This window comes from Odocoileus virginianus, chromosome 9 (assembly GCF_023699985.2).
Source record: "Odocoileus virginianus isolate 20LAN1187 ecotype Illinois chromosome 9, Ovbor_1.2, whole genome shotgun sequence".
In the NCBI taxonomy this organism is placed as follows: Eukaryota; Metazoa; Chordata; class Mammalia; order Artiodactyla; family Cervidae; genus Odocoileus; species Odocoileus virginianus.
The window spans coordinates 73,138,727-73,209,591 of NC_069682.1; the positions used below are offsets into that span (position 1 = coordinate 73,138,727).

Consider the following 70,865-nt stretch of genomic DNA (forward strand, 5'->3'; position numbering starts at 1 on the left):
GTTTTGCGTGCTGTGTGACTTTGGGACAGTTGCTTAAGCTCTCTGGGCCTGATTCCCCAGCGTCCTCCCTGGCAAGCTTCAAAACAGGGAGTCAAAAAAACTCAGATGTCTTGGCGATGTGACGAAGAGGGGTGGGCTGGGTGGTGGCTGCCGTGAACTGGAGAGAACAAGCCCTTCTCAGCTGCTTCATAGCCGGCACGCGGCCCAGGTCTTTCCATTTATCAAGAGAAGCCAGATATCCGAGGTCGTGTGTGAAAAGGCTGGATTTTTAAATGCTGAACCAAAAAATCAAATTAAAAACCACACACAGAACCCAAGACGGTGGATACCTCTGGTTTGGAAGGTTCTAGAAGCTGTGGCTGGCGTTCTTCCTCTCGCCACGCCTTTGCCTGAGCAGCGCCTTCTTCCTGGGGCACTCTGACCCCTTCTCACCTCACCACCCCTTCACGTGGGCGTGTCCCTGCCGTCCCCCAGCTCCCTGGGCGCCCCTGGTCCCCGCGGAGTTCGGACCAGCCTCTTAGTCATTTTTCCCACGGACGGTGAGCTCAGGAGGAAGCAGACTTCGTCCACTTTTGTATCCCGGCATCTGGTGCCTAGTGGATACCCAAGCTGCTTTCGTTTTTATGGTGTTACCATTTTCTCCATGGAGCGTTTGTCTTGTTTGTTTGAGACCATCTTTGTAACGGGAAAATTAGCTCCTTCGTTGTTAAAAATCGTAAAAATATGTTTTCCTGGTTTCTTATTTGTTCCTGAAGTGGGGCACAATAATCCTTTACTTATTCAAAAACCGGAGGTGCTGGATTCGTCCCTCCTGGGGTGTGGAGCGGGCTGCAGGAGCCGGGGAGGGGCCGAGTGGCAGGGACTTTGCAGGAGGGAAGGACGGCAGGACCCCCGCGGGGCTGAGGCGGGGCTGGGGGCGGATCCCCGGAGGCGTGGTTACAGCCACGTGACCGGCGTCCACCAATCAGGGGCATCCGGGCCTGTTCTCTGAATCAAAAGCTGATGGTGGGAGTGGTACTCAAGAGTCCATTCTGGGGTGGGCGGGGCCTCAGCGTCCTCCAGGTTTCCAGTCTGCATTGGGCGGCCCAGTTATGGAACTAGGGACCAGGGGCCCCAGGGGTGGCCCCAGTGCAGACTGAATAACTTTCTCCGTGATTATGTCGGGTTCAGTTCAGTTCAGTTGCTCAGTCATGTCCGACTCTTAGCAACCCCATGAATCGCAGCACGCCAGGCCTCCCTGTCCATCTCCAACTGCCGGAGTCTACCCAAATCCATGTCCATTGAGTCGGTGATGCCATCCAACCATCTCATCCTCTGGCGTCCCCTTCTCCTCCTGCCCTCAATCTTTCCCAACATCAGGGTCTTTTCCAATGAGTCAGCTCTTCGCATCAGGTATGTGGGGTTGGTCACATGCAATGAAAAGGATATGTGCTGTCATGCCATTTTTTTACATCTATTTAAATATAGCAACACTCCCTTCACTTTGATCATCCTAACAATTTGTATAATTGTGTTATTGTGTTAGGTCAAGGAGAAAAACCAATTTATTTTCACTTTTCTTTTTTTTATACTTTGCAAGACAGTTCAGTTCAGTTCAGTTCAGTTCAGTCACTCAGTCGTGTCTGACTCTTTGCAACCCCATGAATCGCAGCACGCCAGGCCTCCCTGTCCATCACCAACTCCCGGAGTTTACTCAAACTCCTGTCCATTGAGTCGGTGATGCCATCCAGCCATCTCATCCTCTGTTGTCCCCTTCTCCTCCTGCCCCCAATCCCTCCCAGCATCAGGGTCTTTTCCAATGAGTCAACTCTTCGCATGAGGTGGCCAAAGTATTGGAGTTTCAGCTTCAGCATCAGTCCTTCCAATGAACACCCAGGACTGATCTCCTTCAGGATGGACTGGTTGGATCTCCTTGCAGTCGAAGACTCTCAAGAGTCTTTTCCAACACCACAGTTCAAAAGCATCAATTTTTTGGCACTCAGCTTTCTTCACAGTCCAACTCTCACATCCATACATGACCACTGGAAAAACCATAGCCTTGACTAGAGATGGACCTTTGTTGGCAAAGTAATGTCTCTGCTTTTTAATATGCTATCTAGGCTGGTCATAACTTTCCTTCCAAGGAGTAAGCGTCTTTTAATTTCATGGCTGCAGTCACCATCTGCAGTGATTTTGGAGCCCCCAAAAATAAAGTCTGACACTGTTTCCACTGTCTCCCCATCTATTTCCCATGAGGTGATGGGACCAGATGCCATGTGACCAGATAATCACAATGGTGTGATCACTCACCTAGAGCCAGACATCCTGGAATGTGAAGTCAAGTGGGCCTTAGAAAGCATCATTATGAACAAAGCTAGTGGATGTGATGGAATTCCAGTTGAGCTATTTCACATCCTGAAAGATGATGCTGTTAAAGTGTTGCACTCAATATGCCAGTAAATTTGGAAAACCCAGCAGTGGCCACAGGACTGGAAAAGGTCAGTTTTCATTCCAATCCCTAAGAAAGGCAATCCCAAAGAATTGCAAGACAGGCTCTAGGCAAATTTCTCTGTGGTTGATCTTTTTTTTCTGAGGTTTTGGCCTGGTTCTTGGTGAATTCACATTAGGTGGCTTCTCCTTAGAACAAATCGTCCACCTTTATTTTCTGAGCTCCCGCCTGGGGTCTCCAGGAGTACGCTCCTCCACACGCACAGGTGGAGTTCTTGTTCTGTGAGGGGGACTGGGGTCTCCCGTGGCTGGGCAGCCCGAGGACCCCTCCTAGGCTGGGGCCTGTCTCATATTAGAACCACCTGTGGCCTCAGCCTCCTTGCCTGGCCCAGCCTTTGCCTCCCCTTCTCTCTTGCCTTCCTGTCCTTCTCTAAGCTGGGACCTAGGTGTCTCTTTGGTGGTGCTGTGGTCTGGAGTGGAAGCTTGATGGATGCTTAAGACCGTGGAGTCCCAGTCTGTAGAACTGTTCCTGTTAGGACTAAGGTGTCACCGGTTCACCAGCTCTCAATTGACTGAAAGTAAGAAAGTGTTAGTCAATCAGTTGTGTCTGACTCTTTGCGACCCCATGGACCGTAGCCTGCCAAGCTCCTCTGTCCATGGAATTCTCCAGGCAAGCATGCTGGAGTGGGTGACCCATTCCCTTCTCCAGGGAATCTTCCCAACCCATGGATCGAACCCAGGTCTCCTGCACTGCACGTGGATTCTTTACCATCTGAGCCACCAGGGGCGCCCCTCAGTTGACTAAGCCCCTGCAATTGTAGAATTCTAACACACTGGGCATCTAGTATACTGAGTCATATTCGCTCAGTAAGCATTTATTGAATATCTATTATGTGCGAAGGGCTTTTCAAGTGGCTCAGGAATAAAGACTCTGCCTGCCGGGCAGGAGATGCAGGTGTGATTTTTGGGTCAGGAAGATCCCCTGGAGAAGGAAATGGCAACCTGCTCCAGGATTCTTGCCTGGAGACTGCCTTGGACTGAGGAGACTGGCAGGGCACAGTCCGCAGGGTTGCCGAAGAGTTGGATGTGACTTAGAGAGGAAAAGCAATCACATTCTGCGCTAAGCACTGGGAGGATACGAGCGAGCAAATGGACTAAAACGAGGGGCTTTCATGGCGCTTATATTTGAGCCGCGGAGACAGTCAAGAAACACACGAGGTGGAGGATGTCAGATAGTGAAATAAACGGAAGTGCGGGGGTCGGGGGCGGGAGTATGGGGGCCGCGCTGTCACTCAGGCCATCACAGAAGGGCCAGGAGGCTGGAGGGAAGTGAGGGGCTGGCCCTGCAGATGTCTGGGACAGAGGGTTCAGATGCTGGGAACGGCAGATGCAAGTGCCCCGAGGGAGAAAACTCTCGCCTTGTGGGGGAAGATAAGGAGACTGATCTGGCCAAGTGAGCCCATGGCAGGGTTGGGGGGGGAGACGAGATCCCGGAGGCCATGAGGGTTGGGATTACCAGGGTCCTGTGGGCGACAGGAGGCGGCCGAGGCTGACTGCAAGTGAAGTGGGAGCCCCGGGCGAGCTCTGAGCGCAGGCACGCGGGGCCTGACTCAGGTGGGATCACAGGTTCCGACCCTGGGCCTGCTGACACGCGGGCTAAGGACCCTCTGTTGTGGAGATGTCCTGCGCATCGCAGGGCTCAGAGCAGCGCCTCTGGCCTCTCCCTCCTGGGTGTCAGGAGTACCCCCTCTCTCACCCAGTCCTGAGATCTAAAAATATCTCCAGACATTGTCAAATGCACCCTGGCGCCCCCCAAATCACCCCTGAATTGAGAACTACTGGTCTACCAGGGTCCCTCTGGCTGGGCATGGGGATGGTGACTTCAGGCATTCTGGGATGGAGGAGGGAGCGGGGCTGGAGGAGTGGTTGGATTCTGGATCTAATTTTTTAGAATATTTATTTATTTTTACTTATTTATTTGACCGCACTGGGCTTAGTTGTGCCACATGCAGGATCTTTAGTTGCTGCATACGGGATCCAGTTCCTGACCAGGGACCAAACCCAGCCCCACCCCACCCCACATTGGGAGAGTGGAGTCTTAACCACTAGACCACCAGAGAAGTCCCTCTGGATCTGTTTTGAAGACAAACTCAGCAGGATTTGTTGGCCCAAGCAAGGGTCGGTAAAGGTGCTGTCTTGCTGAGTGGGGGGCTGATTTGGGGGAGGCTACATCAGGAGGTTTCTTTTCTCGGGTGCCAGTTCAGTAGGTCTGAGTTGGGTCCCAACCTGGCCTGAAGTGATGCTGAGGTTTTCAAACTCTGCTTCAAAGAATTGAAGTGTCCAGAGGATGCACCTGGATGGCAGGCATGGGGGTGGGTGCCTCTTCCAGAAGTGAGGACATGGTCAAGTGGGCAGGGGGTCCCTCATTTCAACTAGATCTGGAGATTCTACCTAAGATGTTTCAGCAAGGGGTGCTGAGATTGAAGAAAGCTTCAGGACTTCCGCTCCAGGGTAAGGGTTGCAAACTCAGGCATCTCCAGGGCCAGGAAAACGGCACACGCGTTGAACTGGATGCTGAGAGGGACAGGCTTATCTAAAGGATGAGCTCCACTCAGTTTCAGCCCAACGTCTCCAAGGCAAGGGCTTGCAGTTTCTCATGAGAAACTGTAAGTCTGGATTGATTATTCAGTATTGGAGCCAATCTATAAATATACAGGCCAGATTTGGCCTGAGGGCCATAAGTTTGATGCCTTTGTTCCTTCTACATGCTGTGTGCTTAGCAGGGTCCGACTTTTGGAGACCGATTGGGCTGTAACCTGCCAGGCTCCTCTGTCCATGGGATTTTTCAGGCAAGAATACTGGAGTGAGTTGCCATTTCTTTCTCCAGGGGATCTTCCCGACCCAGGGATCGAACCCACATCTCCTGTATCTCCTGCATGGCAGATGATTCTTTACCCCCTGAGCCATCCCCTCTCCTTTGGCAGATGGGGAATCACAAGTGTAAGACGCTCCAGCGAGGGGGTTAGGGTGAGACAGGGTACCAGGTGGGAGGAGGAGCTTGGACTCAGGTCTGAAAAAAAGGTCAGATTCCGGCAAAAGAAAAAAAAAGAGGAGAGGGCATTCCAGGAGATGGAGGAGTGTGAGCAAGGGCATGGAGGTGGGGACTGGGGTACGCAGACTGATTTTGAGGGTGAGGGAGGTAAGGGGAGATGGAACCAGGGAACCAGGGAACCAGGGAAGGGGGTGTGATCATGGGGGCGGGGATGGTGCTGGGAAATAAACGAAGGGGCCAGGCCAAAAGCCTGGCTGGAAAAATCACTAAAGGATTTAATGATATTAATAATTTCACTTCCGAAATTGTTTGGCAACGAGCAGCTCGTTTTTTTACCACGGGCTCTGGGTTCTTGGCAATCCCCATGTACACCAGGGAGTGTTTGCCCAACAAGGAACATTCTCGTTCACAGATTATTTTCAAAACGCCATAAAAATTTTTGTTAAGTACTAAATTAGAAATTTAATAACAAATTGTGAAGTTCGAGTAGACTCCTGAAAGGACTTATTAATTTCTATTTAGCAGGTTTCTTCACGTGTTTTAGAGACAAGACAATTTTTTTCCCCCCAATCTCCCTTGCAAATTTTCCACCTCGCAGCGGCCAAAATTTGAGGTGGCATGTGCAAAAATAGCTGATGTGTAATGATAGAAAGGGGTAAGTGAGGTTTAGAGAGAGTCCAGGAGAGTTTGCTTTCAACGGGTGGATCAGAGCGGGCTCCCTGGAGGAGGTGGTTTCGAATCCGAGTGGCAGAGGACGGGGGCAATGTAGACCAGGCGCTTGTGTTAAGTTAGCGAGAGCCTGCCGGGTGGAGGGCCCCAATCGTGCAAACGTGTGAAGGCGGGAATAATGAGAGGAGAGTCTGGACGAAAGGGCTGGGGGCTGGGCTGGTGGGCAGCAGGATGGAGGACAGCGGCGTGAGGACAAGAAAGCAGAGGCCAGGGCACAGCCAGGCCTGAGAAAACAGCGTGCGAAGAGGAGCGGGGAACTGACCGCCTCTGTGCAGATCACTTGCGGGTACAGAAGCGTGCTTGTGTGCACCCTGTCCTCTGTCCATGACCTGGCGCCCTTTCCCCTCATCCCAGCAGAGTCATCTTAGGTGAGCAGCAAGAACGAGTCACTCGTGTTAGTGGAACGCCCTGTGGAATGCCCAGCCCTGCGCAGAGGGCTCCTGGGGTGTCAGCTCACTCGTTCCTGCTGTCAGTGGTTCGAGGGAGGTGTTGCTACGATCCCCACTGTACAGAGGACATGGAGGCCCAGAGAGGTTAAACATCACGCCGAAGGTCACACAGCTAGGAAGCAGCAGAGTGGAACTGGGACCCAGACCAGTCCCAGCCCAAAGTCCTTGCCCTCCCCCTCTTCTTACCAGGTCTGACTCTGTGTGATTTGAGTACAATCATCACATTTATCAGAGGGGTAAACTGAGGCTCTGAGAGATGGGGGCACTTGCATGAGGTTGTACAGCCCGAAGGGACAAGTCCAAGTTTGAATTCTTGGGTCCAGCTGACCCTGGAGCCCAGTTTCCTCCTACCAAGTGATACAGCTGCTTGTCTTTCTTTGTCTCTATTTCCGCCTCTGATGAAGAGGGGGTGAGGATAATGTCCACCTCATGGGGTCCACATGACCACCAGCTCAGTGCCTAGGGGATAGTAGGTGCTTTAAAGGTGATGGCTGTGATTATTGTGCAAAGGTGGCTGCACATCATATGAGTGAATTCATGTCAGGCACTTAGTGTGGCGCCCAAGTACCACTTCGTGTCTAAGGGCACGTTGTAGGTGCTCACGAAATGCTAGTGTTATTCTTTTTAGAGGACCCATCTCGTGGGCAGCCTCACAGCCTGCCAAACCCGCTTCCTTCCCAACCTGCTTTCCACTAGTTTGTCTCTTCATCCGACCAACTGGCTTCAGAGTCCGGGACAGGATCTGGAGGTGAAGGGGAGGCAGAGTTTCCTGCCCATTAGTCAGAGAGATGCTGAGAGCCCTAGATAGTGAGTCCAGAATTCTGAACCTGAACCCTGGTCCTGCTGTGTGACCTCTGGCAAGTGCCTTGCCTTCTCTGAGCCCCAGGTTGGCCTTGCATCGGCAGAGCCTGGGCCAAGCTGCCCTGAGAGGTGCCAGCCCTGCACAGGGATCAGGGCGGCTCCTGGGCCCCCTTTGGCCACCAGTCCCCACCTCCTGCCTCCTGAGCTGCAGGCCCGCCCGGCTCAGCCATGACGACCAACCAGCCAATCTGTTTACTGAACTGGCTGACCCCTTCCGGGAACTCGGCCCAAGCTTCCCAGAACTCGGGTATTAATGACCCGGAGCCACATGACAGAGCATGACACAGCACTTCTGGGCTCAAGACAGGGCCCAGAGGGGTGCGTGGGGGGCCGCAGCCCGGCCCCTGGAGGCCGGCTGGCTGGTGAGTCACCGCAGCCTCTGGCGGCGTCCCGCTCCCGCTCCCCCCGCCCCCCCCACCCCCACCCCCAGCCCCGGGCTGCCTCCCCCTGCCGGGGCCACCTTAGGACCCCTGGACCTTTGCCCCAGTGACCTAGAAGAGGTCTTGGGTGATCAGGACTGCCCTCTGGAGTTACAGACGGGGAAAGTGAGCCCCAGAGGCCTGGAGTAAATAACAGTGAGCACTTATGAGGCGCTTAGTATGTGCGCAGCATTGGGTTTGTATCTTATCCTACCCTGGCCACAACCCGATGTGCCAGATGGGGAAACTGAGGCCCAGAGGGCATGCAGCAGGGTGAGGCAGCAAGGGATCCAAGTGGCTCTGTTGGACCCTGCAGGATCTCCTTTCATTCCCTCAACACCCGGGCAAGGGAGAGATGGTGATGTCTGTTTCCCAGCGGGGGAAACCGAGGCACAGAGGGGCTGGGTCCCCTGCTCGAGGGCTCAGTACTCTGCCTCCGGGATCCCTGCTCAGAGCCGGATGCGTAGGGCGCATCGCTAGGGCACATCTCACGTCTGTGCACTGACCAGCCCAGGTGGGCGCTCATGCGGGCGTTTGTTGGCGCTCACACGGGCATCCCTTGGAGTTCACAGGCATCCCTTGGAGCTCACACAGGCATCCCTTGGAGTTCACAGGCATCCCTTGGAGCTCACACGGGCATCCCTTGGAGCTCACGTAGGCATCCCTTGGAGCTCACATGGGCATCCCTTGGAGCTGCATTCGAATTCCGACTGTGCCTTTCTCTGGTGGCACCACAGCCTGGGCCTGGCCCGTGGCCGCACCCCGCTGCACTCGGCGTCCTCCTTGGTGGGGGCGATTGTGGTGGTCCTGACCCGGCAGGGGAGCCCTCGGGCTGTGCTGTGGAGTCGAAGCGGCACCTGGCCGCCCGGCTCCGTGGACGCTGACTTGGGCGTCTGAATCCTCTCCGGAGCCAGGCCGGGGTCAGCCTCGGGGCCCGCGTCCGCCTCCCTCTCCCTGTGCTGCCCAAGGGCAAGGGGAGGGCGGAGGTATTTATGAGGCTGGGAACCAGACAGGCTCTGGGGCTCAGAGGGGCCTGCCAGCGGCGGGAGTGGGGCCGCCTCGTTCCCAGCCCCTGAAACTTTGGGCTGGGGGCCACTCGGTGGGGGGTGAGGAGTGGGGGGTGCAGGGACGAGGCAGGGATGGAGCAGCATTTTGATGTCTTCTCTTCATTCCATGCCTGCTGCTCGAGCACCTGCTGTATGCCAGGCTCCACTCCTGGAGACGGAGACCCAGCAAGGTCTCCATCTGCATTCTGGTGGAGGAGACAAGATCAGCTGAGCAAGCCCAGGAACAGAGAAGATCGTTTCAGCGGGAGAGAAGCCCCATGACTGAAACACACAGGGGTGTTCGGGAGCTTCATAGATCAGAGAGGGCTTCTCTGAAGAGGTGACCTGGAGAGACATCCGAAGGAGGAGAAGGAACAGGCCCTGGGGGAAGGGATTGCAGTAGGGGTAACAGCCAGGGCAAAGGCCCTGGGATGGGTTGGGGCTTGGAGCATCCTGGGAAAGGTGGGAAGGCCAGGTGGCTGGGGGGAGCGGTGGGGGGAAAGGTGACGTCAGAGAGGTTGGCAGGAGTCAGATCACACAGGGAGCTCTGGGTTGAGTGCCCCCCGTGGGATCTGAGTAGGGGCCTTCACTTGCTATTTTCACTTAAAGTTCCTATGCCTCTGACAGATGAGCTAACAATGGCCAAGTTCACCCAGAAGGTCAAGGGTGGGGTGGGGATGAAACCACGGTGGCTGGACAGACAGTTCAGGCCGACTGCCCCGAGAAGAGGGAAGTCAGAACGTGGGCTGAGCAGTCGATGGCCCAGGGTCAGCGGCGCGCGTGCCCTCACAGAGCCCTGGGCACTGGGTGCTTCCTGGCAGAGGAGGTGCCCTTCAAGCTGAGGCTGGGGCAGTTTCTTGAAGAGTGCTGGTGGAGGGGAGCCCAGAAGCAAGGAAGAGCAGGGTGGGTCTGGGAAATTCATCACGGCTCAGGAGCTAGGAGAGAGGACGGGTGGACTTGTCAGGATCTGCTCCTGCAAGGCCTTGAAGCCACGGGGGGAAGCTGCAGTTTCAGTTTGCAGGTCAACTCTGTGCCCTGGCCGGATGCTAGGGACACTGAGACAGACGCACGTTCACCCTCCTGGGCCCCCTGGTCCAGCCCAGAGAGGGGTCAGGGCCATGAGGGCCCAGGAGGGGCATGGTGTGTGAGCTCCCATCCTGGCTTCGACAAAAGACACCTGAAGTGCAAATCTCAGTTTGTGGGGCGCTGTGCCTGAGTGGCCTGTGGCATGTCACCTGACCTCTCTGTGCCTTGGATTTCTCATTTGTAAATGTCACTTGGAAAGATATTTTCAGAACTCAGTGGGGCTATTCTTTCATTCACTCACTCATTGTTTTTTTCTGGGCACCAGACTGGGCACTGGGGAAGCAGAGCCTGGATAAAACCTGCTGCTGAAGAGGCGGGATGGCCTGGCAAGCCGTGAAGAACGTGGACTCTGAGCCGGAAGGCCTGGCTGAGCTCCTGGCCCAGCTCTTACCAACTGTGTGACTTTGGGCAAGTTGCCTTACCTCTCTGAGCTTTTTCTGTCAAATGGAATAATTACAGTACCCATCTTGTAGGGCTGTTCTAGGAACACAGGAGTTAATACGTGTGTTTAGCACAAGGTACACAGTACCGACTGAATAAATGTTCTCCGCGTTTTGTGCTCAAAAGGAGGAGAGAGACAGTAAGCCATCAGGTGAACGGATGCGGCGGTGTCTAAAGTGGGAAGTGGCAATACCAGCTCTTGGCGCCAAGTGGGCATGCAGTAGGTACTCAATGAGTGCTTCCCCTCCATTGTCTCCTCCTGAGCCGAACCTGGGCTAGGAGAGGAACCTGAGGTTCGGGAGTCTGTGTGGAAGACGAGAGGCTGTCTTCGCGGATCCAGAAATCCAGGGCTGAGCTTTGGGGCCGGGGAGGAGAGAGGCACTCCCACCACCCCTGTGCCCCCGTATTGCCCGAGCCCCATCCCCGGCTTTGCTCACAGCCTGGGTGGCTGGGGCGAGCCGGGGCTTGCCCGGTGGGTCCCCAGTAATGACACTCATTACGCAGGTGTCTGGCAGCTCAGGGGGAGGCGAGAGCCTCGGGGGCTGCGTTCTCATGGCACCCGGCCAGCCCACCCCGGGCCCTTCCTCGTCCTTTATGAGTCTGATGCCCAGGGCATGCGGGCAGGCTGGGGAGAAGAGCTGGCGCGGGGCCAGCTGGAGCCTGGAGAAAGGAAGGAACACTGGGGCGTTTGGGTGCCAAGGGCTGGTGTGGAGGCAGGGGGTGCTGGGGTGGCGGGGTGTGTGTGTGTGTGTGTGTGTGCATGCACATGCGTGCAGGTGTGTTTAGGCCCACAGGGACTCTGAGTATCAATACAGGTATTCTTCCAGCCCATCCGTGCGGAGGTGAGAGGGTCTATGCAGGTGAGGCACTGACCGCCCCCAGAATGGGCTCAGCATCTCCAACATCCCTTTCACTTGTTCACTTAATCTGCACTGATGGGTGGGTGCCAGCCTGTGCCAGGTGACATCAGGTCCAGCACTGGGCCAGTCGTCGGCTCCTCCATCTAAGGCCCCAAACCCCAGGAGAGGCGGACGCCACACCTGGGGGACAAGACATCCCCACGAAGCTTCCAGTGGAGGAAATAAGGCAGGATGGTGAGACAGAGCCGCTGGATGGGGTGAGGGAGGGCTTCTCTGGGGAGGTGACCTTGGAGCAGAGGCCCGAAGGATGAGCTGCCCAGGCAAGATCTGGAGGAAGCGTGTTCTGGGCAGGAGGAACAGGCAGCGCAAAGGCCCTGGGGCAGCACTGGCATGGCATGTTTGCGGAGCACTGCGGAGGCCCCGGCGCAGAAGTGCCTGAGGGGAGGAGGCAGGAGGAGAGGTCAGGTGTGGGCCAGGCCAGGGCTGGGGGTGTGGCTCTCACTCTGAGTACAGTGAGAAGCTTGGCACATGGTGAGCGCCCAGAAGGGGCCGCCCCCCCGCCCCCCGCCGCCACCGCCCTGGGAAGGATGGGCTTGGAGAGAGTGGGGGCCAAGCCGTGGGAACCATTAGCTCTCAGAGCTGCAGGCGGGAATGTGGGCTGCTCAATTTGTGTTTGAACCTATTCCCCTGGGTTCAAACCCCCTGGATCCGGGAGCCTGTTATTAAGCTGGCTGTACCCTGCGGCACCTGCCTTTATCCCCAGACGGGCCTGCCTGCCCCGTCTGCCCCGAGGTCAGCTCTGGCCTCCGAGAAGGGAGTGGGTGGGCGGGACTTGTGAAGCCCCTGTGACTGCCCCAGCCTCCACCGGGCCCCTGTGTGAGGCCCGATCGATTTCTAACAGCTGGAAGGGGATTGCAGCGCAGTGAGCGTTTCCATTTACAGACACTGAAGCCCAGAGGAGAGGGTATGTCCCAGGGCCACGTGGCGGCACCCAGGAAGTCTCTGTCATAACTCACATCGCTTCCCACTTCCTGTCCCGTCTGCTGGGCTCCTCTCAGCGTGACTCTAAACAGAGGAGCACTTGGCATCTGAGCAGAGTCGGAGGGAAAAACTGGGGGCAATTTAAGATGCCTCTCTTTCTTGAGCCCTACAGGATGAACTGCCCAACAGTTTAGACAGTGAGTTCCCCATTGTTGGAGGCGTTAAGAAGACCCAGATAACAGTTCTTCAAGGGTTCTTCTGCTTACAAGGACTTGAATGACTGAGAGACCACTTCCTTTTAAGCTCTGTAATTCCACTGGAACTTGGCCTAATCTGTCTCTGTTTAAGCCTTGGTTCCCCAACTGTAATTTTTTGTTTGCTTGTTTTTTGTTTTTTTTTAATAATCAGAGTGGTTTTGATAAGAGGACAGACTGGATGATGAAACTCCCCTGCTTCCAGCCCTTTCTCGGTTCCCCAGTCCTCAGGAGACAGCTTCATCCCTCACCATGGCCCACATGTCCTGCAGCCCTGGCCCCTGAGACCTCTTCCTGCCTCTCTCTAATGAAGCCCATTTTTACTTGAACTTTGGGTCACCATCTTTCGGGTCACTGTCCCTTCCTGCCTCAGGGCTTTTGTATAAGCTGCGACTAATAGATGCCAGGTCAAGCGCTTTCTGTATTTTGTATCTCCCACCAGCCCTATGAGATCAGTACTGATATTAATACTATCATGGGATCAATTTTACAGATGAGGAAACTGAGTCTGAGTCAAATCTTTTGCTGAAAGCCACATAGCCCGTAAGCAGAGGAGTCCGAATTTGAACTCAGGGCATCTAGAACTTGACACCACTCTCTTTTCCTCTTTCCTGATGGGACTCATTTTCATCTTCAAAACTTTGACCCCCTGCCCCCTTCTCCAGGAAGCCTTCCCTGACTACCCTCCCAATGCTTCTCCCGTGCCTCTCCTGATTTTCCCTCCTGTTGCACTGGTCACGCTGCCGCACAACTTCCTTCTAAAGCAGCTTTAGTGAGTGAGGTTTAACGGGCTTCCCAGGTGGTGCTAATGGTAAAGAACCCACCTGTCACTGCAGGAAACAAAAGAGACCTGGGTTCCATCCCTGGGTGGGGAAAGATCCCCGGGAGGAGGGCATGGCAACCCACTCCAGTATCCTTGCCTGGAGAATCCCATGGACGGTGGAGCCTGGTGGGATATAGTGCATAGGGTCGCAAAGAGTCGGACACGAATGAAGTGACTTAGCACGCACTGAGGTTTAACAGACATGCGATGAACGGCACACCTTCTAGAGTACACTTAATATGAGTCTTGACATACGTGTGCACGTGTGAAGTCAGCCAGTAGCACAGCCAAGATGGTAAACACATCCACCACCTCCGAAGGTTTCCTTCTGTTTGTCATCCAGCCTCCCCGCGCACCCTCCTGCCAGTTGCCAGGTAGCTGGCCAATCAGCTTTCTGCTGCTCTAGATTAGCTTGTATTCTCTAGAATGTTCTCTAGATGGAATCATATAGCGTATTCTTCTTTGTCAGGCTTCCTTGCTTCAGCACAATGATTTTGACATTCAACCATGTTATCGCAACCACTATTTGTTTTTAGGTCTCTCTCCCCCGCCCCCGCCCCCATCAGCTCCATGGGGACAAGCGTTTTGTTTATCTCTCTGTCCCCAGCACCCAGCATGGGGCTGGGCACACAGGAAGGGCCTAATAAATGGGGAACGACTGGAAGGAAGATGAGGATGTACCCCGATTGGGGAGGAGCAGGCCCAGTTGCGTGGCAGAGAGGAGTCCAAAGATTGACTTAAAAAAAAACAGACCCTGGAACGGTCAGGAGTTCTGGCAGCACGTGTCTCCTCCCTGGGACGGTCTCCGTGGAACAAGGATGTGAATTGAACAGAGGGTCGGGCTGGGGCGGAGGGGCCCCTCAGAGGCTCCAGAATCTGGGGTGGGCGTCCGGCTCCGTCTGCTGGAGCCGTGCAGCCCACACCTCCTGCACAGCCCGGGCTCGGGGCGGTGGGCGGGCAGGTGGGCGGTGGGAAGGGGAAGTGGCCGCCCAGCTCTCCCCAAACCAGTCGGACTCCTTTGCGGAGGTTTCTGGAGGCGCTTCGGGGAGCTGAGTAAGGGAGAGCGGGAGGCCAGGGCGCGGGAGAAGGAGGGTGGAGGAATCATTTAATTAGCAATATTATAGGGAATTTCCAGTTCGTGCCCCACCAGGCTGGGCAGGGACGCCGTGGGATTACTCAGGCGGTTTCCAGGTATGTTCCAGCCTTGGCCGCGAAGGCTCAGCCGGGCTGAGAGTTCTCGAGGCTGGCTGGAAACTCAGCCTGTCCATGTGCGAAGGTGGTACAGGTGGTCAGGGCTTCACCCCGCGGCCAGGCCTGCAGCAAGGGCTATGTGAAAGCACGAGCTTTCGGCATCAGTCCCCCTGCCCAAAGGGGACTTTATTGGCCCTTTCTCAGGCTGAAACACTGAGTCTGGGACCTAGAGCTGGCTGAGGTCACACAGGGGTCACTGGAAATGGGGAGAGCTCAAGAACCAGGGGTCATTTTGGAGTGACTGTTTCAACAACAACATTTTTTCACAAATGCTCATTGAACACTTACTGTGCTCAGCCTAGGGATTAAAAAAATAAAAATAAAATCCTGGGTGTATATTGTGGACTGCATCTTGTCTCCTGATGGAAAAACTATGGAGACAGAGACTGTTTAATGAAAGCTTGTTTTCCTTTCTTGTGGAAATCAGTTTAGACCAGACTGCTGTTGTTCAGTGACTTAAGCAGGACCCGACTCTTTGAGACCCCATGAACTGCAGCACATCAGGGTTCCCTGTCCATCACCACCTCCCAGAGTTGGGCCAGGCGAGCATCTCCCAAATGAGCTTCTAAGGAACACAGATTCTCTGGGATATTAGTAGGAGTAAAGTGGGCAAACCTCAGGTATGCAGATGACACCACCCTTATGGCAGAAAGTGAAAAGGAACTAAAGAGCCTCTCGATGAAAGTGAAAGAGGAGAGTGAAAAAGTTGGCTTAAAGCTTAACATTCAGAAAACTAAGATCATGGCATCTGGTCCCATCACTTCATGTGAAATAGATGGGGAAACAGTGTCAGACTTTATTTTTTGGGGCTCCAAAATCACTGCAGATGGTGATTGCAGCCATGAAATTAAAAGACGCTTACTCCTTGGAAGGAAAGTTATGACCAACCTAGATAGCATATTGAAAAGCAGAGACATTACTTTGCCAACAAAGGTCCGTCTGGTCAAGGCTATGGTTTTTCCAGTGGTCATGTATGGATGTGAGAGTTGGACTGTGAAGAAAGCTGAGTGCCAAAAAATTGATGCTTTTGAATTGTGGTGTTGGAGAAGACTCTTGAGAGTCCCTTGGACTGCAAGGAGATCCAACCAGTCCATCCTAAAGGAGATCAGTCCTGGGTGTTCATTGGAAGGACTGATGCTGAAGCTGAAACTCCAATACTTCGGCCACCTCATGTGAAGAGCTGACTCATTGGAAAAGACCCTGATGCTGGGAGGGATTGGGGGCAGGAGGAGAAGGGGACGACAGAGGATGAGATGGCTGGATGGCATCACCGACTCGATGGGCATAAGTTTGAGTAAACTCTGGGAGTTGGTGATGGACAGGGAGGCCTGGCGTGCTGCGATTCATGGGGTTGCAGAGTCGGACACAACTGAGCGACTGAACTGAACTGAACTGAAAGTGGGCAAAAGGGTTTATGATCCGGTGAACTTGAGGATCACTGTGTTAAACAATATTAACGTTTGCTGCAGGACTTCTCAGTCTTTAAAGTCTTCACAAACTCAGTGAGCATCTAGGTAAATGAGTGTTCTGTGAGTCACCCTCTGGTATATCTAAGGGAACTTGTTCACTGTTTTCCTGTCTATGAATAATGGTTTACATGCCACCTCTTCCAAGGGACTTTCTCTGAATCCCCAGATAGACCCAGTCTCCTCCAGTGGAGGCACCTGCCTCAAGCCCCCTTTAAGCTCCTAATAGTTTCCACCTTGAGTTGTAACTATCTGCTCCTGCCACTAGACTATGAGCTTCTCAAGGGAGGGGCCCGTTCTGATTCATCTCTTGGTTTTGGTACAGGGAACAGAATAGAATGAGTGGATGGAGACGTTAATGGGTGGAAGGATGAGTGATGTTTTGATGGATGGGTGGATGGTCAAATGGATGATTTATGGCTGGGTATGTGGGTGGACGGCTGAGGGTGGATGGATGAAATGGATGAAGAGATAGATGGATGAAAGAATAGATGAATCAATGAATGAAATGATGAACTGACTTAATGGATGGATAGATGGATGGATAAATAAAGAAGTTAGTGCATAAATGGATAGATGGACGATGCATGTATGGTTGAATAAATAAATGGATAGTGGATAGCTTATGAGATGGGTAGTATAGATGATTTCACGGTTGATACTGTGAATTATCAATGGTGAATGTGTAAACATATAATTAATGAGTAAACAAATAAGAAATGAAATGAGGGACACATTAATAGATGGCTAGATAAATAAACACATAAAGGAATAAATGGATAGATGAATTGATATAATGACTTCATGAATGAATGGTTGGGCCGATTGAGAAATGGTTTTGTTATTGTTTAGCCACTGAGTTGTGTCTGACTCTGTGTGACCCCGTGGACTGTAGCCCACCAGGCTCCTCTGTCCATGGAATTTTCCAGGCAAGAATACTGGAGGGGGTTGCCATTTCCTTCTCCAAGGGATCTTCCCGACCCAGGGATTGAACCCACATCTCCTGTGTCTCTGGCACTGGCAGGTGGATTCTTTACCACTGAGCTACCAGGGAAGCAACGAATGGCTAGATGAGATGGATAAATGAGAAATTGGATGGACGGATGGGTCAGTGAATGGATGGATGGAGGGGTGGATGGGTGGGTAGATGAGTAGATGGACAAATGGATGCGTGCTGGAATAAGTATATGAATGGGTGGATGGGGGAGTGGATGGATAGGTAAGTGAATGGATGGATGCACAACGTCAAAGGTCTGAACTGAGGTCAGGATGGCAGGAAGATCCCTGCATCCCTCCCTGGGGTAACAGTCTGTCAAATTTTGGGAGCTTGAGAGTTTAATGAAAGCTATGACCCTTATCTCCCAAAAACTACTCCTAGATATGACATGTAAGCAGTTTTAATACAGCGGTGGCCAGTGAGCCTCTCGGCCATCTACAGAGCCTGGGGGGAGTGCCAGCACTGCACAGGTAGTTTCTATTTCTCAAGGCCTGTCCATGGAGAGGAACCCAGGCCCAGAGGGATGAAAGTGGCTGAGATGGCGACAGGGAGCATCCCAATGGAGGGGTCACTTGTGGATTCATTTGTCCGTCACACAACATTACTGTGACTTTTCTGGATGCTTAGGAGAGGATCTCTGTGAAAAGATAAAATTGTCTCTCGTAGTGTTTAAAGAGTAAAGTCAAGCAGTTTTCATTTTTAATCTCCTCTCTAGTGCTTACTGGTTGGGTCATCTTAGGAAAATTACTTCATCTCTCTGGGCCTCCTCTTTAGATCTAAAATAGGGATAGCAATTATCCCTACCCTATGGGGGTACAAACGTGTAAACAAGTGTGCAATGCACATAGCCTGGTGCTCAGGGCATAGTAAGTGCTCAATAAAATGCTAGTGAATCTGCAGTATCTAAGGCATTGTCAAGTCACTTAAAGCACTCATAGTCTGGTAGGAAAGACAAAGAAGTAAACACAGGCTGACTGGGGCTGTGGAGGGGAATCCTGAGCCATCACCTTTAGGGTCCATTGGTACCCAGCCTCCATTCACGTCACTGTCTCCTGTCTAGACGAGGCAGAGGCTGGAGAGCTACAGGCCACGCTTCCCCATCTCCTCTGCAGATAGGGTTCTGTCTGCTCCTTAGGTCTGGCCACTCGGATGCTCTCCCACGAGATTCAGAAAGTAGAGCCATCTGGTTTTTGCCTTTGCTCTCTTTCTGCTGATAAACTTGGTCATGGCCAGGTTTTCCCTTTTCAGGGATTCAGAAGTAGTGGCGTGTGCTAAATTGCTTCAGTCGTGTCCAACTCTTTGCGACCCCATGGACTGTAGCCCGCCAGGCTCCTCTGTCCATAGGATTCTCCCGGGAGGGATACTGGAGGGGGTTACCATGCCCTCCTGCAGGGGATCTTCTTGACCCAGGGGTCGAACCTGCATCTCTTACATCTTTTGCATTGACAGGTGGGTTCTTTACCTCTAGCACAACCAGGTGAGGTGTTCTGAAAGTCAGCAGTCCCTGTGGTGGCCTGCTGGTTCCCCACCATCCGGACTGGCTGTGGTGGCAGCTTCCCCTGTGGGCAAGCTCCACTGTGCCATTCTGGAGACCCTCCAGGTTGTCTAGCAATTTTGTGAGTGCCCACATCCCTGTATTCCATCATCTCTGTGTAAAAAAAAAAAAAAACAAAAAACAAAAACTGGAGGGCTTCCTGGTTCCTGTAGCTGTAATTTGATTCACATGGTGAGCAGGGATAGGACCTCAGTGGGTACCTAAACCAGGCTTAGGGGATCGCAGACATTGTATGAAGCCCGTGGCACCTTGGTTGAGTCTTGCAGGGCATTCGTGGAGTAGTCAGACAATAGATGGGGTTAGAGAGGGAGGAACCCTCCAGGCAGAAGGAACAGCCTGGCAAAGTCTCAGAGATGAGAGAAAACACAGCGTGCTGGAACAGTGAGAGGGGTTCGGGTTGGTTGAGGCCAGAATGTGTACGGATAGGGCGAGGTCACTGGACTGAAATGGGGTTTTAGGGCTGGCCAAGGTATTTGAACGGCCTTCTGTGATGGGGAGCTACATACAGCTGGCGGCCGTAGGAAACGGTAAACGTCAGCCAGCTGCTGTGGGAAGCTGGATTCAGAAAGGAGGGTGTTCCTAAGAGGGGTACACGGCAAGGAGCAGAGTGAGGTCAGCCAAGGAGGAGGTGAGTGGCAGAGGGACTTGAGGGGTGCTGAGGACAAGACTCCCTGGCCTCAGTGACCAGTTGGGCTGAGGGTGTGGGGGGTGAGGTATTATGGACAGCGCTCGGGCCTCTGGCTTTGTCCATTGGGCAGACGGTGGACCTTCTAAGAGCAGGAAACAGGAGGCAGAGGGGCAGTGTGGGGGAGGCTGGTGAGTTCACTTGGGGGGCGTTGGTTTGAAGGCTGCCCGGGGGCCATACAGGGGCGACATCTGGGAAGCGTGCAAACAAGTGGCCAGAGGAACATGATGCCGAGGCTGAGACAGACTGGATATAAGACTATGACTCAGGGAAAAGGAGATTCCCAGGAAGCAAGTGAAATATTCATTCAACAAACACCATGGGGGAAGCCTGAGACAAACCCTGTCTCCTCATTTCTGAATACCCAGCATCTGGCCTAGGACCTGGCTGCTTGTTTTTTTCTGTCTTGTTTAGTTTTTTTTTTGGCCACACCACAAGGCACATGGGATACTAGTCCCCCTGCATTGGAAGCACAGAGTCCTAACCACTGGACCACCAGGGAAGTCCCTGGCTGCTGCTTGAATAAACCAGGAGGAAGTTCTAGGGCCGAACCTCAGAGGATGGGCTGGGTTCCGGCAGGAGGAGAGGAGGTGAGACCCCTGTGATCCAGCATGTGAGGCCTGAGCTTGGGTCCAGCTCTTCTGCAAGCTTGTGGTAGGGCCCTGGGCCAGTCTCTCCCCCTCCCAGAGCCTCAGTTTCCTCATCTGAACACTGGCCATGAAAGGATGTGGTTGAGATTCAGAGCGATGGCGGTGGAGACATGTGGCTTGGATCATGGGGGTTGGGGGGGTGGGGCCAGCATGTGAAGAGCAGGCTGATGAGGTCGTGGTTTGGGGGTGACCTGGTGGAGCACAGGGTCACCTACTTCCTGGGGCGGCAGGGCCGTGGGGGACAAAAGAGGAAAATGAGGATCTGTCTGGAAAACATGGCCACAGCTGTGTCCCATGTGGGCCCCCTTCCACCCCACGGCCAGCTGGGGCGGGCGGGCGGGCAGGCAGGCTGGGGAGCCTCACCCGGAGACGGAGGAGGGGACCAGATGACAGGGACCTTTTCCGCAGCGCCTTGGAGCTACTGGCACCGGGCTCTGGCCGCCATCCCGACCCTCTGATCCTGACTCAGGATCAGGCCCTGATCCGCTCCTTCTCTGGCGGTCCTCTTTGGCCAAGCGGAGGTTACAAACCGGAGGCCCAAGAGACCGAATCTGGCCCTCGGGTTGGCTGTGTTCAGTCCAAACAGAATTTTTAAATGAAGGGAGGCAATATTAAAAAAAATCTGTAGATGTTGGATGAAAATCCATGTTTCTGGAAAATCAGAGGACCCAAAATTCTGATCGCACGGGTCCTCATCCCCAAGGGGCCACACTGAGCTTTAGACAGGGTGCCACGGTCCCCACCACTCCCTCTTGTCTCTCTGAAACTGAAGCCAAGGAAAAAAAGCTCTTTATCATCTTAACTCTGGCCCGCTTCACTCATTTAAAACCCCACTGGATTTTCAGCCCTGAAAAATGATCTCTTTTCCCTCCATAACCACTGAGGCCTGGGCCCTGGTTCGAGCCCGGAGCCCCTTAATCTCTGCCTCACGTGAACGCTCCAGGATCGCTGGTCTTCTCTGCCCTTGCCCCCTCCAAGGCCCAGCACCACGCCCTGAGGGTGGATGCTAGGCTGAGTCTTGGCTGAGCTCCGCGGGGCCCGTGGGAGGCGGGCCCACATCTGCTCTGAGATGTGTCAGCTGGGCCTGGTCACACTCTCCGCAGCTCATCCCAGAGGCATGTGGGACCAGCGCTGTGCTCGCGGCCCGGCTGGGGTGGCGGGCGGGGCCCGGCCCGGGACGTGGTGTATGTCCAGGCCGCACGCAGCAGTCCTGATAGCTCAGCTGCAGACACACTGCCTGAGAAGAGGGAAGGAGGAGGGGAGAGAGGCAGAGCTGCTTTAGTGGAAAATGTCCAAAACACAGAGGCAGAAAGACCTGAATTCACACCCTTGGTTGCTGTGTGACCTTGGCCAAGTTGCTTTACCTCTCTGAGCCTCCAGCATAAGGTGGAGCCAAGGAGAGCCCTCAGAAGTGGTAACGTGGCATCAGCCTATATCCCAGAGGGGCAGCCCGGAATGAGGGGAAACATATCACAGACTTTTGGGGGTCAGATCAACTGACAACTTGTGAGCTGAGTGACCCTGGGCAAGTCACCTGCGTATCTGGAGTTTGGAGCAAAGGTCGTAAGCTCTAAACCCTCAGAAAATTAATCTGAGGGAAAAGAGAATTCATTCACTCAACAAATATTTATTGAGCATTTCCTGTGTGTCAGGCGCTGGGGTCACAGCAGGACACGAGACAGTCAGAGGTCTCTGCCCCCACGGAGTTCACACTTTGGTGCAGTGAGCTGACAACAAACAAGATAAATAAGTTGTATATTATATTTGAAGGGTTTCCCAGGTGGTGCAGTGGTCAAGAATCTGCCTGCCAATGCAGGAGACACAAGAGACTCGGGTTTAATCCCCGGGTCGAGAAGATCCCAAGTCAAAGGAAATAGCAACCCACTCCAGTAATTTTGTCTGGAAAATTCCATGGACAGGGGAGCCCGGCGGGCTATAGTCCACGGGGTCACAAAGAGTTGGAGATGACTGAGCGCGCGCACGCGTGCGTACATGCGTGTACACAAACACACGCGCACACCTTGTATTTGAAAGCACCAGTGCTACAGAGAGAAATAGAGTGGGGGAAGAAGCAGGGCGAGCTGGGGGTTTCAATATCCAGAGATGGGTCAGAGACAGCCTCACTAAGCACGGAACAGCTGAGCAACGACCTGTAAGTTGAGGGAACCAGCAGGAGGAGGAGGCTTTCAGGCATCAGGAGCAGCTCTCACTGCAAAGGCCCTGAGGTGCTGCGGCGGGAGCGGGCGGCGCGGCTGAGCAGGGCCGGGGGCAGGGCTGGGGCAGGCCAGCAGGACCCTCTGTGTCGTGGCTTCTCCGCAGGAGGCGGGCGCCACGGAGGGCTCCGAGCAGAGGCGGGTCGCAGTCTGACTTGCGTTTTCACAGGACCTGCGGAGGCCGGGACAAGAGCAGGAAGACCAGGGGAGGCCCGGCAGCGGTCAGTCCTCTGTTTGCGGATCATGCTCCCACCCCCCGCCCCACAGCTGTCGTGGCTCCCCGTTGCCCCTGGAGACAGCCCGAGCTCCTCAGCCCGGCGCTCAAGGCTCCCGCTACGCGGGCTGGCCTCCTCCCTCCAGCCCCCCTCTCTCCCCATCAGCCTCGCTGGACACGCGTCCTCCTCTGTTCCATGAGCTGTGGCTCCTTCTCCCGCTCCGGTCCCTCGGCCAGGAACACTCTTTCTGTCCTCGCTTTGTGAGGCAGCTCACGGGTGGCTCGGCCCACCAACTCCCGCTGACTCTCAGCTGGGGTTTAGGAAGCCAAGAGGGGCAGAGGAGGCCTCGCCCCGGGGCGGGGCGGGCGGGGGGCGCAGACCTTGTCCCCCTCCTTCTCGCGTACACCCCAGGGCCCTGCCGGCTGAGGGCAGGTTTGGGAGGTGAAAGCGGAGCTGCAGCCTGCTGTGTGACCTTGATCAAGTCACAAGCCGTCTCTGAGCTTTGCTTTCTCTGCCTGGCACAATGGGGAAAAGAATGAACTTCCTCATAGATGGCTGGGCAGCGGTGGCTGTGAGCTCGGGGGCTGTTACCACCGTGGGCAGGATGGCATTCTGGGAGAAGATACGAGCACACGTCTTTTTCCAGCTGGGCCAGGCCCATACCGGCGGCCCCGAGCTGACGCCAGGGCTATCTTGGGGGTCAGATCCCTTGGCAGCCCCAGGGTTCTCCAGCTTGGTTGTCCTTGAGTTACCCAAGCAGCCACTGTGTGTCCAACCCCAGTTCTGAGTAGGGACTAAGGGTCTTCCCAGGTGGCGCCAGGGGTAAAGAACCCGCCTGCCAATGCCGGAGATAGAAGAGACATGGGTTCCCTCCCTGGGTCAGGAAGATGCCCTGGAGGTGGGCAGAGCAGCCCACTCCAGTATTCTTGCCTGGAGAATTCCCATGGACAGAGAAGCCTGGCGGGCTACAGTCCACAGGGTTGCACAGAGTTGGACATGATAGAAGTGACTTAGCATGCATGCACGCAGGGACAGAAGACCTGGGTTCAAATCCCAACTCTGCCGCTTAGCAGCTTTATTATCTAGCTAAGTGAACCCCTCAGTCTCTCATCTGTGAAATGGGGAAACTGACAGTACTCATCTTCTAGAGTCGTGATAGAAGCCAGTGAGGTGATGTAAATATTACACTCAGCACATGGAGTAAGTATCTAATCAATGCCAGTTATTATTATTATTGTATTATTTTCTATGACTGCTGTTTACCAGCTATGGGGGGGCTCCCTATGCCTCAGTTTTCTCATCTGTGAGATGGGTAATTGCACTGCTGCCCTCACGGACTTTCTGTAAGAATTGGGTCTAATATGCATAAGTGGTGTCTGGAGCAGAGTAGGTACTAAGTGGGTTTTTTTGAAAATTTCAAGCGTAGAATTCATTTAATACAGTACCAGAAGTCATCACTGATCTGCGAATGGTTCCTATGAAAGCCTTTTATTATCTCTCTACTCAAACAAATGCCCATTTGGCTTAATTGAATTTAAGCAAACAAATGAGATAAGAAAGAAAATCCCCAGCCTCGGGATAGTTATTGCAACCCAGCGGGTGATGAGAGGTACACGTGCTTCTAATAAAAAGCCGAGGAAGAGCAGCAGGATTATATTAACATTTCACGTAATTACGACTGTGCAGTTGGATGACCTTGGGCAAGTCCCTACTCTTCTCGGACCTCGGTCTTTTCTTCTCTGCAATGGGTATGAGAGCCTCTAACCTGCGGGATTATGGTTTGGCTCAAACCCGTCACAGCTGTGGCTTATGAAGCACCTCCTCTATGCAGAAGACTGTGTGTCATCTCCCCCTCCCTCCCAGGAGGGAGGTTGGGCACGGGCTGCCCCCCCCCCCCCACCCAAGGAGAGGACAGTGAAGTTGGAGACGTGGCTGGAGATGCCGCTGCAGGAGGGAAGGAAGTGGGGGGGCTGGGCAGGCTGGACTGACGCAGCTGTGATGTCAGCCACAGGCCGCAGGCGGTGGCCGGCCCAGTGTGAACGGTGAGCTCTCTGCTGGCCTGGCGCAGTGCCTCCCCCCCGGGGTGGCCTGCTGCCCCCCTTAACCCCTTCCCGGCCTCGTTTTCCCAGACAGCCATCCCCCGGGCCTGGCCTTGCCCACAAGATTCCCAGATTTCACAACCGGGGCTGGCGCTGAATCATGTACAGTAAGTCCGGGGAGAGAAACTCCTGGCTGCCCGGCGTCCCCAGGACCAGCTGCCAAGCCAGTCTTCCCTCCCCACGGGCGAGTGGCCGCGGGGAGCTGGGGATCGTCCCTCCGGGCCGCCGACCAGCTGGGGGGGGCGGGCATCGGGCAGGGCACGTGATCTCTCCAGGCTGCACTGGGAATCAAGGGGTGGGGCTGTCTCTAGGGCATCCTGGGGCTCTGGAGGGCAGGAGGTAGGGCGTGAGGGTGACTAGTGACCGGGAATGCGTCCCTTCGCCTAAGCTACAGCTTCCTGATCTGGAGGATGGGCATAATCACACGACTGACCTCCTGGGGCCCGTGCGAGGATTAAATGAGATGATCCAGTGCTGAGCACAGTCAGTGCCAGACAAGCGGGACTGTTGCTGTTGTGGTGTCAGAGTTCCCCAGGACACGGTTTGAAAGACTCCGGAGAAATCATTCAGTCCTTGGGGGAGCCCTCCCCGCTCCCTGCCCCCTAGAACACCCACCCCTTTCCTGGTGACCCAGATGATTCTTATTTTTAAAAACGTCTTTATTACATCAGCAAGTATCTGTTGAGCACCGCTGTGTTCTACTGGGTCCTGGAAATACAGCAGTGAATAAAAAAGAAAAAAGAAAAAGAAGAAATAAGAACAAACCCCTCTGTTCTCATGGAGTCTATGTCGTAGTGAGGGAATCAGACGTTTGAGGTCATTTCAGAGACGGACGAGGCTCTGCAGGAAGCAAAGCAGGGGCTGTGATGGACACGGCCCCAGAGCGATCCTCTGAGGAGGTGACCTCTAAGAGAGATTGGACAACAAGAAGCCGGTGTGGGAAGGAGTGTGTGTGGGGGGTGGGCGTTGCTCCGGGCAGAGGGGACTGCAGGTGCAAAGCTGCACTGATGGGAGCCAAGGCGTGTTTGGAGATCACCTGGGCCGGTGCGGCTGCAGTGGGGGGGAGTGCGGGTAAGAGCGGGACCAAGTGAGTTTGCGGGCTGGGCACAGATGCCCTGCACCAGCGCTCTGAGCCCTGGGCTCCTCCTGAAAGTGAGCTGCCCGGGGCCTGCCCTCTGCCTGCAGGGATGGCCACTTGGCAAGGACCTGGCTCCCTCCTCTCTGGGGTCCCCAGGCCCAGGAACAGACCACTCACATGGAAAAACCTCATCTCCGGGGGTACCGTATGGATCGGGCATCTATGCTGAGGCTTCAGCTGGGACTCAGATGGCCTCAGGGGAATGTGGAGGGCCGAGGTCTGCCTCTTCCTAGCCCAGGGCTTTGACATTTGCCTCTCAGAGCCTCAGTGTCCCCTTCCATGAGATGGGCACAATGTTACCACATAGAGGGATGTATGTGGTAGAATACTACTCACCCAGGAAAAAAACGAAGCCTTGCCGTTTGCAACAACTTGAGTGAACCTTGAGGGTGTTACGCTCAGTGAAATAAATCAGACAGAGAAAGACAAATATCAATACCATATGATTTCACTCATATGTGGAATATAGACAACTACTAAACAAACAAAAAACAAATGAACAAAAAAAACCAATATGTAGATACAGGGGAGAAAGCTGTGATTACCAGCAGGGAAGGAGAGGCGGGGCGGGGGGTGGGCAAAATGGATACAGGGGCTCCGCCAGAGGAGGGTAGATGGAAAATGAACTTTTAGTGGTGAGCACACTGGCAGGTGGGCTTCCCAGACGGCACTAGTGGCAAAGAACCTGCCTGCCCAGGCAGGAGACATGAGAGACCTGGGTTCGACTCCCTGGGTTGGGAAGACCCCCTGGAGGAGGGCATGGCAACCCACTCCAGTGTTCTGGCCTGGGGAATCACATGGACAGAGGAGCCTGGTGGGCTATCGTTCGTGGGGCCGCGAAGAGTCGGACACGACTGAAGCAACTTAGCATGCACACACACTGTCAGATATAAGGAAGTAGAAATAAGATGTTGTATACATGAAACATCTAACGCTATGTCAGTATTTAATTTAAGAAATAATACAAAATTTAAGAAAATAATATAAAAAATAAATAACTAAAAGGAGGAAGAGAGGGCTTGCTCCAGTATCTGTCCCTGTTTCCCCTCCCCAAGCCGGGCAAGAGGCTGGGATTCCAGGGGCAGAGGGCAGTTGGAGCTTGCTTCTGAGGCCCGAGAGTTGTGGGCAACATGAGGCCTAATCAGCATTCCGAAGACTGTTTAATTTTTATTTTTTTTACTTTTTGGCCATACCAACCAGCATGTGGGGTCTTGGTTGCTCGACCAGGGATCAAACCTGTGCCCCTTACATTGGAAGCACAGAGTCTTAACCACTGGACTGCTAGGGAAGTCCCCTGAAGAGTGTTTTAAAAATTATTATTTTCTTTTTTAACATTTTCCATCAGGCTGTGGCAGTCAGGATGGCTGTTGGCGTGGGAGGTTGGGGCCTGACATGCAGCCGGGGAGATGGGTCGTGTCTGTGTCCCTGTGAGAACCAAGCGCAGCCCCGAGGGGCAGGCCAGCTTCTTGCCCCCATTGTGCGGATGAAGAAACCGAGGCCCTGACGGGACGGGTGCTGCCCTGGTCTCCCCATCAGGGAGGGGCAGAGACGCAGGCTCAAGACTGGTCTGTGGCTGTGCCCGTTCACACCCCACCTCCTCCTGGTACCAGGCGTCTTGGGGCCAGGACGGCCGTCAGAGCCAGATGCTCATGCCTGCGGGGCTCCTAAAAATCTGGAAAGGAAACCGGATGGAGGCCCGATCAGACCAGGTGCGACCCCTCTTCCTCCTCCCTCGGGCTGGAGTAATTATTTGCCCGGGTTAATAGTGCCCCTTTCCCCCCACCTTTCATCACAGCTTTCGGAATTGCCAGGCAGTAATTAACCCTCCTAGCACCCCTCTGAAGTTGGTACTGGAGGCAGACATGTTATTATACCCATTTTTTTACAGGTGGGTAAACTGAGGCAGGGCCCATTGAGGCCTGGGAGCCTGTGGTACCCCCATGACTCAGCAGCAAAATCAGTCTCCACTTTCTTCCCACAGGAAGCAAGAAGGCTTATCCTCCAGACACCCCTTCCCCTGGGGGCCGAGCTGCAGACGGGAGGCTTGGCAGGTCTTGGACACTCCTTGTTCCTGCCCTCTCGCCTCTCAGGAGCAAGGGGTACGGGCTTGCGACCAGGTGGAAGGGGCTGGGGCCCGACTCTGCTGTGTGACCCTGGGCAGGTCACTGCCCTTCTCTGAGCCTCAGTTTCCCCCTAGGTAAAGGGGGGATAACCATCCCACTTGGTATGTTTGCTTTCCTGAGCAGAAAGCACAGGGCAGACCTCCGGTCGAGCTCCAGTCTCTCCCCTGGCTCTGGCCACACGGGTCTCCTCTGTGCCCTTTGGACACCCAAGCCACTTTCAACCTCAGGGCCTTTGCATGTGTCGAGCCGTCTGCCCAAACTGTCCTTCCTTCAGATCTCTGCCTAGCAGGCACCTTCTCCGCTTTCTCAGCTCAAATGTCACTTCCTAAACCTAGAGTCTCCCCACCCCCCGGCACGGCCCCCATCCCTCACTCTATTTTCTTAAAGTGCTTATGAAGGTAACTCATCTTTCACCTTGTTTGTTTCCTCGTCAGCTCCACCAGGGCACAGATTTTCATCTGGTTCATTCACAGTGTACTCTTAAGGCTCAGCTCAGTGTCAGGGACATAGTAGGTGCTTAAGAAATGATTTTTGCTTTCTCCACCTCTTGCCTGGCTCTCTCCAGGGTCAGCTGCTCCTTGTCAACTGAGGATGGACTGAGCTCCATTCTCTTGAAGGACTCAGGTAGCTTTGGAATCCAGGACCTCAGTCTCGTAGCTTCCCAGGTAATACGAGTTGAGAGCGAGACAGTTGATGAGGGGAAAAGAGCCCTCCCCGGAGCAGACACCCTCTTCCCTCCTGCCTCACCCCTCCCTGCTGCCTCGGGCTCATGGACTCACTCCAGGCCGATCCCCAAGCCAGCCACCCCCTCCCTTGGCATGTCTGTCAGCACCCTTGGGGGAAAGAATTTGGAAAGGGGAGGAAGAGGAAGAAAAGAAACCAGGGTGAGGGGACGGTTCCCACACCTGTGTAAATAATTGGTCGTCTTAAAACTTGTCAAATATGCTCACCTTCAATGCCCAGTTCTTGGGCTTGTTTTCTTTGGCAAGGCCCCCACGGGAGTGGAATTTCGGCTGAAGGGAGCCCAATTGTCATCCTCTAAGCATGTTCCCAGGCCAGGGGGCCAGGGACGGCTCTGGCTGGTGCTCCACTTCCGTCCCCAGAAGTACCGAAATGTTCCTGGGATTTCGGGAGCAGCCGCCAGTCCTGGAAGCTGTCCCAGAATTCTGGAATGTTGGAATTCAAACGGCCTCCTGCCCATTTTTCAGAGGAGGAACATGAGGCCCAGAGAGGGAAAGCGGTTGGCCTGAGGTCACACAGCATGTTGGGAAAAGCTAGAGCTTTCCAAGAGAAGGTGGGATCAGTATCCATCTTCTGGTTTCTCCTGTATTGGGGTAATAGCACCCCAATTTCCTGCTGGAGAACGCCCTCTTCCCTCATCTCATTCCATGAGATTTGGGTGGGGTGTCCTAGGACCCTGTCTCCAAGGGTGGACGTGTGACCAAGTCTGGCTCTATGTGATTGGTCCGGGGATGGGCGTGTAACTAAGCCTGCCCAATGAAACTTGATCCTGGGACTTTGGTTGCTGGGAGTTATTTGCGAAAAGACGTGCAGTTTTTCCATTGGATGGAGAGTAGGCAAGTGAAAGCCTGGAGCATCAGGGGACTTCATAAGAGGAAAACCTGCCTGAGAGAGATCAACACAGAGCTAGACAGGGTTGGAACCCCTGGATCCGTACCTGAAATTAGACACACTTGGATGTTTTAGTTTCATGAGCCACTACATTTCCCATTTTTGGCTGGAAACAGCTTGGTTTTCTGTCACTTGTGCGTCACTTGTGCACAAAAGGGGATCATTGACCCAGGGGAAGGGAGAAAGAAGTGCTTCCAGGCCAAGGAAATAGCTTGTGTAGTGGCCCTGAAGCAGCAGTGCTAGGGGATATTCAAGTAACAGGGCAAAGAGAGTCATCCCCAAGGCGAGGTTAGGAGTTTGTCAGGTGGTCAAGTGGGAGAAGGGAGCGTCTCCAAGCAGAGGGAACAACCGATGAGAATGCTCGGAGGGGTGACCAGCGAGTGAAGACTAACCACGTGCTGGGCTTGTGTTGGGTGCCGAGGAACGCAGAGCTGAAGAACGCGAGATCGAATCCAGCTACTGCTTAACGGCTCCGGCCGAATGTGGGCTCTTCTGCTTTCAGAGCTGAGCCATCACCCCCTTCCAGCATGCTGGCTGAGATACTCATGTACTCTCTTCATTGATGGTGGGCACCATCGGGGCCACCCAGCTTCACTTTACAGGGTGCAGAGCGCCAGTCCACATTGGGTCACATGGTGAGAGTCATTCCCTTCGCAGATCTTTCGACAGTTCTTCCTTCACATCGTGAAGGGCAGATGCTAACCTCTTGCTAACACCCAATACTTGCTTATCTCCCTTGGTGAAAATGAGCACGTCTCATACGTCAGACTTCTGGCATATAGTGTTCTCTAGCTAAACTTTTAAAAACTTTGTACTAAGCTATGGCATATGCAGGAGAAGGAACTGGCAACCCACTCCAGTACTCTTGCCTGAAAAATCCCATGGGGTCTCAAAGGGTCAGGCACGACTAAAGTGACTGAACATGACATATGCAAAGAAGTGCTCAGCTTGAATGTTCACGGCCAAGGGATTAGCACCCAGACAGACAGACCCAGAGCCGCCCCACCCCCCAGAGCCCGACCCTCGCCTCTGTTACTTCCCTTCCTGTGGGCACTGCTCTCCTGACTTCCATCACCATAGGTCAGTGTCCCTTGTTTTTGAAGTTTGATCTTTTTCTCTTTCTATAAATTTGCCCTTTCCAGAACGTCATATAAGTGGAATCCTATAGCCCATTAATTTTTGAGACTGGTTTTTCTTACACTCAGCACCTTGCATTTGAGACGCGTTCATTTCATTGTGTGTTATCAGTACATTGTTCCTTGCTATTGCTGGATAATATTCTATTATATGGACATACCACTGATTGTTCACCCACTCACTCTTGCTCCTGCTGCTGCTAAGTCACTTCAGTCGTGTCCGACTCTGTGCGACCCCATAGACGGCAGCCCACCAGGCTCCCCCCTACCTGGGATTCTCCAGGCAAGAACACTGGAGCGGGTTGCCATTTCCTTCTCCAGCACATGAAAGTGAAAAGTGAAAGTGAAGTCACTCAGTTGTGTCTGACTCTTAGCGACCCCATGGACTGCAGCCCACGGGGCTCCTCCGTCCATGGGATTTTCCAGGCAAGAGCACTGGAGTGGGGTGACATACCCACTCACTAGTTGAGGGATAGATGGGCTGTTTCCAGATTCAGTGATTATAAGTAAAGCCACTTACAAACTTTTGCAAACAGGTTTTTATGTGACCATAAAATTTTATTTATCTTGGGGAAATTTCTAGAATTGTTGGAGCACATGGTAACTATACATTTGACTTAATCAGAAACTGCTGAACTGTTTTCCAAAGTGTCTGTGCATTTTGTACTCCCACCCGCACTGCATCCAAGTTTTAGTTGCTTCCCATCCTCACCAGCACCTGATATTGTCAGTTTTTTGTTTTTTATATTAGCCATTCTAATAGGTGTACTCTGGAATGTCATTGTGCTGTTAATTTGCCTTTCCCTAATGACTAATGATGTTAAGCATCTTTTTATGTGCTTATTTACCATCTCTGTTTTTTTTTTTTCTTTCTTTTTTTTTTTTTTTTTGGTGTAGTGTCTGTTCAAATTTTTGTCCATTTAAAAAATCAGATTGTTTTCTCATTAATGGGTTTGGAGAGTTCTTTATATATTCTGGATACGAGTCAGTCCTTTGTAGATGTGTGATTTGCAAATACTTCCTCCCAGTCTGTGGCCTGCTTTTTTGTTCTCTTAACAGGCAGACTTTAATAACATTGTTTTGTTTTCATTGTGGTGGTTTTTCTGGTTATCTTTGATTTATGGCAAATATTCTTTGTTCTTTTCAAATTTAGTGATCATATCAAATGTCTTCTCTTAAGATAAATTCATTTAGATAGAAAGGTAATTCAACTTGAAGAAAAGTATTAAGCAATAGGCTTCCCTGGTAGCTCAGACGATAAGGTGTCTGCCTTCAATGAGGGAGACCTGGGTTTGATCCCTGGGTCAGGAAGATCCCCTGGAGAAGGAAATGGCAACCCACTCCTGTACTCTTGTCTGGAAAATTCCACGGATGGAGGAGGCTAGTAGGCTATAGTTCATGAGAATGCAAAGAGTCAGACAAAACTGAGCAACTTAACTGGTTCACTGGTAGAAATAGTGGAAAACATACCACACAAAAATCATGAAGCCAGGTATTTGAATAATCTAACTGTGGGCAGCTCTGATTCATTTCATCAACAAATATGGATTGAGCACCTACTATGCTCCAAGCTCTTAGGTTCTGGGACATACAGGTGGACAAAAGTTTCTGCCCTTCTGTTGATGGTTTCTCTCCAGCAAGTTCCTCTTCATCGTTCAAAAGCCGACTTGAATGACCCATCCTCTGTTTAACATTCCCTGGAACACTCTCTACATTATACTGCAATTTTCTGCTTCTGTGAGCTTCTTTCTGGGAAGGGGATATATCTGGCAGCCTCTGAGCAGGTTGCATAGAGTCTGATGCTTAGGTTCTCAATGAACAGCATCTCATGGAGTAGATGCTATTATGAGTTGCCAAAGACGGGTTTGCTGACTTTAATGATTGAAATTAGCCTGTTCCACTCAGATGCACCCAGATGTGGCCTGAAGCCCCTCCCTGCTGCAGTCTGAGCTGGTGCTATGCAAACCAAGGTCTTTCTCCTTGGCCTTCCCTTCCACTGACAAACACATCAAGAGAAAAAACGTCCCAAACCCAGTGCCTTCAGCTCCCCGCTTTGCTCCCCATCCAGTACCCATGGATGTCTTCCCTGGTACTCATGATCCCACACTCACTCACCAGGCATCTCTTTGTCTGACTTGGCTCCAGGGACCACTTCATCCTGGCTCCGACCACCCTTCCTCCTGCTTCTCCACTCCAGCACAGCAGCCTGCTTCTGCTCCTCCAACACACCAAGCTCGTTCCCACCCCTGGGACTTTGCACTTGCTGTTCCCTCTATCTGAGACCCCCCTTTTCTACCTCTTTGCATGACCGGCTCCTTCTCCACATTTAATTCTGAACTTAAACTACTCCCTCCCCAGAGGCCCTCCCAGGCCATACTATCTCACTTCTACATTTTATCCTATCAGTTCAGTTCAGTTGCTCAGTCGTTTCTGACTTTTTGTGACCCCGTGAACTGCAGCACGCCAGGCTTCCCCGTCCATCACCAGCTCCCAGAGCTTGCTCAAACTCTTGTCCATCGAGTCGGTGATGCCATCCAGCCATCTCATCCTCTGTCTTCCCCTTCTCCTCCTGCCTTCAATCTTTCCCCGCATCAGGGTCTTTTCCAATGAGTCAGTTCTTCGAATCAGGTGGTCAAAGTATTGGAGTTTCAGCTTCAGCAGCAGCCCTTCCAATGAATAGTCAGGATTTCCTTTAGGACGGACTGGTTGGATCTCCTTGCAGTCCAAGGGACTCTCAAGAGTCTTCTCCAAAACCGCAGTTCAAAAGCATCAACTCTTCAGCTCTCAGCTTTCTTTATAGTCCAACTCTCACAAGCTATAATTTGATCCTATAATTCTGTTTATTTTCTTTGTTGCACCAAGGGCTCTCATTTCAGAGTTTATTTGCATGTTCACTGGTTTCTTGCCTGTGTCCTCCATTAGAACATTGGTACTGTGGGGGATTTTGATCTGTCCTTCCCTGTCTTCCCAGTGCCTGGTACAGTGCCTGGGGTATAGTAGATGCTCAATAAGCTTTTGTTGAATGAATGAATGTATGAATGATGTCTCCTTTGAGGCTCACTGAAGCAAAACTGAATCCTTTAACCCACGTGATAGGTTGACAGCTCTCCGAGCTCCTTCGGGGTGGACCTTCAGGGTGGACCACATGTCTTCCTCTTCCTCCTGGTCCCCATCAGGCCCCTGCGGCCGGCCCAGTGCCAAGCGCTACCTACTGGGTCCACCAGGGTCGTGTCCTGCCAGCTGGGGCATTCCACCTTCTTGGAGCCTTCCTGTTGGGAGGCGGTCCTCAGGGCCTCACCCACTGTGGACTGCGGGAGGGGCTGGAGCTCGCTCTGTAGGCTCCGAATCACACCAGCTCCCTGCCAGAGTCATTGCGGCTCCCTCTGTCCTCCTGGTTTTGTCACAAGGAGGGCAAGGCTCCACTTGAGGCCTGTGTGTCTTTCTCATTTCCTAATACTTCTTCTTTCATTTTAAGAAACAGTGTGTGCGTGCAAGCTCAGACGCTTCAGTTGTGTCCGGCTCTTTGCAACCCTATGGACTGTAGCCCGCCAGGCTCCTCTGTCCTTGGGACTCTCCAGGCAAGAATACTGGAGTGAGTTGCCATGCCCTCCTCCAACATGATCTTCCCCACCCAGGGATCGAACCTGCGTCTCTTTATGTCTACCTGCATTAGCAGGTGGGTTCTTTACCACTTTGTATAATGTGCTGAATAGCTTCAATTTATAGCAAATGCCTTAGGTTGGGTCCCCCTAGACGCAGATCCCCAAGAAAATAATTCAAAGCCAAGTAGTTTATTTGGGAGATGATCCCAGAAAACTCTGGTAGGGGTATGGGAAAGTGAGCCTAGGAGGTGGGGGTCAGGGGAGGCCTCGTCGAGCAAGGAACCCCTGTGGGCGCCTGGGGCTCCACCTGCTGCAGAACTCTGAGAAATGGTACAGAAGGTGCTGATAAGGAGAAGGAAATGGCAACCCACTCTAGTATTCTTGCCTGGAGAATCCCAGGGACAGAGGAGCCTGGTGGGCTGCCATCTATGGTATCACACAGTGTCAGACACGACTGAAGCGACTTAGCAGCAGCAGCAGCTATTTTTAACTTATATGCAGAGTACATCATGCGAAATGTTGGGCTGGATGAATGACAAGGTGGAATCAAGATTGCCAGGAGAAATATCAACAACCTCAGATATTCAGATGATACCACTTTAATGGCAGAAAGTGAAGAGGAACTAAAGAGCCTCCTGATGAGGGTGAAAGAGGAGAGTGAAAAGAGCTGACTTAAATTCAACATTCAAAAAACAAAGATCATGGCATCTGATCCTATCACTTCATGGCAAATATGTGGGGAAAATATGGAAACAGTGTCAGATTTCATTTACTTGGGCCCCAAAATCTATGCAGACGGTTAGTGCAGCCACAAAATCAAAAGATGCTTGCTCCTTGGAAAAATAGCTATGACAAACCTAGACAGTGTTTTAAAAAGCGGAAACATCACTTTGCCAACAAAGGTCCCTATAATCAAAGCTATGGTTTTTCCATTAGTCTTGTGTGGATGTGAGAGTTGGACCATAAAGAAGGCTAAGCACTGAAGAATTGACACTTTTGAACTGTGGTGTTGGAGAAGACTCTTGAAAGTCTCTTGGACTGCAAGGAGATCAAACCCATCGATGCTAAAGGAAATCAGTCCTGAATATTCATTGGAAAGAATGATGCTGAAGCTGAAGCTCCAGTACTTTGGCCATTTGATACAAAGAGCTGACTCATTGGAAAAGACCCTGATGCTGGGAAAAATTGAGGGCAAGAGGAGAAGGGGGTGACAGAAGATGAGATGGTTGGATAGCACCACTGACTCAATGGACATGAGTTTGAGGAGATTCAGAGAGATAGTGAAGGACAGGGAAGCCAGGCGTGCTGCAGTTCATGGGCTTGCAAAGAGCTGGACACAATTTAGTGACTGAAAAACAACAACAAAGCTATTTTTTATATCATTTCCTTGTCTACTTTTAAAATTATATAAATAACTTTTGGATAAATAATACACGGACAATATAAACTTAAAAAGTATTTTTGGTTAAGAGGCACAAAATTGGAAGCTTTTAACTACATATTGATTTTATCCAGCTTCCTAGTATTTGTCAAATCCAGGTGGTTTAAAATGTACCCCCAGGAAACTTCATTTTCTCTTTAATTTGCTCAATAAATTCAGGATATCTTTAAAAAAAAAAAAAAAGAAGAAGGTGCTGATAACCTTGGATTATCCAGTGGGGGTGGGCGGTGGTGGGCGCTGCCAGGGAGCTGAGGCACGGATCCACCTGCTCCTGCCGTTCCTTGGTTGGGGGCAGCTCCCTGGAGTGTTAATTCCCCGAACTTCTGGCCTCCTGCAGGTGGGCAGGTGGGCAGGTAACCCCCATGGTTAAAGGGGGTAGGTGCTGGCAGCTGGAATCCAGTTTATGTTCACGGGAAGTACGCAGGAGGGGAGCTGGGCGAGGCACCAACAGAAATGCCTCGCACTTGATGCTGGTTTCTCATGTAAAGCAGAGATCAAATGTTTCCTTTAAAATGAAGTTTAAATAAAAGTTGAAAACATGAGTCGGCTTAACGAGAAAGAGTGAATAGTGTATGGGGAAGTGTGAATGTGGCAAACACTGCTACTTCTAAGGGCACTTAAAGCCTTTAACTTTCCTGGTGGCTCAGACAGTGAAGAATCTGCCTGCAATGCAGAACATCCGGGTTCGATCCCTGGGCCAGGAAGATCCCCTGGAGAAGGGAATGGCAACCACTCCTGTATTCTTGCCTGCAAAATCCCATGGACAGAGGAGCCTGGTGGGCTACAGTCCATGGAGTCGGAGAGTCGGACACCACTGAGTGACTAACACTTTCAAAGCCTTTAACAAGCAGACGTGTCTTCTTGGTGACCCACCCGCATGGGGATACAGAGAGCAGCCTTTCCTCCCAGCACACCCACCCCAACACTGCTCTGGATTCCTGGGAATCTTGGAAATGAGCCATGAGGCTTCAAGCCCTTTGACTTGGGGTTTGTCACTTAATATCTCTAGGCCTGTCCATGAAAAGGGTAGGTCCCAAAGTCATGTGAAAGAAGAAATGTGCAAAAACAGCCAAGACAGCTCTGAAATGGAAGAACTAAGAGGGAGGCCTTGTCCGTCCAGACTTTAGGATCTATGGCAGAGGTTTAGAAAGTAAAACTCTGTGGTAGTGGCAGGCCTGCCTGCTAAGTCAGTTCAGTCGTATCTGACTCTGCGACCCCATGGACCGTAGCCTGCCAGGCTCCTCTGTCCATGGGATTCTCCAGGCAAGAACACTGGAGTGGGTTGCCATGCCCTCCTCCAGGGGATCTTCTGGGATCAAACGCGCATCTCTTACACTTCCTGCATTGGCAGGTGGGTTCTTCACCACTAGCCCCTCCTGGGAAGCCCAGTATTGGCATAGACATGGGCAAACACATCAAGGGAATAGAACAGAGTCCAGTAACTAGTCCAGTGTCACTTGTCCTGCTGAAGGGATGTGAAAGGGTTTGAGAAAGGGGAGACGTCAGTTAGCGTGGAGTTCTCTGGATTGGGTCTGGGCTGGGGCACTGGCTGCCCAGCAGGCTCCTGTCATTGGCCTTTCCCTGGGATCCACCTGCCGAGGCCCTGGGGAGACATCCTCATGGACCACACGCTCCCTGTGTCTGCCCTGGGAATCTCAGAAGCCTCCAGGGCATTGAGCCCTTCGGAGTTCTCTTTGATTCTTCTGATGAACCCACAGAGACAGCCGCACGTGGGTGCTGGCAGGCCTTTCCCAGGTCTCCAAAGCTTGCTCATCTCCTTTTAGGAGGCAGAGCAGACCTCAGCCCGGAGCCCTCAGCCAGCCACAGAATCCAGCTAGAGTTTAATAATATTTCTTTGTGATCACTGCTTTTGAGGCTATGTTTTGTCTGTAGAACAGTAACTGTACAAATTTTCCTTGAAAATTTATTTTACTGACACATGCTACAAAGAGGATGAACCTCCATAACATCATGCCAAGTGAAAGAATTCAGATCCTGAAGGTCACCTCTGGCATGATTCCCTGTGAAATACATAGAATAGGTAAGTCCGGAGAGACAGAAAGCAGAATGGTAGTTTCTCAGGACTGGGGTGCAGGGCTTGAGAGTGGGGAATAGCTGCTTCATGGTACCGGGTTTCCTTCTGGGGTGATGAAAATGTTTTGCAGCTAGTGAGAGGTGGTGGTTGCATAACCCTGCGAATACCATTGTGACTAGCCCATGAATTGTTCATTTTAAAGTGGCTAATTGATGTTACGTGAATTTTACCTCAGTAAATGATTTTTTAAAAACCAACCAAGCAAAGGAAAAAAAAAATCATTCATAAAAAGTGTGAATGACTTTAAAGATGACTTTTCAGCGAGATTTAGGAGACTGGCTGAGGGAGCTGACCTCACCCCCAGGCCTTGGCCCCTGCAGTGCCCAGGTGTGGAATGCCCCCTCTGTGCACTGATGGAATGCTGCCCATCCCTGGGAACCAAGCTGTAGTCTCAGGAAGCCCTCCCTGATTACGCGGGCCCGTCCAGAGGTCAGAGCGGTCAGGTGGGCCCAGTCCTGCAGCTGTGCAGACCTTGGTGCTAATCCTATTGGTGGGGAGGAGTCTTCTAACTTTGGACACACTGCTTCCTTCACCTCCCCAAGAGGGCTTCAGTTTCCTCATCTGTCAAATGGGGGTTCACAGTTGTTCTTATCTCACCAGGTTGAGTTAAGCCTACATAGAAAGCCAGCAGACAGGGCCTGGTGCAGCGTGGATGCCCTTGGTTCACCCCTGGCTTTGAGCACCGGTCACATCGTATTGATTTATGTACCTCTCGTTTCCTGAACTGGAAGCAAGGGTGCAGTCTTTGTCATCCCTGTATCCACAGTTCCCATACAGGGCTCAGGTGTAAGTCTTCAGGAAGGACTTGTTGATTGACGCCCGAAGGGATTCCCCGAAACATGCCTCTTCTGCCCACCTTCAGGGTCCCCACCTGTCGAGCTCCCTTCCTCACTCACCTGGACCATTGCAGGCCACCCGGCTCTGTATTCTACTCCTCACCCGCGTCCATTCTCCACGTGCAGCCAGAGGTCTCATCAGAACCAGAGGCAGCCCATCCCTCTGCTGCTCTGAGCCGTCCTGGGGCTCTCCTCCCATCTAAAGTCTGAAGTCCTCCTCGCAGCCCGCCAGGGCCTGCTCCTCTAAAACCCCGGCCTCCACCACTGGACTTTTGCACCTGCTGTTCTCTTTCTTGAGGACATTCTTCCCCAGTTATAGCGCCCACTTCCTCCCCTCCTTCAGGTCTCGGTTCAAATGACTATTCCTGTTAAGGGAGATTTTCCCTGGCTTCCCAGACCTCACTGGACACCAAAGCTCTCGCCCTCCCCTAGGAAAAGCCCCTGGCTGGGGTCCTGGGTCCCAGCCCGCGTGTCAGGAGAGGAGAAGTTCCTGGGCCTCACCCTGGACTCGGGGCCCCGGGGTCAGCCGTGGAGGGGGGCAGCACCAACCGTACCTGGTGCAGAGCCCCTGCCCGCCCTCCCTCCGTGGGAGGCGCCCTGCCCAGCTCCCACGGGCTTGCAGGGCACAGATGGGAAAGTCCCGCGGCCTCCTCCTCTTACCTGACGAGAGCTGACTCAGACCCTCACCCCTGGCCAGAGGGAGCCGCAGCCACCCCGCCCGGGCCCTTGATGGGAAACCGCGCTGCCAGGGCCTGGCTGGGCCCAACCCTGACTCACGGCACCCCGCCCAACCTCTGCCATTGGGAGTCACGCCTCCCTCTGGCCAAAGACGCTCCGGCTTCGCTCCCGGGGAGCGTTCTCCTCCACGCCTTTGCCCCAGCAGTGCCCTGGCTGGCAGTGACCTTCTATAGGGAGCCTTCTGTTCCTCCGAGCCCAGCCCAAAGGCCATCTTCTGGTGGGGAAAGCCAGAGATTCCTCTGGCCAGGAAAGTGAAGGGGTCGTGGGAGAGGTGGTAATGATGGCAATAATAATAATAATGACTATTATACAGTAATAAGAGTAACTAGTCATGCTTGCGCTGTGCCAGGCACTGTAGGAAACACTTCATTGTATTAATTCATTCAACCTTCACAATAATCTTCTGGGGTAGGGACTTTCATTTTCCCAAGGCACAGAGTGGTTAGTAATCTGCCCAAAGTTACCAGCTGGAAAGTGCGAGAAGAGCGATTTGAATCTCAGGAGTCTGGATCTCACACCGTCATTCTCGTCTCCCAGACCTGGAAAACCCAGCGGAGACCGCTGAGGGAGCCGGGAGGGAGGAGGTCCAGGTTCTGAGCTCGGTCTCAGTTGCCCCTCACCCACGGTGGGCACAGGCCCTGCTCTTCAGAGTACAGGTGGCCTTTGCTCCCTCCATCAGGGTGAATCCTTGGAACACGGTCTGGGCAATCCACAACAGTGGTGGAAAAGGCATTTACATGTACAGAGCAAGGACTATGGCCTAGACACTTAACCCATTTACCTCCCAGCAGCTGCATGCAGTGGGGGCAGTTACTAGCATCTGTTTTATGGAGGAGGAGACTCAGGCCCAGAGCGTAATAAGGTTTGCTCAAGGTCACAGAGCTAGGATATAGCAGACGCTCGAGTTAAACCCAGGATTGTTCTGATACCGTAAGGCCAGAGTCCCTCCTGCTGAGTGGGGACATCTCAGTGAGGAGCAGGGCAGGGCCCAGATGTCAGAAAGAGCCTGGAACTTCAGTTCGCGTTGCCCTCTTACTCTAGCATCCCACCAATGTCCACCCACTCATTCATTCATCTGTCTATCCACCCACCCATCTTTCATTCACTTATCCATCCACCCACCCTTTCATCCACCCTTTCATCCATCCATCCATCTACTCATCTACCCACTCATCTACCTTCCAAGCATCTATCCATCCAGCCGTCCTTCCATTATTGTCTGTCCCTTCCATTCAGCCTCCATCCATCCATCCGGACTTCCATCCACCTACCCTTCTGTCCATTTTTCCATCCCTTTTACCTTCTGTCTGTCTGTCCTTCCACATGCATCTGTCTCTCCATCATCTTAAACAGTATCTGTCCACCCATCACTCAGCTATTCTTCTATACATGCATCCATCTCTACATCCATTCATCCATACATCTCACAGATGTTTATTTAACTGATGGCTACTATGCCCAAGCCTTCAGATCACTGTGCCTTGAGCCAGGAGAAACATACCTAATTAGGTTTCTGTTTATTTGCTGTTCCAGGAAAGCTAATTGTGGGGTTTGTAAACAGCCCTTTGATGGCTGGAGAGTTACTTAAGAGGACAGTTAAATAAACAACTGCTGGGTGGAAACAGTCAGCACTGGTACACAGCGGGTCCAGAGCCTTGACCTCCTCGCACAGCAGGAGGAGGGCTTAGCTCCGACAGTGTGGGTTCAGAAAGGAAGTCAGAATAATGGGAACAGTGGCAATAACACCCACCAAGTGTGGAATGCCTACAGTATGCCAGATGCTGCGTCAAGCATAGTTCTTACAGAAACTCCACGTGATGGAAACTATGACCCCAGTTATGGATGGGGAGGCTGAGGTTTGGGGAGGGACATCCATGTGCTCAAGGCCAGAGGGCTGGGAAGTAGCACAGTCAGGACATCAATCTGTCTGTGTGCAGCAATGACGGCAATAATAGCACATAATTACACAGCATTCACTAGATTCTAAGGCATGGTTCTAAGAAGCCCACTAAATACACAACCCTGTGATGTTGCTACTATCATCACTACCATTTTACAGGTGAGAAAGTTGAGGTTGAGAGGCTTAAAGTAATTTGAAAAAAATTACTCAGTTGCTAGAATTTTTAAAAGAGTAATCTGGACTCAGAGTCTTACTCTTCACCGTGTTATGCAGTGGATTACGCCTTCTATGCATTTAACTTAGAAAGATCTAGCCATACACGATTGGCCAAACACTTTTTTTAAATCATTTTTTCCTTTTTTCTGTTTTATGTATCTAAAAATACTGTGAAATTATAACTTGTTATGTCTTTTTAATTGCTTAGTTCAGGGGTTGGTGATCTTTTTCTTATAAAGCTAGTGGATAATAAATGTTTTGGGCTTCGTGGACCATATGGTCTCTGTTGCAACTATTCACCTCTTCTCTGGTAGCTGGAAAGCAGCCACAGACAATATGAAACTAATAGATGTGGCTGTGTGCCAATAAAACTTTATTTACAAAAACAGGTGGAGGGCCGGATTTGGCCCAAGGGCTGTAGTCTGCCAACTGCTGACTCTGTGCATTTAAAATGTATCTGTATTCACCAAACCATGTGCTCTTGCCTTTTTATGAACAACAAAAGATTTTCAAGGATACTTTAAAACATTGCTCAGTTCCACCTCCAGACCATTTGCTCACATATGCCCTATACAACATTTGCCCCTTTGTCAGCTAGTGGCAGCTTCTGAAGGAATTTGCAAATTCTTGGCATTAAGCTAATTCCTTTATTCATGTAGTCAACAAATGAATGACAGTCTTAAGAGGTGGTCAGCCTGGCTGACTCCCCACTAGGGACTCTGAGAATACTAAAGGACATGGGATTTACTCTTCTCCACACCAAGTTTTGTAAACTTCTGGTTTGGGGGGAAAAAAAAGTAAAATAGAAGTTAAGTAGTCCTATGACTGTGGCTCTAATACTATTTCCTATTGGTGACAAGAACAAGGAAATGAAAGGATGACTGGTAGAGATATTACAAAATGTCCTCAGAGCTAGTGGGAACAAAACCGAGTAAGGTCAGAAAGATTCCCTTTCCTCTTTACCCCCACCCCCTTTGCCTCAATGTTGATTTCCCAGCCTCAGAGAAGTTGTGAGCCTGAGGGAACAGCGTGTGTTCACTTCCAAGTCTAAAGACCAATGACAACCTGGCTAAAAATATTTGCAACATAAATGTAGACAAATGACTTAATTCCATAGTAGCTAAAGAATCCCTGCAGAGCGATAAGAGAAAAACCCCAAAAGCTGACCCCCTAGAGTAACAGCGTAAGTAGATGGAAACAGGCAACTTACAGAAACAGAAATACATATGGCAAATAGACACGCAAGATGTCCAGCCTTGCTGGTAATCAGGCAAATACAAACTAACAAAAATTAGACAAGGTTTTTGAGTCCTCCATTTGTCAAAAATAAAAGACTGATAATGTAAAGTATCCAGGAGATCGTGGGAAATGGCCATGCATATTCTTCTGGTCCAAGTATGGATTGGAACAGTCTCTCAGAAAGATAACTTTGCAGTATACAGTAATACTGTAAGTTCATCTCTTTTAGAACTCAGGAATTCCGTTGTTTGGTGTCTCCTTTAAAGTAACATCAGGCACAAGGAATATGTGCCAAAATGGTTACTGGAAACAACCTAAATAGCTGTTGGTGGGGGAAGGGTTAAGTGCCTTGAAGTGATCTAAGGACTCCCCATCTTTTGAGGCAGACCCTACCCACTTCCACCATTGATGGTGAACCTGCTAGATGTCCACACTTCCCAGTCTCCTTTGCAGCTTTGGGGTGGTCACATGACCTGGGCTCATCCAATCAGACACACCTACCCAAGCTTGGAATGGGGGGTAGTCCATAGGCCTCAGAGAGGTCTCACCGGCTCTAGTCCTGTGGTTGGGCACTATCCCTGCTAACTTTGAAATCTGGTTCTTCAACTCTCTTAGGCTCTCCCAACCCCTAATTTTAATTTGAGCTTTTTAAAAGTTTTATTTTTTAATTGAAGGAAAACTGCTTGAGAGAATTGTGCTGGTTTCTGCCAAGCATCAACATGAATCAGCCACAGGTATACATATGTCCCCTCCCTAACGTGAACTTTTCCCTCAAGGGTAGAATACATACAGAAAAATGCACAGGTCATAAGTGACAATGTGAGGAATCTTCCTAAGTGAGCGCATCAAGGCCACATCAAGAAGCAGCGTTCCCGTTCCCCAGAAGCTCCCCTCTGCCCTCTGCCAGTGATGACTTCCCCACAGGTAACCGGGGGTGGTGTGTCTGTATCTAGTCCTTCACTCGAATAGAATTAAATGATGTGGTTTCATGTTTGGTTCTGTCTCTTAATGTTGATGTCTTTGAGATTCATCTGTGTTGTTGCATGTGGATGCAGGTCATTCATCCCTATTGCTGGGCAAGAGGCCATCATCTGGATGTGGCTCAGTTCATTCATTCCCTCTCCTACAGATGGGCACGTGGGTATTTTCTAGGTAGAGACTGTTGATGAATAAGGCTGCTCTGAACATTCTTGTGTATATCTTTTGGCAAACATCTGTCTACATTGCTGTTGAGTAATAAACCTATTGCTAGGTCATGTGGTGAGGGTATGTCTCGTTTGATTAGAAATCACCAGCTTTCCAAAGTGTCTGCACCATTTTGTGTTCCTACCAGGCATGTATGAGTTTCTGCTGGATGTTCCACCTCCTCATCAACTCTTGGTATTTTCTGTATTTTTCATTTTAGCCATCCTAAGTGGTATCCCGCTGTGGTTTTAAATTGCATTTCCTGACAATCAACGATGTCAAGTCCCGCTGTGTGTTTATGATCGTTTTGCTTCTCCTTTGTGAAATGTCTGCTTGACTCTGTCTTTCGTGTCTGTTTTATTGATTGTTCTTTTTTTTTCCCCTAAAGTTCTTGTAAGAGACTAAACTGTCTCTGTTTAGTTTTTTTTAAAGATATTTATTTATTTACATGGCTGCGCCTAGTCTTAGTTGTGGCATGCATGACCTTTAGTTGCAGCATCTGAACTCTTAGTTGCAGCCTGCTAACTCTTAGTTGAGGCATGTGGGATCTACTTCCCTGACCAGGGATTGAACCTAGGCCCCCTGCACTGAAAGTGTGGAGTCTTAGCCACTGGACCACCAGGGAAGTCCCCTGTGTCTCTTTAAATTACTGTAAGAGGCAGGGTTTTGCAGGAAAAGAAAATCAATAGGAGATGATCTATCTATCATCGATCTGTCTGTCTGTCTGTCTATCATCTAGCTTTGGGAATGCAGTTATGGAGGATGGCAAGTCTGATATTTGTAGGCAGGCTGGCAGGCCACAAACTCAGGGAGGATTTCTATATTATAATCCGGAGACAGAATTCCTTCTTCTCCAGGAAACCTCAGTTTTCACTCTCAAGGCCTTTAACTGGTTGGCCCACCCACATTATGGAGGATACTTGCCTTTACTTAAAATCAACTGAGTGTAGATGCTAACCACACCTACAGAATACCTTCACAGCAACGGTGAAACTAATGTTTGACCGGACAACTGGCACAATAACCTAGCTAAGTCGACACATAAAATTTAAACATCGAATTACTCAGAGTTATTTACGCTGTTTGCAACTTGGGAGCCCAATCTAGTCCACCATTTACATAAACACACACACACACAGGCACGCATGCTTGCACACACACAATATCAACGGCAGTGTTATGCATTTCTATGTGTGTACGTGTACAAGAATAAGTCTGAGAGGACACAGTCAAACCTGTTACATGACCACCTCAGGGAGTGTCTGGATTGAAGGTCAAAGGGAATTTTAACCATAAACAGTAACAGTAAAGAAAAAAATTAAAGAGTATAATAATGTCCATTATGAAATTAAAGTTAATTTTCAAGCGGGAAAACATTTTTCAAAAAATAAAGGAATCATTACGTTCCCATTATTCATTCAGCAAAAATGGATGGAGCACCTGCTGTGTGCTCGTGGCTGGAGATGCAGAGGGTAAGACTGGCAGCCTCTGTCCTGGGGCGCTGACATCGGAGCGGAGGCATCAGGCAGTGAAGAAGCAAAGACCTTAGCAAGGAACTTCAGAGAGTGCTTGGGAAGACTCTGCAGGAAAGGAACCAGCGCAGAGAGGAAGAATGAATGGGGCTGTGGGGCTGTGTTGCCCTGATGGTCAGAGCAGGCCTCGCTAAGGTGACCTTTGAGTCCTGCAGGAGGGGGAGCAGCTGGCTTGGGAAGGAGCAGAGCAGGTGGCCAGCCCCGCAGGTGTGAAGGTTCTAAGGCAGGGATGGATCGACGAGGCATGAGAACCCGAGCAGTGCATTTGGGAAGGGAGACTGAGAGGGGGCCCAGCGGTGGACATGGGGGAGCCCCGCAGGAGGCCCCACTGCCTGTCCCAAGACGAGTTCTGTGCCGATGCCGAGCTGCCTGTCTCGGGGAGGGGGAGGCCTCTGAGCTGCTCGCAGGGCCTTATCCCCACGCCACTCCAGCAATCCCTGCAGGATTAGACCCGAGCTCTGGAGATCCTGTCCCCAGGCCTCGCTAAGCCAGCCCAGGCTGGCAGCACCCAGAGGGACGTCCCAGGGCTTCACCCTCTCTGCCTCTGAACGGGAGGGTCAGCAAGATCCACCATCAATGGCTCACTGAACCATAATGTAACAGGGATGAGGAAGGTAACCAAAGAGATGCTTTCCCTGCACCATGCCTATGGCTCCTGGTAAGAGCCCCAAGGGGTTGACAGGATTATTATTATTCCCATTTTATGGCCCCAAACACTGAGGCACAGAGAGATTAAAAACCCTGACCCCAGGGTCTGCTTTCTTCACTCTTGCAGTCTAGAACCCAGCTCTTCTGGCTCTCAGGCAAGAGCAAGGCCATCTTTTTTTTTTTTTTTTTTTTTAATGACAGAGCCCTAGATGGAAAAGGACAATCCCATCTAGGCTCTCTTTATATAGATGGAAATTCCAAGGTCTGGGGAGAAAAAGGAACCATTCCCTGACTATACAGAGCCGGAGTGGGAGCTGGGTCTCTCTGTCCGCAGGACCCTTGCACTTTTACCCCCTCATTCACCTCTACCTTCCTTCCTTCTTTCAGTGATGGTTAGACTCTAGGGCTTCCCCAGTGGCTCAGATGGTAGAGAATCTGCCTACAATGCAGGAGACCCAGGTTTGATCCCTGGGTTAGGAAGATCCCCTGGAGGAGGGCATGGCAACCCACTCCAGTATTCTTGCCTGGAGAAGCCCATGGACAGAGGAGTCTGGTGGGCTATAATCCATGGGGTTGCAAAGAGTTGGACACGACTGAAGTGACTTAGCACACACGCAGACTGGCCTCTAGGCTGTTCTTCCAGCATGCTGATCTCAATCCTGCCTCAGGGCCTTTGCATTTGCAGATCCCCTGCCAGATCTGGTCCATCATTTCTTTTATGCCTTCCTTTTCCACTCTGTTGACAATAGCCCTGCACTCACTCTTCCTATTTTGATTTATTTTTCAGCCTAGTTTTTTTTTTTTTTACCCTCAGTCATTTTATTAAATATATCATTTATGATTCATCTCCCTTCCTAGAATATCAGCCCCTTATGGGTAGGGACTTTATTCACAGCTGTTTTCCCAGTACCCAACCCAGGGCCTGGGCCTCCATAATGCTCAATATGTGCTTGTGGAAAGGATGGGCAGATAGATGGATGGATGACGGATGGATGGATGGATGGGTGAGAGACGGATAACAGACGGATGCATTGGTAGGTCATGGATAGACAGACAGAGATAGACACATAGGGGTGGATGGATGAATGGGTGGGGGATGCGTGGACAGCTCCCCCAACACGATTTCCCGACCCTGGGCTCCGGGTCTCCCGCTTGGCTGTTCTGACTTGTCTCCTCTGGCTCCAGGCCTGAGCCGGCAGCTGTGGGGGCTTCCACAGGACCAGGCAGGAGCTGCTGTTTCTCGTCCTCCTCTGCGGCTGGGCGAACAAAAGCCTTTGTTCTCCCTCCCCGGCCTGGCCCCTGTATAGCCCAGGGTGGGAAGTTGCTGGCAAGTCAGCGACTCAACTTTGCCACAACTAAACTTTGAGGCTTAACCTGCCACGCTGGGCCCAGGGGGTCCGGTGGCCCATACTGGTGCTGGGCATACCGGGGGTGTGACGGGGGCACCGTGGCCACAGCCCAGAGATGATTCCTGCGTGGGCGGGCCCCAGAGTCTTCTGGAGACCTTGGTGTTTTGGAGGTGGGTGGGGGAGTTACAAGATGAAGTTGGCCCTGGGCTCTCTACAGACAGCTCAGGACAGCGTTTCCTCTCGTCCCTCAGGGCTGCCCCCACAGGGCGGAGGGGCAGAGAAGGGAGCCTCACGTGGTGGTGCAGAGGGCCTGGGAGGGTGGTGCCATCACAGTGCCCACTGCACAGAGGAGGAAACTCAGGCCCAGAGAGAGTTAGCGTGCCCTGCTGAAAGCCAGACTGGATGGGCAGTCGTTACCCTGCTGGGATGTCTCTGCCAACAAAAGACAGTGGCTTTTGGCCAGTTTCTTCCTGCCTTCGTCCAGGTCAGACTTGAATCTTGCTCAGATGAACCCCAAAGCCAGTGGATCGTGGGCGCAGTGACTGGAGAACCTGGCACCCTTAGCCCGCCAGCCTCACCAGCACACCCTTGAGGAGTCTGGATAAACAGCTCACTTCCCTGTCTGTTCTGGAGCGGGGTCCCGCTTCCTGAGCCGAAAAAGCGGGAAGAAGTCCGGAATCCTAGCGTGGCAGCTGAAGTCCATCCACGAGACTGCTCAACCTCCTCTCCATACGGCACCCTGTGAAGTGGGTGTTGGGAATCGTCCGCACGAACCACGTGCTTTCCAGCCTCTGCCTTTGCCCCTGCTGTCTCCTCCACCGAGGATGCTGTCCTGGTCTGAGTTCTTCCAGAAACAGACCCTGAGACAGGATTCAAGTTCAAGGAGTATATTCGGAAAGTGATGCCGGGAAGTCCCCATGGCAGGGTGGATGAGCGACACAGGGAAGGAACCAAATAAAACACGTGGTTATCAGGCCAGCAACGTCCGGGCGGATCTCAAACCTACTCAGGGAGCCAGTGTGGAGCATGGACCCCAGATTTTTTCCAGCCAAGGGGAGAGAAAACCACGCGTGTATCCGCCAACACCCCGTCAGTGGTCAACTGAGGGCTCATTCCAGGGCATTAGCTTTCTGGAACTTCTGGCTACAGACGCCCTCAGCCAGACCAAATCTCTCAAGGAGAGAGAGTAAACAGAGGTGTTTGCAGCGAGTGGGAGTGTTCATCTAGGGGATTTGGGTGGGCAGCAACAGCATTTGCTACAAGGGTTTATTGGTTCCTGATCTTTTTCTAGTAGACTCCTATTCATCCTTTAAAACCCACCCTTCACTCTCCCAAGGGAGATTTCCCTGACCCTCTTAAATCAATTACTTCACCCTATTCCTTGTATGCATGTCTAATATTAGCCTTTATCACAGAGGGTTGTAATTACCCTTTAATACCTCTGCTTGTCCCACTAGGGAGTGAGCAACTTGAGGGCCGGGACTACATCTTGGGACGTAGAACGTGCTGTTTGGTGTCGCGAAGTTCGGAGTTCCAGTCTCTTGGCCACTCTGAAGCTAACTCTGGTCGCCATCTCCACGTCCCCAGGACCTGGCTATTATGGGCCCTCGGTAAACATACTGGCAAAGGAATTGAAATTCCATTTTTAACTCCTTTCTTCTTTCCGGGACGTTTGGTGTTTTGATTATGGAGATTTTGGTAAGCAAGTGAGTCTCCATCTGTGTTATTCCTTCTCAGAATCACTCCTACAGAGCATTTAGAAAACTTCAGGGTCTGAGGCCCCACCTTGGAGATTGAGATTCAGTCACTGGAGCTACTGTGTTAAATTTCGATGATAATAGGAAGCCTCAGAGACATTTCCCCCACTTCAGGGGTGCTCATGGAGAAAGCTCATCACAGTGTCAGACATGAATGTGGAGAGGGTAGGCGGGAGCAGCCTGGAGTCTGGGCTGGGAGAAGGGACACAGAAGTGGGGAGGACGCAGAAACCAGAAATGGGAAGCAATGAGCCAGGTTCACACACAGCCGTGTGGCTAGAGCTGGAAGAGAAGCACAGTGCCGGGTGGAAAGGAAAAACGCAGGCTGCACGGTGTGCGCTGCTCAGATCCCCAGCAGACCCTGCCGTCCCCCGGGTGGCGTTCTCCAGCCTGCCCCCACAAGCCACTGCAGCAGGATCTCTGGGGTGGGCTCCAGGAACCGATCTTTTAAGGCTGTGAAGCCCGGGTGGAGAACCGTGGAGCACCGGAGTATGAGTATCTCGTTCCATGTCCTGAACTGACGTCAGGACTCACTCACCCAGCAGTGATGGAATGAGCGTGTGCACGAGTGGAGGGCATGTGTGAGAGACGGTGAGCTGGCAGCTTCACCTGCCTTGCCTCACTTTTGTCCCAGGTAGCCACTGGTGGCACGCACTGTTGTACTCCCCATTTCGTAGATGGGAAAACTGAGGCACAGGGTGGTGAAGTCAGTGGCTGAGGACTCACGGCTGTTCAGCAGCAGATCAGGTTTGAACCGGGGTCTGCAAACCTGACCCCAGAGCCCTTGCCTTCTCTCTTCCTGCATCCTCCAAAGTTGCTCTTTCTGATGCCCTTTGACCCACCAGTTCAGCAACCCACAGGCATTGATCCACTCAGTTCTGCAAGAAATTATTGTTGTTGATGTTGTTTTTCCCCGATAAATCCCTCATGGCCTTCCCCCCTCCCCCCCCGCCGCCCCTTCTTCTTTAACCTCAGCACACAGACAAATCCCACATCACAGAGGCTGAAGCGGCTTCTGGAGGCGAGAGCGTCATTCCTTGGGTCAAAACTGCATGGGCCATGTTTACTAGGCTTATTTTAAATTGCTTCCCCATCCCCCAGTGAAAGGCGGGAAGTCTTAAAATTACTTCTCCTCCAAATCAGCCCTCAGAGGCGCCACCCTGCCCCGGAAGCTCTCTGACCTGCCTCCTAAGGAATTATTAATTATGATTTGTTTTTATAATCATCCACTTGGAGCCTCGGATGACACATGCTCAGGCTTGTCCACCCTTTAGAAGAAGGAATCAAAGGTTCATGGAAATCAGTTATGTATAACAAGTGGAATTACTTGGGCTCAGCCCTGGATTTGCTCTGTGACCTTAGGCAAACCCCTTCCCTCTCTGGGCCTCTGTTTTTCTAGTTGTAGAAGGAATGTGGAAGGACTTCTAAAACAGGGTTAAGATGTGTATTTCCCAAACTGTGACTATGCCAGGGGTGTGGGAAACGGTTGTAAATTGTACATGGATGGACATTTTACAAGTTTTATTGTTTTACTTTAACTTTTAAAATTTAACAGTGCTGCAGTATTTCATTTATAAATGCGGCTGTTTTTGTTCGTTGGGATGGTGACAGGGAGGAGGACCCCTGATTCACACAGTCACTTAGGTATCCCAACTGCTGGAGGCGCTGCTGTGTTCAAAGTCACCCTGGGGATCAAGATCCAGCCAGAGAGAGGAGATGGTGAAGAAGGAAGCCGTCAGCCCAGAGTGATGTACATGCGTACCCTCCCCCCGCCCTGCCCTGTGACGCTCCCCCGTCCAGAACTAGTCACACGGTTCCGCCCAGACACGACGGCAACTGGGAAATGCAGTCCGCTGGCTGGGCAGCTCCTTATCCACAGCACCCTTCAGAGGAGGAGCGCGCATCTCTGTGGCCCCTCGGCCATGCCTGCTTCAATGGTCTATTCTTAAACAAGTAGACTGAGGACCAGAGCTTGGCCAGCCCGTTTATCAAAGAGGTAAGACACCGTACCCAACTTTCTATGAAGTGGGAGGAATCATTCTACCCCGTGTTAAAGTTTGCTACACAGCAGAGAGTAGTGTTGGCAGAGGAAGAAGCATTCAATCAGTGGAGTGGAAGAAAGGACTTAGACCCACACAAACATTTCCAGCTGACTTGTGATAAAACTGTAAAAGCAATTCAGTAGAAGGACAACCTTTCTAATACAGTAAGTCCCCTACATCTGACTGAGTTCCGTTCCGAGAACGTGTTTGTAAGCCCAGGTTGTTTGTTAAGTCCAACAAAGTTAGCCTAGGTACCCAACTAACAAAGTTGTTTTACAGTACTATACTTAATAGGTTTATAATTCTTTTCGCACAAATAATAAATTCAGTTCAGTCGCTCAGTCGTGTCTGACTCTTTGCGACCCCATGGACCGCAGCACGCCATTTTTTAATAATAAATTTTAAAAGACAAAAAAAAATACAGAAAACATTTTTAATCTTACAGTGTAGTACCTTGAAAAGTACAGTAGTCAGAGAAGGCGATGGCACCCACTCCAGTGCTCTTGCCTAGAAAATCCCATGGACGGGGGAAGCCTGGTAGGCTGCAGTCCATGGGGTCGCGGAGAGTCGGACACGACTGAGCGGCTTCACTTTCCCTTTTCACTTTCACGCATTGGAGAAGGAAATGGCAACCACTCCAGTGTTCTTGCCTGGAGAATCCCAGGGACGGGGGAGCCTGGTGGGCTCCGTCTATGGGGTCACACAGAGTCGGACACGACTGAAGCGACCTGGCAGCAGCAGGGAACAACAGCGGGCATACAGGGGCTGGTATCGAGCTCGAGGAGACACTCCCTGGAGGAGGAGAGGAGGAGGGGGACGTTGAGATGAGGGACCGCCAGCAGCAGGAGATGCAGGGCAAACTGCAGCGTCACTCACCCCGATGCTGACGAAACGCACGTGCGCAGCTTTGAAAGTATGTAGGGGACTGACTGTAAATGGTGCGGGAGCAACGGCAAAAAGAAAAGATCCTTGACTTTGACCCAAATCTCACACCTTATCACGAAGATTAAATGGGTCATGGACTTAAACTAAAACATGAAACTATAAAACGTTTGTTTCTTTTAAAGTAGGAGAAAATTGATTTCCAGGATCCAGGGCCAGGCAAAGAATTGTTACACCCGAACACCAAAAGCACGATTCGTAAGATGAAAAAAGTGATTAATTGCACCTCATCAAAATTAAAATTTTTTTTTGCTCTGTCAAAGAGGATGAAAAGACGAGCTACAGACCAGGAGAAAATATTTGAAAACCATGTATCTGGCAAAAGACTAGTATTGAGAATGTATCAAGAACTCTCAAAACTCAGCAGTGAAAACGAAATCCAATTAGAAAATGACAAAAGACAGGGACAGACATTTTATGGAATAGGATTCACAGATGCAAATAAACACATGAAAAGATGTTTAACGTCACTGGCCGTCAGGGAAATGCAAATTAAGACCACAATGAGGTATTACTACACACCCATCCAAATGACTAAAATGAAAAATGATGAGAACCCTAAATGTTGGAGGGGACTGGAGAAACTGGATCACTCGCACATTCCTAGCGGGAATGCAAATGGCACAGTGTTCTGGAAAACAGTTAGGCAATGTCTTAAAAACTACCAGATGATCTAGCAATTGTGCTCCTGAATACAGCAATGAAAACTTAGATTCACACAAAAACCTGTACACACATGTTCATAGCATTTGATTTATAATAGGCCAAGCATGGAAGTAACCCAAATGCCCTGAAATAGTGAAAGTTAAAGAAACTGGTGCATGCATACCTTGGAATTCTACTCAGCATAAAAAGGAACAAAATATTGACACGTGCAACAGTCTGGCTGAATCTTTAGGGAATTATGTGACTAAAAAAAATAATAAGTCAGTCCCAAAGGGTTACAAACCATATGATTCCATTTACATTGTCGTTGCTCAGTTGTCAGTCGTGTCCGACTCTGCCACCCCACGGACTACAACATGCCAGGCTTACTCACGGAGCTTGCTCAAACTCATGTCCATTGAGTCGGTGATGCCATCCAACCATCTCATTCTCAATCTTCCCCCTCCTCTCCTGCCCTCAATCTTTCTCAGCATCAGAGTCTTTTCCAATGAGTCAGCTCTTCACATCAGGTGGCCAAAGTATTGGAGCTTCAGCATCAGTCCTTCCAAGGCATATTCAGGATTGATTTTCTTTAGGAATATTTATATTGTATTCTTGTAAAAATTTGTGTATTTATTTAGGTTTCGCCGGGCCTCCCTTGCTGCGCTCGGGCTTTCTCTACTTGTGGCGGAGTGGAGGGTACTCTCTTTGCAGGAGGCAGGCGTCTCTGTGGGGGTCTCCTGCTGCAGAGTGCAGGCTCTAGGCTCAGGGGCTTCAGTAGTTGCAGAAGGTGGGCTCAGGGGCTGGGCTGCATGGTTTAGTTACCCTATGCCATGTGGGATCTTCCCGGATCAGGGATTGAACTGGTGTCTCCTGCCTTGGCAGGCAGATTCTTTCCCACGGTACCAACCAGGGAAATCCATTTATATAGTATTCTTACAATCACACAGCTGTAGAAATGGAAATGAGATGAGTGGTGGCCAGGAGAAAGGGCAGAGTTGGGGGTGGGAGACGGCTGAGGCTATGGAAGAAGAGCGGGAAGGATCTTTACAGAGATGGAGACGTTCTGCCTCTTGGCTGGATCGGTGTCAGCAAGCTGGTTGTGCCGTCGTTTTAAAGATGTTGTCATGGGGGACATGGAAGAGGGGGTAAGTAGGAATCTCTGTTTCCTACGACTGCCCCTGAATCTACACCAACCTCAGTGTAAGAAATTTGATAGAGAATATGAACACAAATTTTTTCTGCCTAGCCACTTCTGAACATAATTGTATCTTTGGTGACATGGAGGCAGTATCAGAATCTCAAACAGCGGATGTCGTACAGTGGTTAAGTGTGTGGTTTGCCGACGGCACTGGCTGGGTTCAAATCTCAGTCGCGCAGACCTCTCACTGACCTGAGCCTCAGCTTCCACCCCTGCAAGTGACGGAGCAGCGGGAGGCCCTGCCGCGGGAGGCTGGCGTAGAGACCCCCAGGGCCGACTCGTGAATGCCACAGGGCCCAGCGCGCCAGCGTGCCTGCTGCTCGGTAAATTCCTCGTCACTTCAGGGCCGCGACAGGCGGGTGATCGGACCTTCGGGCATCCCCGGCTAGCTCCCTAGGTTGGGACGGTGACCCCCCATCCGCGGTTGTCTTGACTCCTTTCTAAGGGCTGTGTGCTCAACGGCTGCCCTGAGGTTGGTCTGGTTGGTTCTGGTCTGCCCTCGGGACTCTGGAGCACACTCTCCAGGACCTTTCTCAGTGAAGGAAGATCACAGGTGGCTCCCGTGGGCTGGGCGGCTCCAGGGGACCACGAGCCCAGGGGTTAGCCTCTCTGAGGCAGCAAAGAGAAGGGATGGAAGGAATGCTGACTGCCTACCTACTGTGTGCCTCATGCATACACGCCCCAGCTCATCCAAGTCTCCCAACAATCTTGCACAGCAGGTATTATTATTATTCCTACTTTCAGCAGGAGAAAGCCAAGGCTGAGGGAGAGGAATGGACTTGTCCAAGGTTATGGTGGAGCTGAGCCCTAGTCTGATTTCAATTTAGTGTCCTTTTGCCTATTAATAATAACCTTATTTATTAAACATCTACCGTGGCCATCTGGGATGCTTAGCTCTTTGCTTTGGGACATCATCACCCCCTCCCCATTTTAGAGAAGAGGAAACCAAGATGGAGAGGGGTGAGTTGCCCAGATGGACTGCAGTTCTTGAAGAAGTTAACTGACAGCTCTTCCTTCAACCCTGCCCTCCGCTCTGGCTCAGCCCCTCTGAGACTCAAGCTCGGAGATGTAAATGCTGAGCAAGCAAAGAGCTGGTACCGCGAGGTATGATGCCATGGCAGCCTGTGGGCATTTGAATGTCAGCTTTAGCTGGCCGGGGTCAGCTGAGATGGCCAGAGCTTCCCATGGGGGCTTGGTGGGGTCCCGGGGAGCTATGCAGAGACCACCCCCCCGGCCCACCTTGGGCCTGACAGACAGTGCAGCAGTTGGAACAGGCCCGGGGTGGCGGTGGCGGTGACAACTTCCTTTTGAGTAATAACATTTACTGAAAAGCAATTCTGCTTTTAGCACCAAAAGTTCACCACACTTGCAAGCAGGCGCCTAAGAATACCTCTATTCAACCACAATTCAGAGATTCACACAGATTCCCTTCTGCCTTACCTCCAGCAGAGTTTTGCATTTGGCGTTAAAGGGAAACCAAGACCGCAATTATTGGAGGAGGCGGGAGGGGTGTGGAGAGCGGGGTGATGCAAGGGGGGCCAGGTGGCATCAACCACAGCGCCCCAGGCATCCACAGGCCGCCTCCGGGCAGTGGCCCAGCCCCCTGCCCTGCAGTTACTGGAAAGACATCGGCAGGCTCAGAGTGAAACTGAAGGGCTGACCATTTCTCTTCCTTTTACAAGAAAAAGAAAGTGATTGTCCTCGAAACAAGCCTGACTTTTGAGGCTGGGGACTTGCCCTGGCCACTCTGCATGGCAGAGGCCGAGCTGCAGCGGCCCCCGGCGCTCCAGGCCCACACCTGCTGGGTCCTTTGAATGGCCCCACTGGAAAGCCGGTCTGTACGGGGGAGGGGATAGTCCGAAAGGTTAGGTGCTCATCCACAGCCCGGGCAGTTGGAGGATGGCAGGGGTGAGGGAGAGGGCCTGAGGAGGTGTGGTGCTGGGCAGAAGCAAGAGTGGTAAACAGCAGCTCTAAGTCCCTTCTCTGCCCCCTGATCTGGCCTCCTGACTCGCTCCAGAACCAGGCACGCACGAACGTGCTCAGTCATGTCCAACGCTTTGCGACCCCATGGACTGTACCCCGCCAGGCTCCTGTGCCCATGGGATCCTCCAAGCAAGAAGACTGGAGTGGGTTGCCATGCCCTCCTCCAGAGGATCTTCCCGACCCAGGGATCGAACCCATGTCTCCTGCATTGCAGGTGGGTTCTTTACCACTGCGCCACCTTGGACAGTCCCCCCAAACCAGGAGCTGTCAGGAAATGGAAAGACTGAGAATCATACAGATGTGGGTTCAAATTCCACCAGGGATGGTCACTGGCTGTGTGACCTTGGGCCAGTGATTTCACCTCTCTGAACCTCAGTTTCATCATCTCTAACATGGGGAGAATAATAGGAAGTCGGGTCATGACCCTCCTCTGCTCGGAATCCTCATGTGGCTCCCACCTCAATTGGCGGTCTTCCTGTGACCCCCAGGGCTTGCATAACTACCCCGCTGCTCCCCCTTACAAGCTCATCTTCTATTTTCTCCCCTTCCCTCCCCTCACACTGAGCAACTTGTGTTCTGCCGACAGGCTAAATACACTCCTGCCTCAGGGCCTTTGCACTCACTGTTTCCTCTGCCTGCAAGAGCCTTCCTCCAGATACCCCTCCTTACCCTATCGGGGTCTCTAATGAAATGCCCTCAGGAGGCAGCTCTGGCCCTTTAAGTTGCTCCCCAATACTCTTTAACCCTTTGAAAGTGTTACTTGCTCAGTCATGTTCAACTCTTTGGGACCCTGTGGACCACCAGGCTCCTCTGTCCATGGAATTCTCCAGCAAGAACACTGGAGTGGGGTGCCATGTCCTTCTTCAGGGGATCTTCCCGACTCAGGGATCGAAGCCAGGTCTCCTGTTTCACAGGCAGATTCTTTACCATCTGAGCCACCAGCGTCCCCTTTGGTCTGTGTTAATGTCCCTTCACTGCTTGACATGCTCTGGGGACTTTGTTAGTCCTCATCCTCCAGACTGTGTGCTCCAAGGGGCAGAGCTCAGTTCTGGGTCAGTCTGTTTTAAACGCTCAGGGCCTGGCTCACAGCAGCTGCTTACCAAACGTTTGTTGACTGCACCCAGGCAGGGTTATGTGGTGAGGCTGAAGACTGAGTGTATAGACGGTTCAGACCAGCAGAGTCCTTGCTTAGTGAAGCGTTACTTCCTTTTCTCCCTTCCCAGCACCAATCACGTGCCACATGCTTGACTTCCCATCACGAAAGGATGCCTGTTTTTGATGCAGAACCCACACTGGAGAACTCAAGCCCACTCACTGGGTGGGACTCTGAGGTGTGGTCCAGGGGCCTCAGCCTCCTGGACGGTGGTAACAGGGTCTGCTGTGACCTGGGCCTGGCTGGTTTAGAGTCTGGCTGAGGGAAATGGCTGGGGGGGGTGGGGGGAGGGTGCTCTTTAGACCTTCAAAAGGGCTGTGGGCAGAGGAGAGGCTGGCTGTGGCTTCAAGGGACAGCAGGCCCTGGGCCTGGGGTTCACACCCTTGCCCTGTAGCCCCCCTAGTTCCCATCAAGGGGGCCCAGGGTTTGCAGAGAGGGGCTTTTTCAATTTTCCGTTTCTGGAAAGTTCTGTCCCAGGAAGGGCAGATGTCAGAGGAGCTGTTGGATACGGCTGGAGCCTCAGAGACTCAGAGACTCCGGGTGTCCTCTCTCTCCGGCACCCAGCCAGTTCCCGAAGCAGAGGGACTTTCCAGAGAAGTCCGTCTCCTGGCTCCCCCTGTGCCTGCCCACGAGACTACAGGCCAAGCTCCCAGTGAGGCCCTGCCCCCACCTTTGTTTCCCTGTTTTTATTTCTTAGAGAGGCCAAGGAATCTGGGGTGAACAGCCCCAACACTAGGCCCACCCTGTGGAAATTTCAGAGCTACAGACTGGCTTGGCACAGGCCCCAGGATGTGACCCCTCACCTGGACCTCCACCCCAGGCTCTGTGTTGATCTGGGCCTGTAGCCGGCCTAGGGTGGGCTGAGCAATTGCCTGTGAACCCCGTCTTCTGCTGGCAGTTTCACCTCTGCCCATCAGAGCTGCCTTGCCCTGTGAGGACCCCCTTCCACACTGCTAGAGCAAGGCGGATGCGAGTGACTCATGAGGAAGAGCTGCTTTCTAGCACTTCATGGTACCCAGAGGTGGCCATACCCCCGAAACCCCTCAGGGCAAACATTGCTGCCACCCACAGGCCCTATCCAGCCCAGGAATATGTTTGGTTTGGCCCTTGATATAATTTTTTAAAATGTGAATCAGTTACCAACATTCAAGATACCAGGAGAGCTGACATAAAACCCATTTCTCTGACTTCTCTTAAAAAACAGGAATCTCAGGCTGTGCGGGGTCCGCTTTCCTGTAGGGCGTGGGGAAGCCGGAGTGGGTCCTGGTTCCCCTTTCAGAGCAGCACATAGCAGTTATTCTCTTCTTCTTCCCAGTCCCTGCTCAGCCCACTTTTCTCATACACATTGCCTATCAGGGTCTTGAAGTATGCATAGGAGTTCACCAGACAAAGGCATAGAAAAGCATTCTGAGAAAAAGAAGAGCATCTGTCTTCGCAATATATCTCTTTAAGATTCACGCAATAAGAATGTACTGAATGCTTACTGTACCCTGGGGCATAGAGCAGGAAACCAATAGATAAGGATCCCTGCCCACCTTGAGCTCATTATTGCAGATAGCAGTTCTCAGCTGGGTACTATTATGTCAGCCAGGGACACCTGGCAATGTTTGAGGCATTTGTGGTGTCATAACAAATGTGGGTGGAGGAGGGGCTGCTACTGGCGTCAGTGGGGAGAGGCCAGGGGTGCTGCTAAACCAATCATGGCGTGCCCAGGACATCGCTTCACAGCAAAGGATGATTTGACCTCAAATGTCCAGAGTGCCAAGACTGATAAACCCGGGTTTAGCGGGAAATAGTAAACTAAATGAGCCAAGGAACACATAACCTGAAGTCAGGTGGTGCTGAAAGTTTTCTGATGAAACTGATCAGAGTGTGGCAGCGGGGATCAGGAGGTGGGTATACGGCTGCCTGGGGGAGGTTCTGTTTGCATAGACACCTAAGAATGAGAAGGAGCAGGTCCTGAAAAGATGGGGGTGCCCCTGGCAGGGTGACCCCAGATGGTAGTTGCTCGCTTAGCAGCAGTGCCTCCTCCTTCCGCACTGCTTGTCACCTCAGCCTCACTTCTGGGGCTGGGGTCAGTGGTCCGGCTGCCACTTTACCGACAAAGGACCCTGGCTGGATGTCACAAGCCTCTAAGAGGCTGACTCAGGCCACCCGGCCCCTCTGAGCTGGTGTCCTTGGAGTGCCTGGAGGGCATAATGGGCACTGAATTGCCTTCTTTCATTCATTCAGTTCAGTCACTCCGTCGTGTCTGACTCTTTGTGACCCCAAGGACCGCAGCACGCCAGGCCTCCCTGTCCATCACCAGCTCCCGGAGTTTACTCAAACTCATGTCCACTGAGTCTGTGATGCCATCCAACCATCTTGTCCTTTGTCATCTCCTTCTCCTCCCGCCTTCAATCTTTCCCAGTATCAGGGTCTTTTCCAATGAGTCAGTTCTTCACAGCAGGTGGCCAAAGTATTGGAGTTTCAGCTTCAGCATCAGTCCTTCCAATGAACACCCAGGACTGATCTCCTTTAGGATAGACTGGTTGGATCTCCTTGCTGTCCAAGGGACTCTCAAGAGTCTCTTCCAACACCACAGTTTTCATTCAGGCAGTCAATAAACATCTACAAGGCCCACTGTGGCCTAGCAACCTCAGGAGCAACCTCAGGATGTACTCAACACCAGTCACAGCACATAGTAGGTCCACAGGAAATATTGTCAAACAAATGAAAGGGAGGTACCAATAAATAAAGGAGCCCTCGTCCATGTAAGATAATGGGTCAAGGCCAGCATTGATTGGGTGCCCACTGTATGCCAGACGCGCCCCCAGCTGGAGTCGACACCAGCTCGGCGGGAGGGACAACAGTCATGCCCACTCCACGGGGAGAAGGCTGAGGTCCGGAGGGGACACCGAATGCCCAGGGCCTTGTAGCCAGGAGTCTGCAGAGCTGGCGCTGAAGCCCAGGCCTCCCGAATCTAAGGTTCCCCCCCCCTGCCTTGGCGTTTTGTATGCTCTGACTCCACTTGCTATCCTCTCAACCCTGTGAGGTAGCTGGTGGCATGATCCCATCTTATGCATGAAGCAGCCGGAGCTCGGAGAGGTGGAGTGACTCGCCCAGGGTCACATGGCATGGGTGTTCCATCTGCTTTCCACACTTGGGACCACCAAGCCCTGCCCCTGGTAACACTGCCTCCCCTCTGAGGAGGGTTAATGAGACCCACAGGGGAGGTGGGCCTGACGGTTAGGCCCCCTGGGGTCTGTAGGACCAGGCAGGAGGCTCTGGAGGAGGTGGGGTCCGGGGTGGGCGGATGGGAGCAGGTGGGCCTGGGGAGCCGCCAGCCTTCCGCCCCCACTCTCGGCCCCAGCGGCAGCAAGGCCGTGGAGAGGCTGCCCCGTGTGTGCCCCGCCTGACAATGGCTCCTGTGTCTGCGCGGTGGGAGGGGAGGGGCGCCATGGTGCTCCGGGACACCTTCCCGCCCAGCTGGCTGCGGGCGGTCCCGGCCTGGGACACTTGGCGCTCGGCTGTTGTGGGCACCCGAGGGAGCTGTGTGCCCACACCTGTGTGTGTGTGTGTGCTGGAGGGTGGGTGTGTGCACAGAGGGGCACGTGCGTCCGACCCCATCGCCGAGTGTGCACATGCACGCCTTGCATGCTGGGGCGCTGTGTCTGGGCAGGCTTGTGGCTCGCTGCGTCTACCAGCGTGCTTCCTGGGTGTATCTGCAGCGGGGTGTGTATCTGCCTCCAGATGTGTCTCTGGCGCCGTGTACCTGGTGTGTGCTCCAGGGGGTCGGGAGAGGCTGCCCTCCTCTGCCAGTGTCTGTCTCCATCTGGGCCAAGGGGACGGCAGAGCTCTGGCTTTCGGGTGAGGCCCGGGTCCCGCTTGTTGCCCACTTGTGCGGAAAGGGGTTCCAGGCAAAGGGGGTGCAGGCGAAGAGCCCGAGGCCGGCCTGTGCCAGGGGATGGAGGGAAGCAGCTGGCGGCCAGGGCGGCTACAGCAGGGGGAGCGGGCGGAGATCACCCCAGCAGGGAGTGGAGCTGGGACTTTGTTCCCAGTGTGGTGGAGCCATCGGGGTGTTTGTGCTAGGGAGTGACACGGTCTTTTATGGAGGCGCCCCTGGTAGGGAATAGATTGCAGGGCAAGCATGAAAGCTGCTGGGGGTCACCCTGGGGTGCCCCCACTCTAGGCAAGAACTGCAGCTCCAGTGGTACTGAGGAATTTGTTTTCGGGGCAACAATGGAGAAACAGACATGGAGAATAGACTTGTGGACTGGGGAGAGCGGGGGAGAGGGGGAGATGTACGGAAAGAGGAACACGGAAACTTGCATCACCATGTGTAAAGCAGATAGCCATGGGGAATTTGCTGTAGGCTCAGGGAACTCAAACTGGGGCTCTGGATCAATCTAGAGGGGTGGGATGGGGAGAGAGATGGGAGGGAGGTTCAAAACAGAGGGGGCATATGTATACCTATTTCTGATTCATGATGAGGTTTGACAGAAAACAGCAAAATTCTGTAAAGCAATTATCCTTCAATAAAAACATAAATTAATTGAAAAAAAAAAAGAATTGCAGATCCCCATTTTGAAGAAGTGGAAACTGAGGCCCAGGCAGGAGAAATGCCTTCCAAAGCTGCACGTCTGGGAGCTGGTCTAGTTCCAGAGCTAATTCTCATCTCCCCTTCCGTAGTGGCCTTTCCTCCCCGAGTCCCTTCCTGTCCCACGGCTATGCGGGTGCCTGAGCTAAAGACAGGGAACGAGGTAGGCGTCCTCATCATCTCAGGAGCCGGGACTCTCAAGCCCCCGGGCTGGGGTTCAAATCCTTGACCTTGGGCCAGTCACACAGCCTCTTTGTGTCCCAGTTTCCTCATCTGCAAAATGCGGATAATGACGGTGCTGCTGCTGCTGCGTCGCTTCAGTCGTGTCCGACTCTGTGCGACCCCACAGACGGCAGCCCACCAGGCTCCCCCGTCCCTCGGATTCTCCAGGCAAGAACACTGGAGTGGGTTGCCATTTCCTTCTCCAATGCATGAAAGTGAAAAGTGAAAGTGAAGTCGCTCAGTCGTGTCCGACTCTTCGCGACCCCATGGACTGCAGCTGACCAGGCTCCTCTGTCCCTGGGATTCTCCAGGCCAGACTGGAGTGGGTGCCAGTGCCTTCTTCCGATAATGACAATACTCACCTGTAAAGATGATGCCACTGATGACCCTCCACATCACAGGATCCCTCTCTACTTAGTTTTTCTCCAAGATACTTATCACCTTCTAATACACGTGGAAGTGTGTTAGTCACTCAGTCATGTCCGACTCTTTGTGACCCCACAGACTGTGACCCGCCAGACTCCTTGAGTCCATGGAGTTCTCCAGGCAAGAATGCTGGAGTGGGTTGCCATTTCCTTCTCCAGGGCATCTCCCTGACCCAGGGGTCAAACCCAGGTCTTCTGCACTGCAGACAGATTCATTACCATCTGAACCACCAGGGAAGCTTCACACAGGACATGTTATATTAATTTGTCGTGGCACTAGTGTCATTTCCAGGAAAGCAGGAAGTTTTGGGTGCTTTGGTCATTACTAATAACCAGAACACTGTTGGTGTTCAGTGAACTTTTGTCCAATGAGTGAAACCAGGTAATTGGTATGAGACTGGACTAGGGCCTGGCACGTGGGTGGAACATGAGTGTAGCTGTCCTTATTAACTTGGGAATGGGCTTGGACATGGGTGTTTGGAAGCACAGAAACCCAGGCAGCCCACCTAGGAATTAGGACCCCACTCTCTTTTCTGCCCTTTGTCCTGCACGTCTGACCTGCTGAAACCAGTAGTTCCTGTCTATTTTTTTTTTTTGCCACACCACAGAGCTTATGGGATCCCAGTTTCCCAGTCAAGGATCAAACCTGTGTCCTCTGCAGTGGAAGCTTGGAGTCTCAACCCCTGGACCATCAAGGAGGTCCGGATATTTTCTGTCTTTAGTCTCCATGGCTCACAGACAGGTTGGCTCTTGCAAGCATCGGGCACTGGTGAACATCCCCGAATATTGCAGCCCCACAACTCCACTTCCCAGGACCCCGTCCCCCTCTGGGTCACACCAAACAGAAACCTCTGGTTCACGGGGAAGTGGGGTAAGGCAGCTGGCAGCTCCGGCGAAAATGTCCCCCACCGGCGCTCCTGGCACAAGGAGCCACTGGGCAAATATTTGTCAAGTCCACATGCTTTGTTGAAGAGATGGCTTCGTGATCTTTCAGTCTGTCGGAACAAGAATGAAGGGAGAACACCAAGACCAACTGGGTGACATAGTGACCTCTCAAGGTCATTGTGTCCAGCCCCCTGCCACCTGCACTCAGCATTCCGGGGTCCTGAGGAGGGCCAGGAGCTGGAGAGGGGACCAGGCCCATCCCTGCCTTGCCTTCCTCCTTTGTCCTGACTCCCGGCCCGGGGCACGTGGTGGGCGCCACGTGGGTCAGGAGAAGCGGGGTGTGGGGCTGGCCCGGGTGGCCACGGTCCCTTCCTCGGGGACCAGCTGGGGTCCTGCTCAGCCTAACTGGACAGCTTGGGGTCCACCCACGGGCCCCCACCCTATCCTCACGCCTCATCAGGGTTCAGGCCTCGGTCCTGAGGTTCTCCATTCACACCCCTTCATCTGCTAAGCATCCTGCTCTGTGCCGTGTTCCCTGGGGACCGTGAAAAGGCCTCAGATGCAGAATGCTTGCAGAACACAGGGGAGGGTGGTGGGGCTGGAGCTGAGAGAGCTCGGGAGAGTGGAGGAGGGAAGGTCAAAGGGGTCACGGGGTCAAATGGTACAGGGCCTCCCGGCCAGGGAATTTTGGATTTCCTTCTGATGCATGAAGTCCCACTGGAGGGCTCAGGACAGCCCCGGAAGTGCCTTTCAACTCCTGTAACAAAAGGGGCTTTGTCTTTGTGAAGGATCCCCTCTGGCTGCTCAGAGAGAGTCCACGGGGGTGGGGTGGAGACAGGGTGCTGATGGGGGCAGGGAGGAGCAACGCGACCCAGGGTGATGGGCGCAGCGGTGGTGAGAAGTGGCATTCAGGGTGCATTTTGAAAGTCGGAGCCAACGGCTTTGCCTGCCAGGGGTTGCTGGGGTCACAGAGAAAAGAGAAGCTAGCGGGCCAGCTCTAGGCTTTCTGGTCCAAGTAACTGGGAGGCCGGAGAGACCATTTTCCATTCTAGAGGTGGGAGCAGATACTGCTTTCGGTTTAGGGAACACGATTGAGTTGAGGTGTTTTGTGGGCAGATGATTGAGGAAGGGCACAGCCTGACACCTCCCTGAGGCCTTGGTCCCATCCTAGTGCCCCGTACCCGCCCTGGGACAATTGTGACAGTCACCCAAGGCTCCTCCCAGGCTTTCTGCGCTGCAGCCCTTCTGCTCCACACTGTCCATCTTCAGAAAGCACCTCTCTAGAACTTCCCAGGTGGTGCCGTGGCTAAGCATCTGCCTTTCGGGGGACCCAGGTTCGATCCTTAGTGGGTGAGTTAAGATCCCGCCTGCATTAGAGCTTCCCCGGTGGCCAGCTGGTAAAGAATCTGCCTGCAAAGCGGGAGACCTGCGTTCGATCCTTGGGTTGGGAAGATGCCCTGGAGAAGGGAAAGGCCAACCCCTCCAGTATTCTGGCCTGGAGAATTCCATGGACTGGATAGTCCGTGGGGTCACAAAGAGTCGGACATGACTGAGCGAATTTCGCTTTATGCCTCGGAAAACTGAGCCCACATGCTCCAGAGCCTGTGTGCCGCAACTAGAGAGTCTGAGTATGTGTGTGTGTCGTGTGTGTGTGTGTGTGTGTGTATGTGTGTGTGTGTGTGTGTGAGAGAGAGAGAGAGAGTCACTCAGTCTTGTCTGACTCTTTGTGACCCTGTGGCTATAACCCACCAGGCTCCTCTGTCCATGGGCTTCTCCGGGCAAGAACACTGGAGTGGGCTGCCACTTCCTTCTCCAGGGGATCCGTGTGCTGCAACAAAAAAGCCCCACATGATGCAGCGAAGGTCCTGCATGCCGCAACTATGACCTGGCACAGCGAAATGAATAAATCTTAAAAATAAAAAAGGAAGCGCAGCTCTGGATCACGCCTCTGCTCTAGAACCATCAATGGCTCCCCACTGTCACCAGGATAAAGTCCAAAAGCTTCACTTGGGTTAACCCATCTACCCTGACTTCTACAGCCTTGTCCCCTGTGTGGAAACCAAGCGGATGACTCCTGGCTCCTCAGACACACCTTGGCCCCTCCCACCAACTCAGCCTTACCTAGACTGTTCCTACCAGCTGAGTACCCTTTCTCAGCTCAGGAAAGAGTGTGAAGGTCTGGCCTCCAATGTCTGTAGCCCTTTGTTTATTTCTTTCTCCCAGGACATATCACACAGAGCCTTTTAAAAATAACTTTTAAATTTCATCTACTTGGGCCGTGCTGGGTCGCCGGTGCCTTGCACGGGCTGTCTCTAGCTGTGGCGGGCAGGCTCCTCGTGGTGGTGACCCCCTTGTTGCGGGACGCAGCCTCCAGGGTGTGTGGGCTTCAGTTGTTGCAGCCCGTGGACTCAGCAGTCGTGGCTCCCGGGCTTGAGAGCTCAGGCTCGGTAGCTGGGGCACACGGCGCCTCGTTGCTCTGCGACCTGTGGGATCTTTCCGGATGAGGGATCGAACCCGTGTCTCCTACGTAAGCAGGCAGATTCAATACCACTGAGCCACCAGGGAAGCCCCTCACGGCGCGCTGAATTACACTTGCTTATCTCCTTCCCTCCTCCTAGAGCGCAGAAAGGCGCCAGATTTATTTCTGGGCTTGATGCCAGGCTCAACCCGGGTCCTTGTCAGATTTGGTGGGTGGACCGCTGAAGATGCTGTGTTCCCCGTGGTCTGGGCCCACCCAGCTCCCGTTTCTCCTCCTTCTGGAGTATATACTGATTTCCCCCCTTGGGGTGCACCATTCCATCAGCTGGGCTGGCCCCAGCCCCAGAGGTAGACTGGTGGTCCAGGCCTGCCCAATCAAAACTTCCCAGACCCCTGGCTATTTCCATTGGCTCAGGGGTAGGCACGTGGTCTAGTCAAAGCCAACAGAACTCAGTTCTGTGGAACAGAAGAGAAGGAACTGTGGCCTTGAAGTGACTGAGCTAGTGGGACGTTAGCCTGGAGGAGCCATGGCCTCTGAGCCACCGTGAGAGCAAAGACTGTCTGAAAATACAGCCAAGGTGCAGCAGAGAGGTGGGGCCAGCCCGAGTCCTGAAAGCAGCGTGCACACGCCTGGATCCAGCCGTATCTGAAGCTGGACTAGCCCTGAACTCCGTTATATAAGTCAATTTGTTTTTCTTTCTGAGTGAGTGAGTGAAGTCGCTCAGTTGTGTCTGACTCTTTGCAACCCCATGGGCTGTAACCCATCAGGCTCCTTTGTCCATGGGATTTCCCAGCCAAGAATACTGGAGTGGATTGCCATTTCCTTCTCCAGGAGATCTTTCTGACCCAGGGATTGAACTCAGGTCTCCGGCATTGTAGGCAGACGCTTTACCATCAGAGCCACAGGGAAGTCCTTTCTACTTCTCTCTTTTAAAATGAACTTCGTATTGGATTTCCATTGCTTGTAGCTGTAAGAATTCCTGAGAAATACACAAGCTTTCTTCTGTATAAATCTCTTGCCATCTCGCTGCCCATCCCTTCATGATCCCAAGTGAAATTCCCTCCTTGAGGAATTGTTTTGAATATTTACTTACGGAGCTGATATAGTATTTGTCTCTTTTCTCTCTCCTGGATCCCAGGCTCTAGTTGCCTCAAGCAACTTTCGGAACAAGGCAGGGGGCAAACAGAATAAAGAAAGAAAATGGGCTGGAACTCCTGAGGGTTAAGGCAGAGCCTCTGGCCCCACAGCTGCTCAGCATGGTGCTGGGCACACAGCAATGCTTCTTGGCCATTCTCTGCTTGATAGTGTAAGGGGAGCGTTTTCAATCTGGGCATGATGGACACTCTGAACCAGAACTCCTCTCTGAAATATTGTAATGAGGAGTCCTCCCTCCAGGACTGGTTAAGAGAGGCTTTCTCAGCTTGCTGACTGCTGGCGTCTGGGGCCAGCTCATCCTCTGCAGTTGAGGCCATGGCAAGTTAGATTAGAAGCTTCCCTTACTTCTCTGCCCACTAGATGCAAGTGGCAATCCCCGCCCCGCATTGTGACAATCACAGGTGTCTTCGGACATTGCCAAATGTCCCTGCGGGGCAAATAACCCTTGGTTGAGAACCCCTGGTGGAGGCAAAGAGCTTTGCATAGGCCTTCACACGTAGCAAGCACTCAGTAAGTACCAGCAACGATAATGCGTGATAACATGCTGATGATCAGTTAGGAGATTCAGACATCTCAGTCAGGGTCAGAGCGGACCAAGTTAAGCAGGAAGGGATTTGTTGGAGGAACATTGTGAGTTTATGGAATTTATGAGGAAGGGGGAGAATGAGGTCAGAATAGCACAGAAATGAAGAAAGCCGGTGTAAGAAAGCAGGTAGTTCAAGGAAGAGGTGCTGGTAGTGATAACCAGCTAGTCCTCACGTCGGCCTTCCTAACAGACCCTCATTTTGCCCAGGAAATCCCCCCGTCTCAGGGACTCAGGGTAGGGCAAGGGACATGATTCTGGTCGATGATACACGTCGGGAAATCTGCAGGGAGCTTCTGGGAAAGGCTTCCTTGCTTGTCAAAAGAGACAGAGGCGTATTTCACTTAGCACAAGACAGGAGTCCCTTCCTTTAAAAGGTTTAATAATATTCCATGACACGTGCATACCCCATTTTCTTTATCCATTCCTCTGTCAGTGGACTCATGGATTGTTCTCACATCTTGGCTGTTGTGAATAACGCGGCAGAGAACGAAGGCACACAGATACCTCTTGGAGATCCTGATTTCAGTTCTTTTGGATAAATACAAAGGAGTGGGGTTGCTGGATGGTTATCATTATGCTAAGTGAACTGAGCGAGCCACAGAAGGACAGGCGCCGTAAGATTCCTCTTGCCTGAAGCATTTGGAGTGGTGGAACTCAGAGAAACAGAGTAAACGGGGGCTGACCAGGTCTGGAGGGAGGGGGACGTGGGGACTTGCTGTTCAACAGGCGTGAAGCTTCGGCTGCGTAAGAGGAGTTCAGTTCTTGAGATCTGCTCCGCCTCAGGGAGCCTACAGTTAACTGCATTGTGTTGTACATGAAGAGTTTGATAAAAGGATAGCTCTTATGTTAAATGCTCTCGCTAAAATAAAAACAGCCTTATAAAACAACATTATGTGGAGTTCTCAATGGTACCAACATTAAAAAAAAATTATATTGGGTTGGCCAAAAAATTTGTGCAAGTTTTCTATAACATTTTATGGAAAACTCGAACGAACTTTTTGACCAACCCAATATATGAAAGTTCTTAGATAAAGGGGAAAAAAAAGGTGGGGTGGGAGAGGATAGGCTCTATTCCTGTAGTGTTGGGAAGAGGTCATGGTGCTTGCAGCCGTCTTGAGTCAAAGATGAGAGTCAGTTGGAGGGCAAAACCCAACTCTAGGATGTGGGTCCTTGTTGATGTTATTAAACCGCTGAATTAACCAATCCCTGATTCCCCAACACTTCCAAACTTCCGAGCTACAAGATAATCATTTCCTTGTTTTTGAAGCCTCTAATTTTTAAATATTCTTTCTGGTTGATTTTTTTTTTTTTTTTTTTAGGTATTTATTTTTGGCTCTGCAGGGTCTTGGTTGCTGCATGGGCTTCCCTCTAGTTCATGAGAGCGGGGCTGATCTCTAGTTCTGGAGCGTGGGCTTCTCATCTCAACGGCTTCTCTCGTGGAGCTCAGGCTTTAGATCACAGGCTCAGTAGTTGTGGCACACGGGCTTAGTAGCTCTATGGCACATGGGATCATCCCAGATCAGGGATTGAACCCATGTCTCCCTGCATTGGCAGGAGGATTCTTTACCACGGAGTCATCAGGAAAACCCTTGAACCTCCTTAGAATGAATTTTTATTCCTCATAGCCAAGAGCACTGGATCAATGTGCTAAATTCCAAGATGTATTATTGCTTCTAAGTTGATCTTGACATTTCTCGCCTGCCTCTTAAATAATGCAGAGGAACTCATTCTTGCCAGAGATTGGACCCCAGGATCCTCACCTGGCTGCCAGACATATTCTGCGGCCTGGAGATGAACTCAGGGTTCAGGCAGGAGGACTTCCAGGAGACCATCTGCCAGTTCCTCCGTGGAGTTCAGACTTCGCCTCTCGGGGCCTCAGTTTCCCCATCTGTGAGCTGGGGGTGGAAATGGGGCCACCTATTTCCCAGGGTGTTATAAGGATGAATTAGATGAGTTCTTTTCTGTAAAGTAACAGGCGCAATGCCAGGCACACAGTAAGTGCTCAGCTAATGTGGGCTATCACTATTCTTTCCTCATTTGGGAAATAACGATAAGCAAGGAATCTACCCCAAACTTGGTCTGTGTAAGACGTGCTCAGGACACTGTTAGAATTGGTAGTAATCATCATCATCATTTCTGTCTCCATCTGTGAAATGGGCCGGGGGCTTCCAGAACCAGGGTAAATGGAGGTGCCATCATGGGGTGACTCAGGTTCCAGGCTGCAGGGTGAAGGGGTCACAGGAAGGGAACCCTTCCTGTTGTTATTACTTGGAGCAAGGGAAGGAGGAACCTGGGCAGACCCAGTGTGGATGGCAGGTGCAGAACGAGACTGGCAGCCTCAAGACATGAGCCTGGGGTGGAGAGGAAGGATTCTACCAAAGCAGGTGAAGAGACTTCAAGGAGAAGTGTGAGCCCCTGAGAGTCTCCTGAGGTTCAGGGGAGCCACCACATCGCCAGCTTGAGAGAGAAGTGCCTTTCTCCTTAGATGTGAAGGAAGAAGGGCCTCAGGAAGGTGAGAGGTGGAGGAACACGGGCATTAAGCCAGAAGCGTCCAAGGCAGTCTTCACGCCTCCTTCCAAAGACCCTGCGTCATCACCACTGCTCCAGGCCTCCAGAGCTGGAGGTCGTGGGATCCTTCCACGCTCTCTAGCGCCTCCAGCATTCAGGCCTGGGGCTTCTGCCTCGGAAGAAGAGGCTGGGCAGACTCCTCAGCCTCTCCACTCTGTGCCCAGGGCACCTTCCTGACCCCAGGGCCCGTACCTGCCTTTCCCAAGGAATCAGAGGGCCTCCCTGTCACCGGATAGATGAAGCAACTTGGGCAAGCATGTGTTTTCCAGCTCCCGCTCACCACCATTCACTCACTTCCTCTCACACGCATCAAGCGTTGGCTCCCCGTCATTTCTCAGAGGAACCGTGTCCCTTCCTGTGAACCCTGCGCTTTGCAGCCTGGAACCTGAGTCACCCTGGTTCTGGAAGCCCCTGGCCCATTTCACAGATGGAAACAGAAGCAATGATGATGATGATGATAGCTCTCAATCCTAACAGTGTGCTGAGTACTTTCTACGTGGACTAACTTTGGGGCCGATTTCTTACTTATTGTTATTTCCTAAATGAGGAAGACAAAACCCAGAGAGGGTAAGCAATGTGCTAAAAGGTAGAGGAGCCCCAGTGCGAGCCCAAGCAGTCAGGTATGGAACGTCAATCACGATTAGTTAGACATTTAACAGAGCACTTTCCTAAAAGAAAGCGTTAGGAAGAAAAAACATTGGAAGTTTTGTTTTAAAATGTATCACTGGTTTATTCACTCATCAACCAGCTATTTCTTTTTTTTTTTTTTTAAATTTTTATTAGTTGGAGGCTAATTACTTTACATCATTACAGTAGTTTTTGTTATACATTGATATGAATTAGCCATGGATTTACATGTACTTCCCATCCCAGTC

General features: G+C 52.0%; 2 long non-coding RNA genes across 2 annotated transcripts; both read left to right on the forward strand.

Moving 5' to 3' along the window:
- The first annotated feature begins 7,937 nt into the window (after nt 1–7,937).
- LOC110134474 (uncharacterized) lies at nt 7,938–10,635 on the forward strand. Its single transcript, XR_002313086.2, has 2 exons — nt 7,938–9,323; nt 10,335–10,635. It is a non-coding gene; the product is annotated as an uncharacterized lncRNA (long non-coding RNA).
- A 13,750-nt stretch (nt 10,636–24,385) lies between these two features.
- On the forward strand, nt 24,386–25,323 carry LOC110134477 (uncharacterized). Its single transcript, XR_011489288.1, has 2 exons — nt 24,386–24,666; nt 24,948–25,323. It is a non-coding gene; the product is annotated as an uncharacterized lncRNA (long non-coding RNA).
- The last annotated feature ends 45,542 nt before the right edge of the window (nt 25,324–70,865 follow it).